This window comes from Mya arenaria, chromosome 11 (genome assembly GCF_026914265.1).
Source record: "Mya arenaria isolate MELC-2E11 chromosome 11, ASM2691426v1".
NCBI classification, from domain to species: domain Eukaryota; kingdom Metazoa; phylum Mollusca; class Bivalvia; order Myida; family Myidae; genus Mya; species Mya arenaria.
Genome location: NC_069132.1, coordinates 49,913,166 through 49,985,254, shown reverse-complemented (window position 1 = coordinate 49,985,254; position 72,089 = coordinate 49,913,166). Strand labels below are relative to the sequence as shown.

General features: G+C 36.3%; 1 protein-coding gene and 1 pseudogene across 1 annotated transcript; both read right to left on the bottom strand.

The window, feature by feature from the left end:
- Nucleotides 1–10,811: 10,811 nt before the first annotated feature.
- On the bottom strand, nt 10,812–11,526 carry LOC128208600 (uncharacterized; annotated as a pseudogene).
- Nucleotides 11,527–15,740: 4,214 nt separating this feature from the next.
- On the bottom strand, nt 15,741–38,000 carry LOC128209061 (uncharacterized). Its single transcript, XM_052912890.1, has 4 exons — nt 36,863–38,000; nt 35,125–35,283; nt 34,542–34,608; nt 15,741–25,105 (listed from the first exon to the last, which is right to left on the bottom strand). The coding sequence occupies exons 1-4, from the start codon at nt 37,601–37,603 to the stop codon at nt 20,964–20,966; spliced, it is 5,109 nt and encodes a 1,702-aa protein (XP_052768850.1). The 5' UTR covers nt 37,604–38,000; the 3' UTR covers nt 15,741–20,963.
- Between the last annotated feature and the right edge of the window lie 34,089 nt (nt 38,001–72,089).

The window sequence follows — 72,089 nt, the reverse complement described above, 5'->3', positions numbered from 1 at the left end:
ATAATGCTTCACTCTCCACATATCTATTTGAAGACCGGTTTGACTATTCACATAATCAAAATCACTGCGCGCATATCCATGACAACCACGAATTATAGCATATCCATACGCAATTATTTTCACTAAGCACAAAAGAGTTCCAGCAAAATATACATTTTTACTTAGTTTTGTTTAACTGAGGTGGGAGAAAAAGCAATTAACATAGCCGCTCGTGTAAGATAGGTTCATCCCGACCCTCGCGCAGGGCGTTTTGCGGAAACTCGGTAAACCTCGTTTCCGCAAAACACCCTACGCTCGGGTCGGAATGAACCTATCTTACACTCTCGGCCATGGAAGATACTTATAATCCTTCTCTTTAAACTACCATGTTTTATACGCTGGCGGAAACGATTTTGTATTTATTATATTAGTTGGTTAAATAAGGCTTCGTAGTTCAATGATTTGGCGTTTTTTTTTGTCTACGCCTATGCATTAACCCTTTTATCGGAAATGTATGTTATTGCATAATGCTGCCTCGAATTTTGTTTGAGCAACGGAAGCATATTATACGAGCCAATCTGTGTTAAAATTATCGCGCAGATGAAAAACAATCTTATTTATCCATAATTGTACGCTACTTATTGAACGCTGTTCCTGATAACACGAAACAAAACAATAACTTCACCCACTACCCTCGTGATTAAAATTAAACTATTACTATTCAACTTTTACTATTCTACTATGATAATTATTAATATAATAATTAAAATTACTATTTTATTACTATAATACTATTATTCTAGTACTATTGTACTACTATTATCATTCTTCTTCTTCTTCTTCTTCTTCTTCTTCTTCTTCTTCTTCTTCTTCTTCTTCTTCTACTACTACTACTACTACTACTGCTGCTGCTGCTGCTGCTGCTGCTGCTGCTGCTACTACTACTGCTACTGCCTACTACTACTACTACTACTACTACTACTACTACTACTACTACCATTTCTAATATTGATAGATGATACTTGGTTTTGCTACGTCACTTAATAAGTAAAAGATAGAGCAACCTCTACCCGAGCTAATGGAAAACAGGTCGCGTCTTCGTGTTGTATAATTTTAGACACGTGAGTTGTAGCAAAAGTAACCGTTTTGTACTAGGTTGTCAGGGACAACGTTAAGTATACAGCCTCATTGTAAGTGCAAAATTTGTTATTTATCCGCATGCCTCTTAATGCATGAGGCTACTGAGTGGCTATTGTTTGGATATAAAAATTCAAGTATAAAGGCAATCAAAGAAAGTCAAAAGACTGAGAGTCCTAATAGTATTTAGAACGGATTGAGATGGTCAAATACAAAATGGAAGGTCTTGTTTCTGATGCGTAATGTACTCATCTCTTAGGTAGACATTATATAAACAGTACGTAAACTATTGTATTGAAAGTTTTACATATCCATAGTTCAGGGCCGAAACGAGTGATAAATAGTTTGGGTAACCACATTTTGACGTAATGATGCAACCAGTTTATGAATGAACTTTGTCGATAAATATTTTTGGAAGCTTTCTAGACGAGTTCACCAGAATACTTCCGGCGATTCTATTGGCAAAAACATGAGCGTAAACACTTTACATATATACTATGGGTTTTGCGCCTCAATTATATTGAACGAAACTGGATATAGATTACAGTCTGAAGTCCATGTCATATTTGTTATTACACGCGAACAAAAAACATTCATCACGACAAAACATTTGTTCAAATACTGATAAAGGACATATTTCTTACCAAGAACAATATTGTCTGTTTTCTGAATGGTCTGTTTTCAATCTAAACTTCATATGTGTTAGGAGAAATCAAAATATTTTAGATAAAGAAAATACAATTCATTATCGTGAAGCTGCAATCTCACAGATTGGCCTTTTTGACGTTTTTTATGACTGCTGACATAAAATCAGATCGTATTTTTTCATATTCATATTCATATTCAAAAATTGATGTTTTATGCCGATAAGCTCATTTTTCTTAAAGCGTTAGTAACGCATTTAGCCATAGAAATCAATTTTCGACCGTGAATATGAAAAACTCTATTTCATTTTATGGTCAGCAGTTTCATATCACTGGTTTCCAGATATTATCGATAAAAATAGCTCATTCCATAACAAAAACATAAAGAGTTGTCAAAACGGTCAATCTGTGAGAGTGCAGCTTTAAGGAACATATATATATACTGACATTATGGGACATTACCATCACATTGCCGTTATGGTTCTAGTGTATGGTACCTTTCATTATGATCATTACAAAACAGCGGGATTAAATGGTGAATACGATCATCATGAATATTATTGATAATTATACCCTCGAAATCAGTAGGGTAATGGTAAATACTACATCCACTCAAAAACAGTTCCCGAAATGAAAACAATACAGAAAATGAAATTCATTAATACATGCATATCGTATAGGACAAAAGGAAATGGCTAGCTAAAAGATTGGCCGTGAAACTGGTTGTCGGTTCGATTGTAGCGATACAGAACAGAACAGAACAGAACAGAAGTTTATTTCGACTTATACAACAAAGCATCTCGTCAAACAAATATATACAATTAAACAAAATATTCATGCGTGTGATCATCGTTACAAGGTAGCCAATATCAATAACAATTCAAGATAGCTCAAGAAATATGGAGAATGTTCACGTATAACAATATTGATAATAATAGATATAAGAAGCTGTTTATCTAGTTATTTAGATACATTATGGAAATGCAGATGATTAGTGGTCACAACAGTGATTGTACGGTTACGACTTAAACAATATCATTGATTAATAGGTTTCTTCTATTATTTGCCTGTACCAAAAATTTACATAAATTTACAATAGTTGTTTTGTTATTACTACTAACTAGTTGAGTAAATTTAAACATGCTGGGTTTTACATAAAAATACTTTTTAATAAAAACTTTACGTAGGTCATCGAAACAATTACATTTTATAACAAAATGAAATTCATCCTCAATTTCCTGTGTATGACATAATAAACATAATCTTTCATTTCTTGGCAGTCTGTTTCGTCCGTACCTGCCAGTTTTAATACGTAACCTGTGAGCTGATACACGTAATTGAGTGAGGTATTTTCTATTAGTTTTGTTAAATAGTAAATTAAGATATTCAGCCATACCAAACGTACTGTGCAGATGCAAGTATAGAATATTAAGTTTCGCACTGTTTGCAATATCAGCACGCCACTTTTGTAGAAAACTATCGATTAAACGTTGTTTAAAAACTTGAGCAAAGAGTTTGACATTATAATTCCCCGGATTATCCCAGACATCTAAAAACCCATTCTCCTCAAGTAAACATTTAACGTTAGATGCCCAAGTAGTAAGGCCTTTCTCGCTTAAATCAACTGATTTACGGTATAACAAATTTAATAAAATATTATTAGACTGTTGTTCTTTGAACCAATATTTAATAATTAGCACGTATCTGTTAATATATATTGGATAACGCCCTAATTCTCCGTAAACAGCCGCTGTACATGTACTTTGCTTAACTCCTAGAAGCGATTTGCAAAATATTAGGTGGATCCTTTCTATATTTTTCGATTTTGAAAACCCCCAGACAGAACTCGCATAGTTAAGGATCGAACCTACAAATGAGTCAAACAATTGAAGTGCAATTTTCGGAGGTACGTCATATTTGTTAATATTTTTGTTTAATACGTTCATAGCCTTTAGAGCCTTACCGACTACATATTGATTATTTAAAACGAAAGTGCCCGTGTAGTTAAAAACTGTGCCTAGATTGTTAAAGTTGTCAACTACTTCAAGTGGTACGCCACTATATACCCATTAGCCCTAACCGGTCCTTTTTTACGGAATACTACAACCTTAGTTTTGGCTATATTAACTTCTAAGCCCCACATTTGGCAATAATCGTAAAGATGGTCTAAACTTCTTTGTAAGTCTTCTACTGAGTTTCCAATTATTACCATATCGTCTGCAAAAAGTAATATCATAATACATAAATCGTATAGGCTAATACCACAGTCAACGTTCTGTTGTAGAAACAGTTCTAGATCTTCTAGGATAATGCAAACAAAACCGGCGAATTATTTTGTCCTTGGCGTAAACCAATAGAAATATCAAAGAAATCGGAGACGGAATTGCAATGTTTGACACACGATTTTACCACAGAATACATTGCTCTAAATATTTTAAGTCGTTTCCCATCCAACCACATTTTAAAGAGTTTGTACCACAGAGCATTCCTATAAACAGAGTCAAATGCCTTTTTTAGGTCAACAAATGCGCATGGTAATCGTAACTTCAAAAATGTCATTTTCGATAACATTATGTAAAACAAATATTGCATCTTCTGTGCTAGATCTCTTTCGAAAACCAAACTGGGCATCCGACAGCAAGTTATTTTCATCGAACCAATTTTCAACTCCTTTAGTGAGCACACGTGTAAATATTTTTCCTAGATTACTTACTAAGGTAATGCCTCTATTATTGTTTGGGTCATTAACGTCACCATTCTTATGTATCGGTACGACGAAACCGTATGGCCAAGACAAGGGGAAATTACCTCCGTCGAGAATGATGTTAAACAAGTCCGTTAAATGACCGACTAAAATATATATAGTATCGATAAAAAACTCATTTAGTAAATTATCAATCGGACATGAGGATTTATTACGCTTAATACCTTTAACAGCAAGACGAATTTCCTCAGGAGTTATGGCAGCGTTAAGTGCCTCAAATGTGGGATACAGTTCTACAATCATATACATTTCACCAAACCCCAACGCTACCTTCGTTGATCCATGCAAACACGTGACAACACGTGATAATTGTCGACCTAATTCCAACCAATACACTTATTTCATTTGCATTTTCAGCTTACCGACACCCTCCCCTAAATGGGGGTGTCATCTACCAAAGTTGTTTCGTGGCCGTACGCTTAATCATTCTAGAGTTACAGTGCATAAAAGGTTCTCTTTACAAGGAGTGAAATGACCTTGGTCTTTGACCTACTGACGCACTCCATACACAAAGGTCATATTACAGTCAAGTTTCGTAATTGCATATGAAAACGTTATAGAGTTATGCAGAAATCGTTATCAATGTGGTCTTGACCTTTGACCTACTAGCTCCGACCGCCCCCCCCCCCGCGCCCCGTACTAATTTCTATTGCTTCACGACCCCAAACACCATACATGGGGAGAAAGCTCCATTTGTGTACTAAGCGGTAAACAACTTAAGAAAAAAAGTATTCCAAAGAAAATTTAATTGGTTGAATGTAACCACCGTTTCTTCGGTAAAATTACAATATCTGGTGTACGAGGACAAACCATGCGGTGAAAATATAAGCAATAAGAAGTAGATCAAGTAGATATAGCATGTTCAGTTTTGTTTTGAAATCACAACCATTCAGCTTTAAAATCTATACATATGGAAGGTAGCCAATGGTCTGAGATGGGATAACCATGCTTTGATTCACTGTCACTTGTCACTTAAAATAAATAAGGCCTGTAACAATGAGTAGATCTTTCAAAATTGATAAAAGTTGCCCCAATGGACGTATTTCAACTGTTCTATAGTAAAGGAATAGCCAAAGTTAACCAAATAATGTTTTCTGTGACCTTGATCTTTATCCTACTGATTAAATTCATCAAAGTAGCTGTTAGCAAACTGTCATAGGCAAACTTCCGGTGTAGTTTCATTGTCCGACACATAACTGTTCGTAAGTTATTGTGCGCACTAAATATTCATAACACCTTTGACCCTGGCCTAGACCTACTGACCTATAGGGGTCATCAACTGATCGAAGGCGACAAAAAATTAAAGTTTTATGGTCCTTGGTAAAACTGTTCTCGGGTTTTGTGCGGACGAGACTTGGTCTACCAACCGATATTCCATGCAATCAACCGACCGATCAACCGGCCGTCATTTTCAACATACATTCCCAATATGTCTTGATAGAGTTGGGACATACAATGTAGTTTGTGAGGCATTTCGTTCATTACGCTTTGTTATCGTTTCACTAGATAACTTTTAATGCTTATCATAGCAAGGACTCGTTATGTTAACATATAGGAAATATAATGAGTCACGATTGCTATGCACTGAAATTATAGGTAAATGATCACATGCGTGTATTCAAACATCATGAATAAACTCTTCAATAAAAGCTTGTAAATTTATTTAAACACATATTAAACAAAAGTTTCCAAAACTGAGCAAATAAAATATCAATGGAAAGACAATACTATGTATAATCAATTTAAAACAGTAAATGTATGTTACCATCACGACCGATCAGCATAAATGACAACAACTAATATGCAGACAAGTAAAGTTCCTAAAACATGTTAAATCCTACAAGCAAACACACTGAAAACTAGAAAAATGGTTTCAAATAAGGCTTGCAAAAATTCATGATTTTAAAAAGCATAGCTTGATGAATATGTTGATGTCAAAACCGATCGTACTTATTTAAAATATTCTGCTTTTTGGTATCTGTTTTTACTACCCAAATTGTCATGCACTAAATTGAAGTCCTATATAAACAAGTGATACTTTAAGCGCTATGTCGCAGTTACAGAAAAACACTATGAAATTACAGAAATTATATGCGATTACAAATGTACTTAATCTATAAGAATAGCCTCTAAGACTCAAGACGTAAGTGCATATGGGCCCAGAATGCACACTCACATTCAAACCGTTAGTGCATATAGGCCCAGAATGCACACTTGCATTCAAGACGTTAGTGCATATAAGCCCAGAATGCACACTCACATTCAAGACGTTAGTGCATATAGGCCCAGAATGCACACTCACATTCAATACGTTAGTGCATATAGGCACAGAATGCACACTCACATTTAAGACGTTAGTGCATATAGGCCTAGAATGCACACTCACATTCAAGACGTTACTGCATATGGGCCGAGAATGCTCACCCAGACTCAAGAAGTTAGTGCATATGAGCACGGAATATACTCTAAGCTTCAAGACGTAAGCACTTTTTAGCCCGGAATGCACACTCAGACAAATGACGTTAATGCACCCTCGGACTCAAAACGTTAGTCCAAATGGGTCCAGAATACACACTCAGACTCGAGACAATAGTGCATATGAGCCCAGAATGCACACTAAGACTCAAGACGTTAGTGCATATTGGTCCAGAATACACACACGGACTCAAGACGTTAGTGCATATTGGTCCAGAATACACACTCGGACTCAAGACGTTAGTGCATATTGGTCCAGAATACACACTAAGACTCAAGACGTTAGTGCATATGGGCCCAGAATGCACACTCACACTCAAGACAATAGTGCATATTGGCCAAGAATGCACACTCGGACTCAAGACGTTAGTGCATATTGGTCCAGAATACACACTCGGACTCAAGACGTTAGTCCAAATGGGTCCAGAATACACACTCAGACTCGAGACAATAGTGCATATGGGCCCAGAATGCACACTCACACTCAAAACAATAGAGCATATTGACCCAAAATGCACACTAAGACTCAAGACGTTAGTGCATTTGGGCTCACAATGCGCATCCAGACTCAAAACGTTAGTCCAAATGAGCCCAGAATGCACACTCAGACTCAAGACGTTTGTGCATAAGAAACCATAGTACACACTCAGACTGAAGATGTCAGTGCATATGGACCCAGAATACACATTCAGATTCAAGACGTTAGTGTATATGGGCCCAGAATGCACACTCACACTCAAGAAAATAGTGCATATGGGCCCAGAATGCACACTCAGACTCGAGACGTTACTGCATATGGACCAAGAGTGCCCACCCAGACTCAAGATGTTAGTGCATATAGGCCCAGAATGCAAACTCAGACTCAAGACGTAAGTGCATATGGGCCCAGAATACACACTCGGACTCGAGACGTTAGTGAATATGGGTCCAGAAGGCACACTCAGACTCAGAACGTTAATGCATATTGGCCCAGAATGCACACTCGGACTCAAGACATTAGTGCATATGGGTCCAGAATGCAAACTCAGACTCAAGACGTTAGTGAATATGGGCCCAGAATGAACACTCAGACTCAAGACGTTAGTGAATATGGGTCCAGAATGCACACTCAGACTCAAGACGTTAGTGAATATGGGCCCAGAATGCACACTCGGACTCAAGACGTTAGTGAATATGGGCCCAGAATGCACACTCAGACTCAAGACGTTAGTGAATATGGGCCCAGAATGCACACTCAGACTCAAGACGTTAGTGAATATGGGCCCAGAATGCACACTCAGACTCAAGACGTTAGTGCATTTGGAACCAGAATGAACACTCGGACTCAAGACGTTAGTGTATATGGGTCCAGAATGCACACTCAGACTCAAGACGTTAGTGTATATGGGTCCAGAATGCACACTCGGACTCAAGACGTTAGTGTATATGGGTCCAGAATGCATACTCAGACTCAAGACGTTAGTGAATATGGGTCCAGAATGCACACTCAGACTCAAGACGTTAGTGAATATGGGCCCAGAATGCACACTCGGACTCAAGACGTTAGTGAATATGGGCCCAGAATGCACACTCAGACTCAAGACGTTAGTGAATATGGGTCCAGAATGCACACTCGGACTCAAGACGTTTGTGCATATGGGTCCAGAATGCACACTCAGACTCAAGACGTTAGTGTATATGGACCCAGAATGCACACTCAGACTCAAGGCGTCAGTGCATATTGACCCACAATGCATACTCAGTTTCAAGACGTTAGTGCATATGGAACAAGAATGCACACTCAGACTCAAGACGTTTGTGCATAAGGAGCCAGAGTACACACTCAAAGTGAAGACGTTAGTGCATATGGACCCAGAGTGAACACTCAGACTCAAGACGTTTGTGTATATGGACCCAGAGTACCCACTCAGACTTAAGACGTTAGTGTATATGGACCAAGAATGCACACTCAGACTCAAGACGTTTGTGTATATGGACCCAGAGTACCCACTCAGACTTAAGACGTTAGTGTATATGGACCCAGAATGCACACTCAGACTCAAGACGTTTGTGTATATGGACCCAGAGTACCCACTCAGACTGAAGACGTTAGTGTATATGGACCCTGAGTGCGAACTCAGACTTTAGACGTTAGTGCATATGGACCTTGAGTGCGCACCCAGACTTAAAAACGTTAGTGCATATGGACCCAGAATGAACACTCAAACTCAAGACGTTAGTGCATATGGACCCAGAGTGCACACTCAGACTCAAGACGTTAGTGCATATGGACCCAGAGTGCGCACTCAGACTTAATACGTTAGTGCATATGGACCCAGAATGAACACTCAAACACAAGACGTTAGTGCATATGGACCCAGAATGCTCACTCAGACTCAAGACGTTAGTGCATATGGACCCAGAGTGCACACTCAGACTCAAGACGTTAGTGAATATGGACCCAGAATGCTCACTCAGACTCAAGACGTTAGTGCATATGGACCCAGAGTGCGCACTCAGACTCAAGACGTTAGTGCATATGGACCCAGAATGAACACTCAAACACAAGACGTTAGTGCATATGGACCCAGAATGCCCACTCAGACTCAAGACGTTAGTGCATATGGGTCTAGAATGCACACTCAGACTCAAGACGTTAGTGCATATGTGCTCATAATGCACACTCAGACTCAAGGCGTTAATGCATATGAACCCAGAATACACATCCCGAGACGTCTGGTACATACGATTGTTTTTTGACAGCTTTTAAAATGAGTTCAGTATCAAAACAATAGTCCTAATTAATCATCAATTCCATAGTAGTTTGATATTAGCCTACGCAAAACACATACAATAATATTGCACTTTTTATACGAGATTGTCAAACATTCATGTACTTCCTGAGACAGACATAAAGTGTACATTTACTTTGTTAGATGCATTTGAGCCCACTGAATTCAATTCGATTCTTGAGTCTTGAACATTAGTAAATCCCGGACACTGCTTTTATAAATACGAATCCACATTAGAGTAAGGTTGTAACGTTAATGGATGACATTGACTATTGAACTCCCCACTTCCGTTAACCACATCAAACAACTTCTCAGTGTCGTAAGATCTTGTGCCAATGTATTTTAAAACCTATGCAGTAGAAATTTGCATATTCCGGGCAAAGATATTTCCATGTATTCATTCACCTTTCACTTATAAACACGTTTTTGGCAGTTAAATTAAATCGGAATTTGGTGGCAAAGAAAGTAATTTCAAACCACAAATGATGTGTTTCTTACATTTCATTTATTAATTGGTGTGAATAAATGCCACGCTTATTTACTTCATCAAAATCTCCAAATCTCAAATAAAGATACAGCGAGGACGCGACCTCCTTACTTCTTATATTGACTTAAAGGTGTGTGACATTGACATTTTTACAATTATCCCTGTCTCCATTTCCATGTGTCTCATTATATTAACTACGGTCATTATCTCCTGCAGCTACAGAAATATCGCTGAGTAAATTCCTAAAATATCGTCGAAAGTCACGTAACACACGTGAAATACACGAGCGGAACAGCAAACGATTTTAAAAATATGTAGTACGTCACAACCTGTGATGACGTCATATCCTGTGCAAAATCAGTCCGAAATGTGGAGTAGATGATAATAGCAAGGTGAGGAATGACGGAGAGCACGAAATCGGCCGTTAATCAACAAAATATGCTGGTCATGGGGGGGGGGCTCTATTTATGCGGCTCATGGCGGTGGACGCCTCCTTCCCCACGGGTGTATGGAGACTGAATGTACTTCCTGTCCTATCTGACGTAGAGGTCAGCTTAAGCATAATTCCGGCCGTTGATTTCGGCGAACTGTCGGTATGTTGACACCGACTGGCTTGATTTGGTTGACTGGATTAACTTGGACCTTATGGAGTAACGTCCCGTGAATTTCAGATGCCACTGTAACTGACGTCCAATCCGAATGTACAACACAATCATGTAGCAAATGGGATCAGCAAGACTATTGAATCAGTTTGTATAAAGTGGTCTTCAACGAAGCATTCAGTCCCTTTGGTAGTGTGAACTCCGGTTTCCACAGTCCATATTCCGTAAATAATTATAGCCGGGACGGCCACTACAACTCCCATAATACAAGACACAATACACATGACACGCATTCGCCTTGGTATTTCAACCACCTCAAAATTGATAGCCCGGTGCCTTTCCATGGCAATAGTAACACTGACATCGCAACTAGAAAAACGTGGAAAAAACGTAACGTTTTGTATACGTTGTCGGACGGAAACTGGTACGGATGGATCATGCTAAACACCAGAAGAGGCGTTCCGACGCTGCACGCTATAAAGTCTACAACAGCAAGCCACAGAATAAACACACGTGAAAATGAGCTTGGGTGGGGTATGTAGACGCTTAACACGATCAAGTTTCCGATGATCCCGATCACTGCAAGCGTAGCGCAGATGACAATGGCCGGAAGGTGTAGCGTGACCAAGGGGTCATTGATTTCCGTCAACGTAACGTAGACGTCGAATTATTTTCGCGATGATTTTAGTTAAGTTTTGACAAGGACCTATAAACCACAGCCGTAATTTATTTGTGGGTTTCAATCGCGTTATAAACGCTTATGCAAATTGTAGTCTTCAAAGACGAATTATGATTTGCCATATTTTATATCGTAATTAAAAGTTCATTTTACAAACCATGAGCGAGTCACTTTAAACTACACTCCTCTGTGTTATCGATATAAAACAACCCATTGTACTGTGTGTAGTAATGAGTAATTTTTCAATGATGCGGAAACATTTAAAGGCTGTTTCCCAGATAATTGTTATACTCTAGGCTGATCGATAGAATATAAGGCCTTTCCAAATTGATGTAGTTGTGTTAAGCTGCGCCCTGTTCGTACCTACAGCGTAATAATATTTAACTGTTAATCGTTGATTAAGGTCTAATTGAATATCATTTTTCAGGGGCGGGTCCAGTAATGACGTTAGAGGGGGTGTAACTTAGGGGCGCAACCTTTTGGCATGCGCCCCTTCCTCGAAAATATGCCAAACACTGTTTGCACGGCGTAACTCCCATCAAAATTTGTTTACAATTTGTAGTCGGAAAAGGTGCATTATGAGCGTATTTTATTATTTCACCCTACGAAAATGACATAATAAAATAACTTGGACGATATTTTGAGGGTGCGCGCACCGGTTGCGTCCCACTCCCTCTAAATAAACTTGTGGTTATAGAGGTACAAATTATACTCAGTGTGTCGTCTGCAACATAACTCAATGTTTATTTAACTTTGGTAGAAGACCTCGATGCCAACTAATTCTAAACGTATAGCTGTTGTAAATACTACAATGAAAAAAAAAAGATCAGTGTATGTTTACCACGTGATAAATTACGTCATAAATGCAACATGGGAAGGCTATATTGTGCTTAAAATGAAGACTTAAAATAAAGAAAACATTTCTTTTACTACACCATTTTAAATGAAACAAAGGCCAGTCTATGCCGCTTAAAGCTGCACTCTCACAGATTAACCGTTTTGACAACTTTTTTTATTTTTTTGGTCTTGAAAAGATTAAATTTTAATTTATGAGTTAACATTATATCATTTCGAATATCTGAACGTAGGTATATCATACGAATACACACGCACTCATACATAATCATATAACCTCAATCACACCATATGAACAGAAGTAAAACAAAACATGTATTGTTATAATACTCACCTCGTTCGAAACTCCAAAGTCAGTAGCATACATGTATATCGTCATTATTTCTGCTACATGTTCAAATCTTCTCCCCAAATCAAAACATATAACCACTATTCACGAGCTGTCCTAAAGCTCTTTTTTTATTAGGTTACTTCAGCCAGTATTTGACCACATGTTCAAATTTTCTACATACCATACATCGTATAACCGCTCTTCACACGCTTTTTTGTAAGTGACTTGCTCATGTTTTTGGACTAAAAAATAGTTTTCTCGATAATGCATCTGAAAACACTTATTTTGTCATTATTTTACTCTATGATAATAAAATAACAGAAAAATATATAGTTATAGCATAAAACAGTTTTTGGTTTTAGTGGGGTTTGAAATCACGCCTGTAAATTCAAGAAAAAAATAGAAGACAATCGGCTAGTCTACACGACCACCGGGACTTTAACAAATATGGTGGATATGTTGACCTGTTCAGGATACATTGATAACATGAAGTGATAATGTCAATCAACCAATCACGCAACACCACATCCGTAATTAATGTTCAATCGCGTTACAGACACTAATGAAATTTGTAGTCTTCAAATACGATATTTGAGCAAAATTCAATATTTGCTGAAGGCTCCCAGCTTTTGGGAAAAAAAATATTTTGTAATTAAAAAAGTGCATTTTACAAACCATGAGCGAGTCACTTTAAACTACACTTCTCTGTTTCATTGATTTAAAACAAATCAATGACGCGGAAACATTTAAAGGCTGTTCCTCAATTATCTATGCTCTAGGCTGATCGATAGAATATAAGGCCTTTCCAAATAACAGTTATCAGGGGCGGGTCCAGGAATTGACGTTAGAGGGGATGTAACTTAAAGGCGCATCTTTTTGCCTTAAACTGTTTGCGTGGCGTTACTCCATCAAAATGTTGTTTAAAATTCGTAGCCGGTAAAGGTTCATTATGAGCGTATTTTATTATATTTTTCTACGCTAATGACATAAAAAGGAAAATTGGACGACTTTAGAGGGTTCACGCACCTGAAGCCCCCCCCCCTTCTCTTAATCCGCTTGTGGTTATAGAGGTACAAATAATACTCAGTGTGTCGTCTGCAACATTACTGAATGTTGATTCAATTTTAATGGTAAGAGACCTCATTTCCATCAAATTCTAAACGTATGACTCTTGTAAATATTTAAATAAAAACTGTTAAGAAAAGCCCAGATGTCAAAACAAATAAATATCACTAAATACCTCATCGCGGGATGATACTGTGTTGATACCACAAGCGGGTGCAGAGGGAGGGGGGGGCAGGGGTGGTGCGCATACCTTTTTATTGATTTTACTTTGTAGTTCAATATGGGAGAGAAAAAGTAATCAAATACGCCAGAAATTCCCCATTTCGGACTAGAAAATATTCAAATTACATTGGGGGAGTACCCCCCCCCCCCCACACACACCCCACATGCCCAAACTTTAAGCTCAATAGTTTCCACTCTGAAGGAGGGGCGCAAGTGCCTTAGTTACACCCCAAGTTATAAGGCAAGTACACGACCTTATTTCTGAAATAGACTATCCGTGGGGTCAGTGTTGACACAAAACTTTAACATAAGCTATGAAACGTGTAAGGTGTTGATCTAGCCTGAAAAATAAGGCTTTTATCTGTAAATGTGGACTAGATGTATATGTACTTTTGGTCAATTTTTGCTTAACTCGACGGGCTCCTTGCTACTTTTGAGAAGTAGCTTGTTTTAACCCTGAGGGTTCAATGTTTCTAAATAGAAATGCACAACCCTGAGGGGCATATTGTTCGTATATAGAAGTTCATTTGCCAGTTTTGGCTCAACGCTGATGGACTCCTTGCTTCTATTTAAAAGTTATTTCGTAACGTTTGGCCCATCCCTGAGTGGGTCAGTTTGGTCTATCCCTGAGTGGGTCAGTTTTTCTCAACTCTGAGTGGGTCAGTTTGGCCCATCCCTGAGTAGGTCAGTTTGTTCTATCCCTGAGTAGGTCAGTTTGGGTCATCACCGAGTAGGTCAGTCTGGCCCATCCCTGAGTGGGTCAGTTTTGCTTAACTCTGAGTGGGTCAGTTTAGCCCATCCCTGTGTGGGCTAGTTTGGGCCATTACCGAATAGGTCAGTCTGGCCCATCCCTGAGTTGGTTAGTTAGGCTTAACTCTGAGTGGGTCAGTTTGGTCCATCCCTGAGTGGGTCAGTTTGGTCTATCCCTGAGTAGGTCAGTTTGGTCCATCCCTGAGTGGGTCAGTTTGGCCCATCCCTGAGTAGGTCAGTTTGGTCCATCACTGAGTAGATCAGTTTGGTCCATCCCTGAGTAGGTCAGTTTGGCCCATCCCTGTGTGGGCTAGTTTGTGCCATTACCGAATAGGTCAGTCTGGCCCATCCCTGAGTTGGTCAGTTAGGCTTAACTCTGAGTAGGTCAGTTTATAAAACAAACTTTGGTCATAATGTGCTTGGGCATCCCTGTCTATAATTTTTCACATACCATAAACATTGACCATTTAGATAACCATCCATATTGCTCTAGTCACTTGGGAGTTATCGTCCTTTGATTATAAAAAATAAATATAATCAGTCGTGTCCGATCAATAACTTTAGAAGCCTTTGTAAAATCATCACTACCAGGCGTATTTTGTGACATTTGACGCTCTTGTTTCTATATAAAAGTATATGGTTCAATAAGACTCAACCCTGAGTGGCATCATCATCATCATCATCATCATCATCATCATCATCATCATCATCATCATCATCATCATCAACAACAACACATCATCATCATCATCATCATCATCATCATCATCATCATCATCATCATCATCATCATCATCATCATCATCATCATCATCAACAACAACAACAACAACAACAACAACAATAACAACAACATCATCATCATCATCATCATCATCACCATCATCATCATCATCATCATCATTATCAAAATCAAAAGCAGCATCCAGCATTGACCTTTTTGTCATTTTTAAAACTGCAGAAGAATAAAAACGAAAGATCAATTAAGATAATTTATTAATACATTTTGTTTTGCATCATTTCTTGCAAAAAAATACTTTTTGCATATGCATGTATAACAAATAATATTTCATAATACATTATTATCAATGATCGCCATGAAAAATAACGGCATGGACTACTAACAAACATTTTTTGATCACGAATATTCCTTGCATTATTTAAACATGATTATATACAATACATGAAGTCAATATCGATCCACTTAGAACTGGTAGTGCATGTACATAACATTTGCAAAATGGCTACATGTTTGACAGAAACCATCTTAGATAATGCATGTTTTGTACACAATATTACTATCAAATTTTATGAATATAAATGCTTGTTGCATTCATTTTTCACATTATTATAAATAAAAAACTCAACAAGAACTTGTATTACATGTACATAACATTTGTAAACATTTACATTTGTAGTTAATATTATGAATTAAATTGTTTGCATCCAAAATATTTTCTTATAAAGTCGAACCCCGTTGACTCGAATTCGCTTGGCTCGAATTCCTCGTTGGCTCGAACTGAATGTTTAGGACCGATTTCTATATTATACTAAACAAAGGCATTCCCGCTTGGCTCGAGATTTCCGAGGCTCGAGGTTTTTTTCGCCGGTCCCTTGGAGTTCGAGCCAACGGGGTTCGACTGTATACAAGTTAACACACCCTATGACACATGAGCGCAAGTTGAATCTTGATTGACAAAATATTACGGAACGTTTCAGTTAAGTTTTAACATTCATACAGAGTCCGTTTCAATACATAATATGGGTTCAAAATGTTGGTAAATCTTTATTTTATTTTAATAGTGTTTTTATTGCTTTCAGTAGAGCATTGAAATGGACACTGTATACAAACTAGTCGCAAACATAACATTTATACAGAGTCTTGTCACCGTCGGAGACCCACGACTTACACATTCCGCTCACTCCATGCAACAGATAAATAGGTCTCCCGTGGGTATCCGCACGATGACTTTTCGTAAAACATTTCAAAGTAACTTTAAACCTGTACTCTCACAAATTTTTGATTTTTATTTGATTTATTTTGCCTCAGAATTAGCTGATTTGGTACTAATGCCTTAATACAGTCATAAAAGACAACTCACAACAGAAATGTTCTCAATTGTTTGGAAAACAGCCGATAAAATTATATTTCTTAAAGTATTAGTAACAATTTTAGCCATAAAACATCCATTTTACGTTAATATAAAACAACGGTCTGCTCTTTTGTCAGCAGTCTTATGTCACTGATTTCCAGTAGAAAAGGCTAAGATTGGCTCATTTCAGAAATAAAAGAGTCATAACAATCAATCTGTGAGAGTGCAGCTTTAATACAACGAATAAACAAAATACACTACTCCTGTAAATAGAATATCTTTTCCACAGATCCAAACAGTAACAATAATGATGAATATTTCTATGTTGAAATATAAAAAAGGAATATCTAAAGTAAAACGATTTTCAAAATATGAAATACAAATCGGTGTCAGTTTTTATCAATGTTTGTTTGTCACCAGAATGTTTTCAATACATACAATATACAGATAAGAAAACTGCATGCACAACATGTTTAAAGAGACACACCCAAAGATTTTCTTAAAACTTGAAATCAAGTTCATATACATATTATTACGCGAACACAAGAACGATCACTGGCATATACTGATTTGAACAAAATTTTAAAGTCGAAGTCTATAACAATCTACTTTCAGTATCGTTAATATTGCTTTTTTGGAAAAATAGAGCATCTCCTGTCATTTAAAAAAAACAAAAACAATTTACAAGAAATATTTAGTGGGAACTTCTGACCCTGTTGATTGGTCCCTTTAATATCTGCTTATATATGTTTTCATATGTAAAAACTTTGATCATGTATAAACCCACAAAACTATCGTAAACGCTGCAAACAATATAAAGTATAAGTACACGCATAAATGTACTAGCAATCGTATTTTCAGGTTCCAAACTTTATATCAGCATGTATTTATTTGTAATATCATTTTTGCATATCAATTTATTCACTTGTGTGACAGACATATGAAAAAGTTACATATTTTTTCTCAAATTTTTAAACGTTCTTTTTTAAATATTTGAAACGGGATATAAATACATGTTCTATAGCGGGATGAATCACACAAGAAATTAATATTCTTATGTTTTAGCTTACTAAATAAGAAGCTAATGCCACTGTTATGTGCTTCTTTATTTGTTTGGAAATCACAATTATAATATATTCAACAGGCAGATACAAAAAAAATACGAAAGTAAAAATACAACAAAAGCTCACTGTACATAATTTGTCCTGCGTGATATCGAAATATCCACAAAATATATAAAAAAACATCTGAAAGGTTTTGGCACCCAATTCTGCGATTAAACAGGGGACAACTTTATAAGACGATATGGAATATGACGTTGTAACCAAAAAACGGAATATGACGTTGTAAGCCGAAACGGAATATGACGTTGTAAGGCGTAATGGAATATGAATGTGTAAGACGTAACGAAATATGACTGTTTAAGACGTAACGGAACATGACGTTGTAAGACGTAGCGGAATATGACGTTGTAAGACGTAACGGAATATGACTGTGTAAGACGTAATGGAATATGACTGTGTAAGACGTAACGGAATATGACTGTGTAAGACGTAGTAGCGGAATATGACTGTGTAAGACGTAACGGAATATGACTGTGTAAGACGTAACGGAATATGACTGTGTAAGACGTAACGGAATATGACTGTGTAAGACGATACGGAATATGACTATTTAAGATAAACGAAATATGAATGTGTAAGACGAAACTTTATGTACAAACATTAAATGGTAAAACTATTCATTTCGCTGGATCGTTAAATTTAAAGATGCACTATCTTGATTTCTATCCAATGCGAACTTAAGTTAATTTGATTTCAGCTGCAAACTCATCAACACAATGTGATTCTCGCTAATAATGTCTTCACCGCAGACGGTGTTGGAAATGCTAGACTGCTGTGTTTCTATCTTGACTTCCTTTATCTCCCAAACCCGTCGTAAACATTCAATCGCCGAATCTAATTCCTCAACTGTAGAACCCAGAACAGGACATTCAGAGAAACTGATATCTGATACACGGAGCCCGACTGGCAATTCGACCGTTCCGTCTGCAGTATTGTCTGAGGCCTGAATAGGCTCTGTACATGTCAGTAAGGCTACAAGCTGCTGGGCTTTAACTATTTTCACCTCTTCAAATTCAACCTTTTTCACAGCAACCGTCTTGATAAAATCAAAAACATTTATGTCAAAAAGCATAAAGCGAAACTTGAATGATTCAAACTTCTGAGCATAAGTTCGACTAACAGTCAATGAACTGAATATTTCCGGAGATAGGTTTTCGAACCATATTCTTCTACAAGGACAACTACTTTCAGAAATGAGCTGTAAAACATTGTTGCCAAAGTCTGTTTGTGCTCCAAAACAATCGAGCCTCCTCCAGATGTGGAAGGCCTAATGTCCCTATTTGTAATATATCACATGTTCTGAGTGTTTGTAACTGTACACATTCCGATAAATCTACGCTATGATTATTCGATGTATGTACTAAGCTTAGCATCGTAAGTTTGCTTGAGAACTTGGACCCGCCATCAAAGGACAACTTCATGGGCGGTATTTCTTGTATCAGTTCAGGCTTCACGGCAATCCAGAACTTCTCTACACAAGACGGGTTGATGGTTACGTGGGACAGACGGGTTTCCTGTATAGTTATCTTTGAGAGATGTGTGAGACCGCTGAGATCCAGGTGTGTATTTTTGCAGAAGGTTACACCGTCTATGAATATTTCATGCACATTTTGTGGAAACTGAACTGTTATATCCGTCGTTAATCTTACCAATGATATATCAGTCAAACACGTGAATTCACTGAGATCCAGGTGCGTATCTGCAGGGAATGTCAATGTGTCAAGCCGCAGTTCCTGAAGTGCATCACAACGTTGCATGCTACGTACAACGCATATACCTGTTAAAGAATCGGATGAGGTATTTTTCATAACTAATTTCTGATATTGCGGACAATTTGCCAAATCAAGGGGAACATCCATGGTCACGTGCACTAAGCTGAGTTCTTTAAGATTGGAAGAGAATTGCGACCCGCCAACAAAGGACAACTTCATGGGCGGTATTTCTTGTATCAGTTCAGGCTTTACGTAAACCCAGAAGTTCTCTAGACAAGACGGGTTGATGGTTACGCGTGACAGACGGGTGTTCTGTATATTTATCTTTGAGAGATGTGTGAGACCGCTGAGATCCAGGTGCGTATCTGCAGGGAAGGTCAATGTGTCAAGCCGCAGTTCCTGAAGTGCATCACAACGTTGCATGCTACGTACAACGCATATACCTGTTACAGAATCGGATGAGGTATTTTCCATAACTAATTGCTGTAATTGCGGACAATTTGCCAAATCAAGGGGAACATCCATGGTCACGTGCACTAAGCTGAGTTCTTTAAGATTGGAAGAGAATTGCGACCCGCCAACAAAGGACAACTTCACCGGCGGTATTTCTTGTATTAGTTCAGGCTTTACGTAAACCCAGAACTCCTCTAGACAAGACGGGTTGATGGTTACGTGGGACAGACGGGTATTCTGTATAATTATCTTTGAGAGATGTGTGAGACTGCCGAGATCTAGGTGTGTATTTTTGCCGAAGGTTACATCTTCTATGGATATTTTATGCACATTTTGTGGAAACTGAACGGTTATATCCGTCGTTAATCTTGCCAATGCTATATCAGTCAAACACGTGAATTCACTGAGATCCAGGTGTGTATTTTTGCCGAAGGTTACACCGTCTATGAATATTTTATGCACATTTTTGTGGAAACTGAACGGTTATATCCGTCGTTAATCTTACCAATGATATATCAGTCAAACACGTTAATTCACTGAGATCCAGGTGCGTATCTGCAGGGAATGTCAATGTGTCATCCCGCAGTTCCTGAAGTGCATCACAACGTTGCATGCTACGTACAACGCATATACCTGTTACAGAATCGGATGAGGTATTTTCCATAACTAATTTCTGTAATTGCGGACAATTTGCCAAATCAAGGGGAACATCCATGGTCACGTGCACTAAGCTGAGTTCTTTAAGATTGGAAGAGAATTGCGACCCGCCAACAAAGGACAACTTCACCGGCGGTATTTCTTGTATTAGTTCAGGCTTTACTTAAACACAGAACTCCTCTAGACAAGACGGGTTGATGGTTACGTGGGACAGACGGGTATTCTGTATAGTTATCTTTGAGAGATGTGTGAGACCGCTGAGATCCAGGTGAGTATCTGCAGGGAAGGTCAATGTGTCAAGCCGCAGTTCCTGAAGTGCATCACAACGTTGCATGCTACGTACAACGCATATACCTGTTACAGAATCGGATGAGGTATTTCCCATAACTAATTTATGTAATTTCTGACAATTTGCCAAATCAAGGGGAACATCCATGTTCACGTGCACTAAGCTGAGTTCTTTAAGATTGGAAGAGAATTGCGACCCGCCAACAAAGGACAACTTCACGGGCGGTATTTCTTGTATTAGTTCAGGCTTTACGTAAACCCAGAACTTCTCTAGACAAGACGGGTTGATGGTTACACGGGACAGACGGGTGTTCTGTATAGTTATTGATGAGAGATGTGTGAGACCGCTGAGATCCAGGTGAGTATCTGCAGGGAAGGTCAATGTGTCAAGCCGCAGTTCCTGAAGTGCATCACAACGTTGCATGCTACGTACAACGCATATACCTGTTACAGAATCGGATGAGGTATTTTCCATAACTAATTTATGTAATTGCTGACAATTTGCCAAATCAAGGGGAACATCCATGGTCACGTGCACTAAGCTGAGTTCTTTAAGATTGGAAGAGAATTGCGATTCGCTAACAAAGGACAACTTCACGGGCGGTATTTCTTGTATTAGTTCAGGCTTCACGTTAACCCAGAACGTCTCAAGACAAGACGGGTTGATGGTTACGTGGGACAGACGGGTATTCTGTATAGCTATCTTTGAGAGATGTGCGAGCCCGCTGAGATCCAGGTGTGTATTTTTGCGGAAGGTTACACCGTCTATGAATATTTCATGCACATTTTGTGGAAACTGAACGGTTATATCCGTCATTAATGTTACCAATGATATATCAGTCAAACACGTTAATTCACTGAGATCCAGGTGCGTATCTGCAGGGAATGTCAATGTTTCAAGCCGCAGTTCCTGAAGTGCATTACAACGTTGCATGCTACGTACAACGCATATACCTGTTACAGAATCGGATGAGGTATTTTCCATAACTAATTTCTGTAATTGCTGACAATTTGCCAAATCAAGGGGAGCATCCATGGTCACGTGCACTAAGCTGAGTTCTTTAAGATTGGAAGAGAATTGCGACTCGCTAACAAAGGACAACTTCACGGGCGGTATTTCTTGTCTTAGTTCAGGCTTTACGTAAACCCAGAACTTCTCTAGACAAGACGGATTGATGGTTACGTGGGACAGACGGGTATTCTGTATAGTTATCTTTGAGATATGTGTGAGACCGCTGAGATCCAGGTGTGTATTTTTGCGGAAGGTTACACCGTCTATGAATATTTCATGCACATTTTGTGGAAACTGAACGGTTATATCCGTCATTAATGTTACCAATGATATATCAGTCAAACACGTTAATTCACTGAGATCCAGGTGCGTATCTGCAGGGAATGTCAATGTGTCAAGCCGCAGTTTCTGAAGTGCATCACAACGTTGCATGATACGTACAACGCATTTACCTGTTACAGAATCGGATGAGGTATTTTCCATAACTAATTGCTGCAATTTCGGACAATTTGCCAAATCAAGGGGAACATCCATGGTCACGTGCACTAAGCTGAGTTCTTTAAGATTGGAAGAGAATTGCGACCCGCCAACAAAGGACAGCTTCACGGGCGGTATTTCTTGTATTAGTTCAGGCTTCACGTAAACCCAGAACTTCTCTAGACAAGACGGGTTGATGGTTACGTGGGACAGACGGGTGTTCTGTATAGTGATCTTTGAGAGATGTGTGAGACCGCTGAGATCAAGGTGTGTATTTTTGCGGACGGTTACACCGTCTATGGATATTTCATGCACATTTTGTGGAAACTGAACGGTTATATCCGTCTTTAATCTTGCCAATGATATATCAGTCAAACACGTGCATTCACTGAGATCCAGGTGCGTATCTGCAGGGAATGTCAATGTGCCAAGCCGCAGTTCCTGAAGTGCATCACAACGTTGCATGTTGTATACGACGCTTTTATTTTTCATAGTACCAGATGAGGTATTTGTCATAACTAATCGCTGTAATTGCTTACAATTTGCTAAATCAAGGGGAACATCCACGACAACGTGCACTAAGCTGAGTTCTTTCAGATTGGAAGAGAATTGCGACCCGCTAACAAAGGACACCCTCATGGGCGGCATTTCTTGTATCAGTTTAGACTTTGTGGTGACAGAGAACATCTCTAGACGAGATGGGTTGATGGTTAAGTGCGATATGTGGGTGTTCCATAGTTCTATCGTTAAGAGTTGTGTACAGTCCGAAAGTACGATATGGTCAGCGTGGAACGTAGCATCGTGTACCTGTAAGTGCGCCAACGAATTTGTGAACAAGTTCGGTTCTATTACTGTGGTAACTGAATAGTCGGAAATGAATAGTGTTTCCAACTCAAGACCACTTTCTTGCAAAAGTGCATGATCAGTTCTAATGCCAATATCTGGGTCAAGCAGTGCGTGTTTCAACCTAATTTGTGGCTTCTTAATGCCATTGTCGGAACATTCTTTGTAAGCCATTGTCATTGTAGTTTGATAGTCAATAAGTTCGAATAATAAAGAAAACCCGCCTCTTTGAAACAACAGTTTCTTTTCATTGAACTTATCTAAACACTTGCAACCTTGATTGTAGTTCATGACACATAAAAAAGACAACATTTCGGGTGACGTGACAGAATTAAATTCGATTATAAACTTTCTCCATATATCACTTTCAAAATCTTGCGAGGATAGAAACACACAGGCTAGCATCTCTCTATAAGTCTGATGTAAAAATGTATACACATTTCTCTTTTCTGATAAAGTGTTCAAGCTTGTTTCAGAAAGAAGACCAGATTTGAGAAGTACCAATTTTTCCTTTTTGTTAAGTTCCCTTATTTGTCGTTCTTCTATGAAAGATTTATGATCGTCTAAGAGTGAATAGGCAGCCAGTTTTCCAATAGCGTTAATTAGTTTTGCCAAACTACTGCATGTGTAATTTCTTTCACCGAAACATTCGGGAAGGTTATGTGTTTGACCACTGTTCTCATATAAATCAATGAGATCTTGTACGAGTGGTTCATCCTTCTTTTCGACACTACGAAACATCAGTTCTATCATATTTGCATATATATGCGACTTTGTCTTACCAAGGTATGTCGATACCCTCTGACGTGTATTTCCCGGGTCTGTTGTATTCTTACTGCGTTTCTCGTGATAGACACATAACAACTGCAGTGCAAACATTGGATTTTCGAGCTGAGATTCTACAAATCGAGTTTTGATAGCGTCTAAGAAATCACCTATCTCATATGATGTCTTGAAATGCTTGTTCAAACAATTGTTCGCACGAAAAACAAGTTGTTTGGACTCATCTTGTTGCAAAACCTGAATTTTCGCATGTGTATATTTACTGGGCATATGTATATTTGCAAGTTTCCAAGGCCGTGATGTAATCAGAACAGTATACTTTCTATTCTCAGCTAGGGGCTTTATCGAAGGAATGCTACATTCATCTAAGCCGTCTAATATGAACAAACCGTTTTCGTTAGATAACATATCATTAAAGGCCTGATTATCCTTCGTTAACTTTGTATAAACATATTCTGTATGCGAGAAAATTATATATTCTAATGTATCGTGTTGGTTTTCACGTAAATTGATGTAAAACAAATATGTGAACTCTTTCAAATACTCAATATCGCTAAGACGGGTTTGAGTGCCACTAACCTTCGATTTCAGATCGGTCGTTCCCTCTTGTACCTTACACCAAGATAAAACTAAAAACTTACAAAATGATGTCTTTCCAACACCAGCGTCTGCGGTGAGAAATATGATACCTTTCGAACTGAACAACTGTTCCAAATTCGTGAGAGGTTCCGTAGTGCGTTCCATTGATTTCTTGTCTCTATGAATTGACTGTAGATCAACCCTACTAATGTTTGGCCGAACATAGAGGTCCCAAAGTCCTGAATCTTCCAGATCTAAGCAAGGACCAAGCGGTAGCGAGGAGTTGTTTCTACTGTGATAACGGATGAGATAATTCTTCAGTTCTGTAAAGATTAAGGACCAAAAGTTAGCGTGCAGTTGTTTTCCCGATGACACATGATAAGAGCCTCCTTCAGATCAGTAAAATAAAGGACAAGCGTAAGCGTGCAGTTGTTTTCCGGTGATACATGATTAGAGACTCCTTCAGACATGAACAATAAAGGACCAAACGTTAGCGTGCAGTTGTTTTCCGGTGATACATGATAAGATCCTCCTTCAGATCTGTTAAATAAAGGACCAAACGTTAGCGTGCAGTTATTTTCCGGTGATACATGATTAGAGCCTCCTTCAGATCTGTAAAATAAAGGGCCAAACGTTAGCGTGCAGTTGTTTTCCGGTGATACACGATAAGAGCCTCCTTCAGAACTGTTAAATAAAGGACCAAACGTTAGCGTGCAGTTGTTTTCCGGTGATACATGATAAGAGACTCTTTCAGATCTGTTAAATAAAGGACCAAACGTTAGCGTGCTGTTGTTTTCCGATGATACACGATAAGAGACTCCTTCAGATCTGTTAAATAAGGGACCAAACGTTAGCGTGCAGTTGTTTTCCGGTGATACATGATAAGAGACTCCTTCAGATCTGTTACATAAAGGACCAAACGTTAGCGTGCAGTTGTTTTCCGGTGATACTTGATAAGAGACTCCTTCAGATCTGAAAAATAAAGGGCCAAACGTTAGCGTGCAGTTGTTTTCCGGTGATACACGATAAGAGACTCCTTCAGATCTGTTAAATAAAGGACCAAACGTTAGCTTGCAGTTGTTTTCCGGTGATACATGATAAGATCCTCCTTCAGATCTGTAAAATAAAGGACCAAACGCTAGCGTGCAGTTGTTTTCCGGTGATACATAATAAGATCCTCCTTCAGATCTGCTAAATAAAGGACCAAACGTTAACGTGCAGTTGTTTTCCGGTGATACATGATAAGAGACTCCTTCAGATCTGTTAAATAAAGGACAAAACGTTAGTGTGCAGTTGTTTTACGGTGATACACGATAAGATCCTCCTTCAGAACTGTTAAATAAAGGACCAAACGTTAGTGTGCAGTTGTTTTCCGGTGATACATGATAAGATCCTCCTTCAGACCTGTAAAATAAAGGACCAAACGTTAGCGTGCAGTAGTTTTCCGGTGATACATGATAAGAGACTCCTTCAGAACAGTAAAATAAAGGGCCAAACGTTAGCGTACAGTTGTTTTCCGGTGATACATGATAAGAGACTCCTTCAGAACAGTAAAATAAAGACCAAACGTTTGTGTGCAGTTGTTTTCCGGTGATACACGATAAGAGACTCCTTCAGATCTGTTAAATAAAGTGCCAAACGTTAGCGTGCAGTTGTTTTCCGGTGATACATGATAAGATCCTCCTTCAGATCTGTAAAATAAAGGACCAAACGTTAGCGTGCAGTTGTTTTCCGGTGATACACGATAAGAGCCTCCTTCAGATCTGTTAAATAAAGGACCAAACGTTAGCGTGCAGTTGTTTTCCAGTGATACACGATAAGAGACTCTTTCAGATCTGTTAAATAAAGGACCAAACGTTAGCGTGCAGTTGTTTTCCGGTGATACATGATAAGAGACTCCTTCAGATCTGTTAAATAAAGGACCAAACGTTAGCGTGCAGTTGTTTTCCGGTGATACACGATAAGAGACTCCTTCAGATCTGAAAAATAAAGGGCCAAACGTTAGTGTGCAGTTGATTTTCCGGTGATACATGATAAGAGCCTCCTTCAGATCTGTAAAATAAAGGACCAAACGTTAGCTTGCAGTTGTTTTCCGGTGGTACATGATAAGATCCTCCTTCAGATCTGTAAAATAAAGGACCAAACGTTAGCGTGCAGTTGTTTTCCGGTGATACATGATTAGAGCCTCCTTCAGATCTGTAAAATAAAGGACCAAACGTTAGCTTGCAGTTGTTTTCCGGTGGTACATGATAAGATCCTCCTTCAGATCTGTTAAATAAAGGACCAAACGTTAGCGTGCAGTTGTTTTCCGGTGATACATGATAAGAGACTCCTTCAGATCTGTTACATAAAGGACCAAACGTTAGCGTGCAGTTGTTTTCCGGTGATACACGATAAGAGACTCCTTCAGATCTGAAAAATAAAGGGCCAAACGTTAGCGTGCAGTTGTTTTCCGGTGATACACGATAAGAGCCTCCTTTAGATCTGTTAATTAAAGGACCAAACGTTAGCGTGCAGTTGTTTTCCGGTGATACATGATTAGAGCCTCCTTTAGATCTGTTAAAAAAAGGACCAAACGTTAGCTTGCAGTTGTTTCCCGGTGATACATGATTAGAGCCTCCTTCAGATCTGTTAAATAAAGGACCAAACGTTAGCTTGCAGTTGTTTTCCGGTGATACATGATAAAAGCCTCCTTCAGATCTGTTAAATAAAGGACCAAACGTTAGCGTGCAGTTGTTTTCCGGTGATACATGATAAAAGCCTCCTTCAGATCTGTTAAATAAGGGACCAAACGTTAGCTTGCAGTTGTTTTCCGGTGATACATGATTAGAGACTCCTTTAGATCTGTTAAATAAAGGACCAAACGTTAGCTTGCAGTTGTTTTCCGGTGATATACGATACGCGCCTCCTTCAGATCTGTAAGACTAAATAAAAAAAAACTTTATTTACGCACATTTTTGTGTTATAGCACATGTATTACAACCAATCATTATGATGAAAACCTGGGAACGGTGTAGGTATTCCTGTTTTATAGATTATTCGCCTTAGATTACTTATGTCGTGTAAGATCACTGCACGCAACACACATTTCCAAGTACACATGAATGTGTTTATATTGGAAATACAAAACGTTTTATGAATATCATTCAATAAAAGAAAGACCATTAATGCAAAGCATAAAAGGGCGCCAAGTATTAACATGTAAAGTTAACAAGTTCGTTGGAAATGAATGACAAACGAATGATAAAAATAGCTTTTTAAATAATCTTTTATCGGTTTTTATTAAACACCACGTGACGGCTCTCGTCAAGTCTATGTATACAAATAGGGTTGGAACGATATATACGCCAAGAAGCGGATCGTGATGTTTATTGTGATTAATGTATCCGTATCGTGATATATTGCTATATGGTTTCTTTAAATATTGTTTTTAAATATTATTTTTCCGGTGTCAATTACAAACACCACGTGACTACTCTCGTCCAATCAATGTGTATTTAAGTTATTGCAGATACGCAGATGATTTTGATCCATGAATCATGAATAAAGACTTTTCATCAACATGATATAACTGTTTTCTTGTTATCATATTAAATATTTTTTAAATTACAGTTGAATGATTTTTGACAGTATGATTTATGCATTTGTTGCAAACGTTGAAACAAAATTACTGCGAAATACCGCAACAAAAAAACGTTCGATTTAGATAAATACTCGTCTTACCCAACAAGTTCACAACGGTAGGGATGATATTTCAAGCTTCTCTTTGTAATGCATGCGCAAAGCTTAGATGTCAGTCTGTATTTAATGTGTTTAAGGGGGAAAATTTTCGTAGTTTTTGAACCTCTTCATTGTTTCGTAATTGGCGTTTTCAGAGTTGATTCTGCGCATTTCGTTTGACTATGTTAGAATTGTATCAAGAACTGGCATAAAAGTTACATTTTTCTTGTAGCTTAGTCTTTTACCTTTCCGGCAGTGTAAACATTATAGCATTTTGTCAAACATTTTAGGAAATATTTGAAATTGTTCAGGGCAACTGTGGTTATGGGAATTTTAGGACATGGGAACCTTGTCTATTTTATATATATATACTTATACTTTTAGAAATTTATTGAAATGTCATTTTATCAATTTTAAATATGTATTGTTATTTTTTTAAACAATATCAAAGGACTGAAGGGCCATATTTATTAATAAATAAAACGGCCTTCCTGAGGCAGCGGAAAACTGGCAGAACATACAGAGCGCCTCGTTCCCACAAGGCGCCAATTAGACTGTTATGAGAGTATGTTTACCTAAACAAATGTACATGTCACTGGAAAACGTGTTTAAATGGACAGATTTCTATCGTATTTGCAATTAAGATATACATTGCTTATGAGTAATTTGTATCGTCGTTATTAGAACAGATCATCCAAAGTTTTGGATAACGAAAGATTTTTCACATGTGGACACTTCTTCAACAAAATCTTGAGGTTCAGAGCAAACAATTACTTCATATCAAGCACTTTTTTCGATGATCGTGATTTCAATGAATTAAAATGAGTTAAACGTTTAACACAATTCGCGGAAAAAATGTTTAAGGATGTGTCATAGGTCTGAAAGGATATGGGGTATGTGTGACGACCATAGACAAGATGGCTGCCGTAACGCGGGGAAATGTGTTAGACGATGTGTCATACGTCTGAAAGGATGTGAGACGACCATAGACAAGAAGGCTGCCGTAACGCGGGGAAATGTGTTAGAGGATGTGTCATACGTCTGAATGGATATGAGGTATGTGTGACGACCATAGACAAGATGGCTGCCGTAACGCGGGGAAATGTGTTAGAGGATGTGTCATACGTCGGAAAGGATATGAGGTATGTGTGACGACCATAGACAAGATGGCTGCCGTAACGCGGGGAAATGTGTTAGAGGATGTGTCATACGTCTGAATGGATATGAGGTATGTGTGACGACCATTGACAAGATGGCTGCCGTAACGCGGGGAAATGTGTTAGAGGATGTGTCATACGTCTGAAAGGATATGAGGTATGTGTGACGACCATAGACAAGATGGCTGCCGTAACGCGGGGAAATGTGTTAGAGGATGTGTCATACGTCGGAAAGGATATGAAGTATGTGTGACGACCATTGACAAGATGGCTGCCGTAACGCGTGGAAATGTGTTGGAGGATGTGTCATACGTCTGAATGGATATGAGGTATGTATGACGACCATAGACAAGATGGCTGCCGTAACGCGGGGACATGTGTTAGAGGATGTGTCATACGTCTGGGTGGATATGAGGTATGTGTGACGACCATTGACAAGATGGCTGCCGTAACGCGGGGAAATGTGTTAGAGGATGTGTCATACGTCTGAAAGGATATGAGGTATGTGTGACGACCATAGACAAGTTGGCTGCCGTAACGCGGGGAAATGTGTTAGAGGATGGGTCATACGTCTTAAAGGATATGAGGTATGTGTAACGACCATAGACAAGAAGGCTGACGTAACGCGGGGAAATGTGTTGGAGGATAATTCATACGTCTGAAAGGATATGAGGTATGTATGACGACCATATACAAGATGGCTGCCGTCACGCCGGGAAATGGGTTAGAGGATGTGTCATACGTCTAAATGGATATGAGGTATGAGTGACGACCATAGACAAGATGGCTGCGGTAACGCGGGAAAATGTGTTAGAGGATGTGTCTTACGTCTGAAAGGATATGAGGTATGTGTGACGACCATAGACAAGATGGTTGCCGTAACACGGGGAAATGTGTTAGAGGATGTGTCATACGTCTGAAAGGATATGAGGTATGTGTGACGACCATAGACAATATGGCTGCCGTCACGCCGGGAAATGTGTTAGAGGATGTGTCATACGTCTGAAAGGATATCAGGTACGTGTGACGACCATTGACAATATGGCTGCCATAACGCGGGGAAATGTGTTGGACGACGTTTCATACTTCTGAAAGGATATCTGATTTGTTTGACGACCATTGACAAGAAGGCTGCCGTAACGCGGGGAAGTTTGTTGGAGGATGTGTCATACGTCTGACTGAATATCAGGTATGTGTGACGACCAAAGACAAGAAGGCTGCCGTAACGCGGGGACATGTGTTGGAGGATGTGTCATACGTCTGACAGAATATCAGGTATGTGTGACGACCATAGACAAGATGGCTGACGTAACACGGAGAAATGTGATGGAAGATGTGTCATACGTCTGAAAGGATATGAGGTATGTGTGACGACCATAGACAAGAAGACTGACGTAACGCGGGGAAGTGTGTTGGAGGATGTGTCATACGTCTGACTGAATATCAGGTATGTGTGACGACCATAGACAAGAAGGCTGCCGTAACGCGGGGACATGTGTTGGAGGATGTGTCATACGTCTGAAAGGATATGAGGTATGTGTGACGACCATAGACAATATGGCTGCCGTCACGCCAGGAAATGTGTTAGAGGATGTGTCATAGGTCTGAAAGGATATCAGGTACGTGTGACGACCATAGACAAGATGGCTGCCGTAACGCGGGGAAATGTGTTGGACGCCGTTTCATACTTCTGAAATGATATCTGATATGTTTGACGACCATTGACAAAAAGGCTGCCGTAACGCGGGGAAGTGTGTTGGAGGATGTGTCATACGTCTGACTGAATATCAGGTATGTTTGACGACCATAGACAAGGAGGCTTCGGTAACGCGGGGAAATGTTTTGGAGGACGTTTCAAACGTCTGACAGAATATCAGGTATGTGTGACGACCATAGACAAGATGGCTGACGTAACGCGGGGAAATGTGTTGGAAAATGTGTCATACGTCTGACAGAATATCAGGTATGTGTAATGACCATAGACAAGATGGTTGCCGTAACGCGGGGACATGTGTTAGAGGATGTGTCATACGTCGGAAAGGATATGAGGTATGTTTGACGACCATAGACAAGATGGCTGCCGTAACGCGGGGAAATGTGTTGGTTGATGTGTCATACGTCTGAAAGGATATGAGGTATGTGTGACGACCATAGACAAGAAGGCTGACGTAACGCGGGGACATGTGTTGGAGGATGTGTCATACATCTGAAAGGATATCAGGTATGTGTGACGACCATTGACAAGATGGCTTCCGTAGCGCGGGGAAATGTGTTAGAGGATGTGTCATACGTCTGAAAGGATATAAGGTATGTATGACGATCATATACGAAATGGCTGACGTAACACGGAGAATTGTGTTAGAGGATGTGTCATACGTCTGAAAGGATATGAGGTATGTTTGACGACCATAGACAAGAAGGCTGACGTAACACGGAGAAATGTGTTGGAGGATGTGTCATACGTCTAAAAGGATATGAGGTATGTGTGACGACCATAGTCAAGAAGGCTGACATAACACGGAGAAAGTGAACGGAAGGATTTGTTATACGACCGAATGGATATGATGCCAGGCGGTCCAACGTGTTTTCTGTTTTCCGAATTTTAAGTGAGGGAAATGTGTGATGCGGAACGAAATGGCGGTATTCGAAGGGTTTTTTGTGTTTTGTGTGGATATTACTTTTCTTGCAATATAATTACGCCTACCCGGAGGCAAAACATGTAAGCTTCTCTCAGTTTGTTAACCTATGTTTCTAGTGGCCTTAACAATAAAGTTATTGAGTGTATAAGCTGAACGATTGCTTGTTTACAAAGTGAAAATAGAAAATGGCGGGGCCAAAAACTATGTTTTAAGTCAAAGTGTACCATTCTTGTACCTACTATAGCTATTTTTCATTGATTTTATTTTCTTCTTTTTTTTTGACGGCTAATGCACTTACATGGTCACTTCACGGCCGATTTCTTTATGTATAAACACCTTTTATGCTGGGCGAGGAAGTGTTATGCATTTTTTAAGTAATTCAGAATCAGAATATACATGCGTTAATAAAAGTGTAATTAAGACACGAGCTGTTAGACATGTTAATATTTATAGCAAAGCGCAATTTGTTACCCAATAAGAACGTATCGCGTAATTGTTATGCAACCAGAGACACTTGTCTTCAATTCTAGCAATTCATATATGTAGTAATCAAATTATTACTGTGTATATCAATTCAATACATCAAGAAAGATGGCTGCCGTAAAGGAAACTGTTTTACTTATAACAGAGCGTATTTACCCAATGCCCACTTTTGGCGTATGAAAAAACAACCAGTTTATCAAAGCACACTTCCTTAATAATTTAAAGATCCATATTCCCAAATAAGATGAACCACAATTCATGCAATCGTTTTAATTACCGAAAAGGATGGATAAATATCGAAAACAATGGTTTTACGAAGGATACCGCGCTTTATTTGAAAGAAAGGTACATGAAATATTGTATTTCTACCTTATGAGACGTTTTCTGTAAATTGACCCACCAGTTAATTGATATTTGTGCGTGTTCAGCCATTTCTTACAAGGTTACAATCTCGTCATCGGTAGTTAATATTTTCCATACAAGCATTATTTAGTAAGCAGTAAAAAGTTTATTACTCAATGATGATGTTTGTTGTATATGTGCATGTATCAATTGTGAAAAGTAGTGTCACTTTAAGTAAAATACCCCCCATTCAACAGAAACCGTCAAATGTTCCGACAGTGTTAAAAGTAAACAGGTCAATTATTAAAATTATGTAAATATATTTCCATTTTTAAATCATTTTCAACATAAATTTTCAGCATTCTTTTTTCGAAAACGTTTTATTGACTTCAATCACAATAAAGGGAATATCACTTGTTTAGTAAGCCTGAAAAAATGCTCTCTGCGAGCGCTTTTGACGTTATTTGCGAGTATCGGGGATTTAGTCTCGTTGGGCGCCAGTGAATGATACAAACGTTATTTTAAAGTATATTGACTACTTCACTACGTATAATGTATCCAACACAATCCATCTTAAAGTGACACTCTTTTCTAATTAAATGAGAATGCGTTTTTAAAGGATTGATAACGTGTGCCCATGCGGTATAATATGGGACGCCGTTAGGGCCATCGCCTGTAAATGTGTTGATCTGAAACGCGATACTCGATAGGACGATGATGAAAACGATGATCACGAATCTACGATGATGAAAACGCGGCAGTACGATGATAAAAACGTGACCAAACGACAGTACGATCATCATCATCATCATCATCATCATCATCAACTATGACAATTACGCATCATATATATCGTTATCATCATTTTAGTCATCGTCGCATCATATTTAGCATCATTGTCGTCCTTGCATTATTGTTATTATAATTATCATCATCCTAGTCGTGATCGTCGAATTATCATTACTTGTATTATCATCATTGTCGTCGTGTCGCATCATCATATCATTTTCATCACCTTAGTCGTCGTCGTCGTCGTCGTCGTCACATTATGATTTGTATTATTATCATTGTTGTCGTCGTAACGCAACAGTAGGATGATGAAAACACGATAATAGGATGATGAAAACGCGACAAAACCATAATATATCGCATTATTATCATCGTACTGTCGTATTATCGCGTTTTCGTTATCGTACTGTCGCGTTTTAATCATCGTACTGTCGTATTTTCGTTATCGTAGTTGCGTGATTTCGCGTTTTCATTATCGTACTATCGAGTATCGCGTTTCAGATCAACACATTCACAGGCGATAGCCTAAACGGCATTCCGTAGTATGAACGCAAAAAGGCACGCAAGTGAAGGTTTCTTGTAGGTTTCTTGTAGAAAGCATAAATTTTATTACAAAAAAAAACACTGACCTGATTTAAAGGATTCAAGTGCTGCTTTGATGTCTGAAGGTGGAATCACATAGTCGTCACTCTCCAGCTGTAAAGAAAATTAATATGTCTATATTTATTACATTCGGAACTCCTCGGCCGTTTTCCTCTCATGTAAAAGTGAGACAATGCGATAATCTTCTCTCTAAGTGTCAAACTTAAATGGCCCTGAGCCAAAAATCAAATACACAGGAAATTGGCCCCTACTCACACCAAATGCAATTAACAAAAGATGTACAAAAGGGTATTATCTTGCCAAACATTCCATAAACTAGGCCTTTAACACTTGGGAATCTTTAATATAAACTAAGATCAACAATTACAAGCTAAAACACTACATTAAATTAATGATACAATTCCAAATTTTACGAGCTACTTCTACTGGTGTGCCCGGCATGCATCTGAGGTTGATTTTGATAAAAAAATGGCCGAGGAGCTCCGAATGTATTAATTACTAACCACATGTGTACGCCGATGTACACAAAAAAGAAGAACATAAAGTGCATGTACACCTCGAACATTAAAGCGATCCTTTATATCTAGATTGTATTCCACAAAGTCTTACCTTATCAAGCTGGTCAATGGCATCTTGTGCACGGGGATTTGCTTTGTGAAATGTTGGGTCAGATAATAAGGCCTTCAGGTCTGTAAACCAGACTTTCAAGTTATCGTCAGTAACCTCCGGTTTCGGGGCATGGCGGACATGCTTTCCAACATCACGGACCTGCATAAGGGAATCATTATATTGTGAATATTGGTGTAAGCTAAAGGTAAAACGCCCGTCGTTAACTATTTATGAGCGAAAGCCAAAGATATGACGTTTGTTAACCGTTAATGAACGCAGCTAAAGATAATACGTCGGTTAACCGTAATTGAACGTGGTTAACGCTATAGTGCCACTTAACTGTTGCCAGATGTAAGATAATGGTATTAAGAATATAACCATAAATGGACTCAAGCTTAAGGTTTAACGTCCGCCAACAATTTATGGACGTAAGTTCAAGAAATAATGCCCGTCGTTAATTGTTTTCCGACGCAAGCTTAAGGTACGTTAACCGGTTATGGTCGTGAGCTAATGGTAAAACGTCTGATTAGCGTATATTCGTGAAATAAAGGTAAAGCGTACATCGTTAATTGTTAATACATACACCTTAAATGAACTGCCTTTCGGCAATTGCCAATATTTTCCGATGAACGCAACATCTTCGGATATGTTCGGATTTAGAACCGACGCATAACAACATACATGAAGATTAATACTACTTCATCTTGTTATTTATGTATTTATATATGGTGTCAGCACCGAAAGTTATATCGTGCAAGATCAATATTCTTTCTAAAGCCATATTTTACCCTATGTATGCATAATACATGTATTTTTCAACCAACTCATTTAACCATTTAAAACCCTTGTAAACATTTTTCCGTATGTCCTTATCCCCCTATGTAATAAGCATTGTTGAGATTACCCCTTTTAAAAAGAGGTTCAATATATCCATAATACCGTTTTTTGAAAAATTCATTCAGAAGATAATCAGGTCCAGCAGCCTTTCCATTATTTAGTTTTCTACAAGCTTTTCTTATTTCATCCACTTGTATTGGAACGTTCAATTCAGTAAACATATAACATATAGTTCTCCATTCAAATACCTATCATTGAACTATATAATATATATAGAATGCGTAAATTGAAGTTATCGAAAGGTAACGAATGCGTAAAAAAAGACCTTTTCTGCAGGCATAAAATTGCACAAACGGACGTTAGCTCGTTGATGTGCGAAGTGGTGTAAATGGACGTTATATTGACTACATATATTTGTGCAGTGTAGATGTTGGACATAATATCAAGGTGACAAGTGTGTACATTGACGTGAGATTCGATACAAAATGTCAAAATTGGCGTGCTAACAAATAATAAAGTGCGTAATTTGATCGAAAGCAACAGGTATAAATTGCGTAAATTGACCGAAAACCAATGTTTTAAATCAATAAAAAGATCGAAGGCTGAAGGAATTAAGTGAGTAAATTAGCATAAAGCAAAAGAGATGAAGTGATTAACTAACTGAACCCTAAGGGTATTAAGTAATGGACGTAAGGTTAAGGCAGGAAGTTCGTAAATGGAACTAATTGACAAATCTCAATTTTTCTGAAACGTATTATTCACTAACTCATAATTAAGGTCCAAATCTGACGAATGTTTTGCATCACGTTGATCTATCAATACAGTACAAAGTCAAGAATATGTAGAGAATGAATTGCGCTATAACTTTAATGTAAGTAATAAGGCATTACACTCTACGTACCTTGGTGCAAAGATTGCGTGGAAGGGACAGGTCAGCGGTAAAATACTGTTGAAATTCTTCACAGTTGATGTAGACACTAATTATCCCATTCAAGTCAGTATCTTCCTCATTGTCCACATTTGCGTAGCCATCTGGGGGCATAAAGCACTTGGCAATATCCCAGGCGTTAACACACCATTTCCTCGCATCGGTATTCTTCCATGACGGATTCCCAAACCTGTGTTTCTGTTCTATGGCATCCCGGAGCGTATCACAAATGTTATTCCGGCATGGCCTTGTGGGGATGAATTGTTTTGTATTTTGGTCCATATGGAATTTGCACCTTCCCGAATTGCAGACTTTATTTCTTGGATTACACTTTACGATTTCTGTTGTCCTGCAGCTATTGCAAGTGAAACGTATATCGATCCCTTTTTGGATGTCGTCGGTAACAGTATTGCGATATTCGTTACATTTTACTATAAGGCACGGACGGAAGATACGCCCGTTGTGAAAACGGCATTGTCCTGCATTACAAATGTTGTTATTTGGATCGCACGGTATAATTTCAACAATGGAGCAGTTCTCACAGAGGTCAGGAACAAGATGTTTTATTGATTTTTTTAACTTTTTTACTCGAATATCATCACAGACCTTACAAGCAAACGGAGCGAGTGCTTCTGCTGCTGTCTTCACTGCCACCCATCCCTTTAGCCAGTTTTGACTTTCGGGTGTAGTAAAGTGTTCATTGTACTGTGCCATAGTATTAAGTTCACATTGGCAACACCTTAAAAATCTATGATTGAAATTAGTCTTTTGGCGATCTTTCGGCGAGCATTAGTATTCGTATCCGAAGTTTATGCAAATTAAAGAAATAAGAACATACACAATGGCATCAAACTGTTTGAAATCAGCTACAAAATAACTGTCAGAGTTGTTAGGTTTAAAAGAAATTCTTTTGACGGAACATAAATTCTTTTAAGTGCACCTTTTCACACTTTTTCCAGAACGAAATGATTTCTTTTTATAACTCAATGAGTATTTTTGAATTTAATTACACAATACTTTCGAATATTAATACATCAATTCCAGTCATAATCTTTTCAAGCATTTTCAAGCACAAAAATGATATTGTAATTATAACGTCTCCTATCGCTCTCGAAGTATGTTGTGAATGGTTAATTTCAAAACATACTTGTATCTTTTATATACTCCAGATCATTGTCAAATGGCGTGATTTTCAAAATCGGTGAAACTAAAGAATAACGTCTTCGAGGGTCATTCAAAAAGTACTTAAACAGAAAAACAAAAACTTCATTGCGTATCAAGGAAATGTGTCAAACGGCCAGCATTTTATATTATCATTACGATATGATTTTACTTATAAATTAGTTTTAATTATTTTAATAAGATTTAAAAAAAATATTACATTAACTTCATTGGCACGATATTGCGTCCGAGCGTGATTTTGTTTTGTTGGGGAACCAGAGAACCCAGAAAAAACTACATTATCCGGCTTGGTGACCATCAACCAAACACGCATGCATCCAGGACGGGATCTGAACCCGGGTTGCCTTGGTGTAAAACGAGTGCGCTAACCGGACACCTAAAATATGATTTCATATGAGTTGGTGTCCATATGGTAATACAGGAACCATATTGGTAGATTATGCGTCGCTTCGCCTGTTATCTGAACGCAATATCAAACACATCGATATCAGTTACTTTTTTTATATTACAGACCATGAGAGTCTACAACTTATGTCAGCGGCCCCAGCGTTGGCGCCCTCCCGGGAACGTGATGGTAGGGTACATGACCTAGATGCACCAGGGGGATTCTCGTTAACAACGATGAGCCCTACAGATGGTCCTATGTTTTATCATGAGAGTTCTTATACCTTGGGCGAGGTGGCTTTCACAGCGGAATATCAGTCTTAAGGGTGCTATGGAGTCGGGTTAGTGAAAGGTCTTATAAGATCCAAATTTAGGTAATGGGCCTGAAGATCGTAGAATCTTCGGTGGTCCACGGGCATCTTTTGGGATCAGATAAATTAACGTATAAGGGTGGGGTATTGAGGCACGTTGTCCAACAGCGTACCCACATGTTCATAGGGAAAGGGAAGAGACATTTCCGAAACTTCTACTACTACACTACTACATACTACTACTACTACTACTACTACTACTACATACTACTACTACTACTACATACTACTACACTACTACACTACTACATACTACAACTACACTACTACATACTACTACTACATACCACTTCTACACTATTACACTACTACTACTACTACTACACACTACTACTACTACTACTACTACTACTACTACTACTACTACTACTACTACTACACTACTGCACTACACACTACTACTACTACACACTACTACTACTGCTGCTACTACTACTACTACTACTACTACTACTACTACTACTACTACTACTACTACTACTACTACTACTACTACTACTACTACTACTACTACTACTACTACTACTACTATACTACATACTACACTACTACACTACTACACTACTACATACTGCTACACTACATACTACTACTACTACTACTACTACACTACATACTGCACTACTACACTACTACACTACTACTACTACTACTACTACATTACTACACTACTACTACTACTACTACTACTACTACTACTACTACTACTACTACTACTACTACTACTACTACTACTACTACTACTACTACTACTTCAGCTTGTTTCGGCTAGTACTACCACTACATTACTATTACGACTGGTTCAGCTAGTACTACTACTACACTACCGTTTCAGCTAGTCCTACCACTACACTACTAATTTTCCTGCTTCAGCTTTTACTACCACTACACTGCTACTACTACTATTTCAAATAGTACTACTACACTACTACCACTAATGCTTCAGCTAGTACTACCACTACACTACTACTGCTTCAGCCAGTACTACCTCTACACTACTAATACTACTGCTTCAGCTAGTACTATCACTACTCTACTCATGGCCGTAGGCCTGAGTGATATATTATTTTGAATAATAACGAAAACTTCGGGTTATTCTTCGATAAATCACATTCGAAACTTGTTATTTCGATTCTAACACGATATATCTTTACAGAACAGTGTTAAAATAATGGTAACTACTTTTTTACGCGCCTGGATCAATAAGGATTGACTTCATCGCATTTGCACGTCCGTGGTATATTGCAGAATAACCTGACTTTGGTTTTCTACTATGGGTATTTAGGATATTTACTGATCGTATTAAAATTAAAGAAAATGTATAAAATTTAGCTAGAATTCAAACTAATCATGCATTTTCTTTTATCTTTATAAATGTCTTCAAGATACATGTGTCTGCAAAACCCGGCATTGCCGTCCCAAGAAGACAAAATTGAATCTTTTTTTCAAAATTATAGAAAAATGTATGCTATTTCAAAATATATTAAATAGTAAATATGCATTTGTAATATTAAGCAATAAATCAAAAACAATTCAGGCATTTTCTTTGGGTTTTCTTTTATATCTTCAAGACACTTATGTCTGCAAAACCCCGCAATGCCGTCCCAGGCAGACAAACCAAATTGAATCTCTTTTCAAAATTATAGACAAATGTATGCTATTTCAGAATTTAAAGATTGGCTATAATATTGAGCTAGATTACAAACAAATCATGCATTTTCTTTTATTTTTATTTCTTCAAGACACTTATGTCTGCAAAACCCGGCATTGCCGTCCCTGGCAGACAAACCAAATTCAATCTCTTTACAAGATTATAGAAAATTTATGCTATTTCAGAATTTTAAGTTTAAGATATTTAGCTAGAATTCAAACAAATCATGCATTTTCTTTTGTTTTTATTAATGTCTTCAAGAGACATTTGTGTGCAAAACATAGTGTTGCCGGCCCTGACTGACAAACTAAATTAAATCTCTTTTCAAAATTATAGAGAAATATATGATATTTCAGTGTTTAAAGATTGGGTATAATATTTAGCTAGATTTCAAACAAATCAAGCATTTTCTTTTATTTTTATGTCTTCAAGACACTTATGTCTGCAAAACCCGGCATTGCCGTCCCTGGCAGACAAACCAAATTCAATCTCTTTACAAGATTATAGAGAAATGTATCATTTTAGAATTTAAAGATTGGGTATAATATTTAGCTAGATTTCAAACAAATCATGTATATTCTTTTATTTTATGTCTTCAAGTCACTTATGTCTACAAAACCCGGAATTGCCGTCCCAGACAGACAAATTGAATGTCTTTTCAAATTTATAGAAAAATGTATGCTATTTCAGAATTTATTAAATATAACATTTAATACTTAGCTAGAATTTAAGGAAATCAGGCATTTTCTTTGGTTTTTATTTATATCTTCAAGACCCTTATGTCTGCAAAACACGGCATTTCCGTCCCTGGCAGACAAACCAAATTCAATCTCTTTACAAGATTAAAAAATTCATGCTATTTCAGAATCTTTAAAAGATTAAAATATTTAGCTAGAATTCAAACAAATCATGCATTTTCTTTGATTTGTATGAATGTCTTCAAGAGACATGTGCAAAACCCAGTATTGCCGCCCCGACAGACAAACCAAATTAAATTTCTTTTCAAAATTATAGAGAAATGTATGCTATTTCAGAGTTTAAAGATGTTAATTCTGAATATAAAGATTAGCCATAATTAAAACAAATCATGCATTCTTTTATTTCTATGTCTTCAAGACACTTATGTCTGCAAAACCCGGCATTGCCGTCCCAGGTAGATAAACCAGATTGATTCTCTTTTGAAAATTATAGAAAAACGCATGTTATTTCATAATTTAAAGATAAAGTTTAAATAAAATAGTTAATAAATAAAATCGTGTGAAAACAGAGGTTCGCGGTCAATTAACTTAATAGCTAAACAATCTTCTTTTTTTTCAGAAATTCAAATCTTAGTAGCTTCTAGTCTATTTCAAACATTCCCGAAGAGTCATAGTTTCGAATCCAACACTGGTCTGGGCTAAATATTACACTAGCTCGAAATGATGACATTTTGTACTATTTATGTATAATGTTATTTTGGATGAATTAATTAAACGATGTCTGAGATACATTATATGAATAATTTACGACGTTTTAATAATATTCGATAATCAATAAATATAACTCAACCGTTTTAAATTGATAATATATTCCAATCTTGTTGCAAACTTTTGGCAGAGATCTTCGGTCAACACATAGACAATAAATTTGATAAAACATATCAGAACGAATTCTTAATCATATCTTATATCAGCATAAAATAAACCGTTTTTATTAAAACTTACTTGTTGTGATTTGTCAGGCTCAAGTGTCATGCAGTAATTGAAATACACAACGTTACTTGACATTTTCACCTGAAAAAACATAGGAAATTTGAACATCTGGACACAAATATTATACCCAAAACACTCAATCAAAACAATGTAATACAGAATGTTTTTAGAAAATATTCAATAACAATTAAAAAATGATACTTTTTGAGAAATTCTTTAAAGCAAATAAAAGAAAAACAAACAAAAAATATTAAATGTTGTGCAGGTGTTATTTAATACAGTCGAAACTCGTTATCTCATGGCTCGATATCCTCGTTGGCTCGAACCAGATTAAAAGGACCGATTTTTTTTACTCTTTGTTCATATAAAATTCGATCGGATGGCTCGATAACTTGAGGGTCGATATTTCTCCACGCTCGAAGTCATTTTCGCGGTCCCAAGTAAGAATTTCACACTTTGTGGGAAATATTTGCTTGGGTTGATGTCATTCTCGCGGGTTCAGTTAAGAATCTCACACCTTGGTTTGTTTGCGTGCGAATCGATTAAAATTGCTTGACTGGTATAATAGTTATTACCAAATTTAAATGTTTTTTACAGTTTGAATAAACATGCCATCACTTTAAGTTCTGTCTCTAATTGTTATCCATCTATAAATTTCTAAGCCTTTAGATACAGCTTATAAGCTATGTTTGTGTTACCCACTGTTTAAAATTGCTTGTTTGTTGTTTCGCATAAATGTATTTTTATAATAAATAAAAAAAAATCAAAATGATATTTTCTAAGTATCGAATAAGTCATGTTACGGATATAGCGTAGCAAATAACAAACGCTGTAAAAAATACTTTTTGTAATAAATACAAAAATAACATTCTGTAAACAATCCCGCTTGGCTCGATATTCTCGAGGCTCGAAGTATGTTGGCCGATCCCTAAAATATCGAGCTATCGAGTTTCGACTGTAATTAACTTTAATGAACAGAACAATGATATCAACAAAACATTAATAGATTTAAAAGATTAATGTATTAAAAGATAATTGATATTTTTACAACAAACTGTAATACTTGTGAATAACAAATTAAGTGCATCAATTATCTATTTTATTTTATACAATACAATATCTTTTATTGCTGAGAAACAAATTACATGTTTATAGCAAATAAACAAACAAATTGAATTTTTTATTTCAAAGTTATTATTCATACATGTAATTATGTTTAAACACCTTTCTATTCACAGATACTGACAATGAGCGACATTTAATTAAAGTTAATTGTACAATTGATTATTTTCTTTGAATGATGTGTTGTTAGTGTGGGTAATTCAATCTTTAGTAAGCATTATCCTCGTAGAATCATATCTTCTAGTTAGCACCCTCAAATTGTAAACAATCCATGCGATTACATATATTATTGGCATAGAAAATATAATTTTATACAGAGTATATTAATTTTCTTGTATCGGCTTAATATTAAGAAATAAAATCATCGTAAAACATGAATTCTGTATACGTCGATTTTTCAACTGCTTGCAAAAACATATTATGAAATAGAAAATCATTCACTTAAGAATTAGTAATATTTTTTTGGGGAGTCTTTATTTTCATTAACCTTTTGTTTTTAGTTGAACTAAATTGGAAATAACATGTAGAAGTATTTTGATTTAACCGGATTCAACAAAGTTTAATTTCGGGGCTCTGGTGTATACTGCATTGCCATCTTACGTTCAAACGAAAAATCATAAATTTTGGTTTCCTTTTTAATGCTAAAATTGAATATGTTTATTTTACTGCTAAACATTCAATTTGTATTGTTTGCGAAGAGATATTGATAAATTCCTTGATATTTCTTTTCCAATTAAAGATATGAAATTTAACTCTTATTTATATATTAAGGTAGTCAGCTAAAATATACACTAGTTGATTGTGCATATGGTGTCACAAGGGCCATAAAAGGGGACAGGATCTGCCGCGAACGTATAACTTTATGGGCGTGACTACCTAATTAAATCGCAATTTGACAGAATATTGCCCTCAGCCAATCAGAGAGAAGATTCAAAAAAGAAAGGTCTGCCGGTTCGATTGGGGGAGGGGCTTAACAATCTCTTTAGTTTCCGACACAATTCAACTTAAACTTCATGTTTTGTACTTTTCGGATTTCATTTAAAACCACATGTTTTATTCAATTATAATATAGAGCTTGAGCACATTTTAAGAATTTTGATACCAAACACGTCCTTTTTAGCTATAAAATGACAAGTACTGTTTTTTCAGTCCGATTGGCAGACATGAATCAAATGAAATCTTGTGAATCTTGTGCATCATTATCGCGTCTAAATAAAAACATGGAGGTTTGTAATGTTTGAAATGGCGTTAATTTACAAAAATAAAATACTGAAGGTTTCAGTTGCACTTTTGCTAGGATACAATGTACAATGTCATTCATTAATTAGTATATTAATTAATTCTTTCGTTCGATCGTTCGTTGGTTTCATCCGTCTGTCATCCATCCATCTTCGTTCGTTCTTTCGTTCTTTCGTTCGTTCGTTCGTTCGTTCGTTCGTTCTGTTCGTATCACTTACTCACTCATTTATATCCTTCACTGTTACGGAGCTACACTTTAATGTGAAAATATATGAGATATGAACAATAAAACATTCATCGCAAAATTACTTGAGGTAAAGATACGTAACTTTATCAATATTTACATAGTAGATAACTGTTAAGTCGTTATTAGATATAAAAGAAGTCTTGAACTGTCATGCATTTCACAGTTAAATACCATAATTATCATGACGTGATGAACATCATGTCACACAGCACTGGTAAATGGATTCAATTTCTTAAAAAAAAAATTGAAATACATAAGAAATATTCAAAATATATTTCACTCGCGAACATGATAACTTACATTCTTACTCGTGAACATTATTAATTATGGTGATCAGTGGGTGAAACTATTTTTTTATCTTAAACTGAAATAAAAAGATAGCCTTAAAATTGGGAAAACTTATGTGACAGAATGTTTCAAACACCAACAACAATATTTTGTTTTAAATTACGACCAATTATAACTGCATGCACATATTTTCAATGGGGTTATTAAAAACATTCCTAACAGCAGCATGTCATTTCAGTACCAAACACAATACAGCCTTAAGCTGACATATTTCCCGTCAACCAATTTTTATATGACCCTTTAAAGAATTTAAGATCACTATCTGTAAGCGGTGCTTTATGATCTTTACCGCCCTTCCGGTCTATGAACAGTTGGGTGCAGTAAAACAGCATGGCGCATACGCGTGAAACATGGAAAACAATCTAAATATACATAGATCTCATTTTTTATGCACCCAGCGTTCTTTGTGGATATGTACACGAGCCCGCAATTTGCAATGTTCTTGTTTATAAATAGGATAGTCAATAGGAGTGGAATAGTAGCAGTTTTTGTACTTTTATATGTTGAAATAAGGTAAATTGAATTGAAAAGTACCTTGTTAATTTAATTTCAATGATGTTGATTTAATGTCAAAATGCTTAGAAAGATTGCAACACTAAGCAATCGGTACATGCGGTATGACAAAGTGTTAAATAGAAGTTAAAAGCGTAAATTGCACAGACGATACATTATTTGACGGGTCTTTTTAATCATAGCAAGTTGTATACTGTTATTATCAGCTTTTGTTAGTAATTTCAAAACAACATGATCATTATCGCACATTTTAAATATATTAAATACAACAATTATTCCCTCGAAATTGTCCGCAGTAAAATTTCATAGACAAATTGAAGACACGCAGACGTGGTAGTAGCTGTTCATGCAATTATATATTTTTATATTTAAATATTATTTCTTTCAAATTAATATTTTTTATTCTAATGAATATAGTCTTAATTAACAACAAACATTTAATTTTTTCCAATAAAAACGATGATTTAAGCTATCGATAAATTTATGAATCGGTACAGGCAGCGCCTGCCACTGACGGCATCGCCTGCGTATGTCGATACAGGCAACGCCGGTATTTGACCGTGATTGCCTACCGTCTTGAGGCCTGTCTGTCTGTCCGTCTGTCCGTCTGTCCGTCCGTTTATTTTTGTCCGGGATTCATCTTTGTCGTTATTGAACAAATCTTTTTCAAACTTTCAGATATTAATGGCCATGATGTAAACTTGCGCCTCTGTGAAATTGGTACGGGTCACATGACCCTGACCAGAGTTATCTCCCCTTGATGTGTTAAAGTAGGCAAAATAAGCCCTGTCCGGGACTCATCTTTGTTATTATTCAACAAATCTTTATCAAACTTTCAGAAATTAATGGCCATGTTGTAAACTTTCGCCTCTGTGAATTTGGTACAGGTCACATGACCCTGACTGGAGTTATCTCCCCTTGATGTGTTAAAGTAGGCAAAATAAGCCCTGTCCGGGATTCATCTTTGTTATTATTCAACAAATCTTTATCAAACTTTCAGAAATTAATGGCCATGTTGTAAACTTTCGCCTCTGTGAATTTGGTACAGGTCACATGACCCTGACTGGAGTTATCTCCCCTTGATGTGTTAAAGTAGGCAAAATAAGCCCTGTCCGGGATTCATCTTTGTTATTATTCAACAAATCTTTATCAAACTTTCAGAAATTAATGGCCATGTTGTAAACTTTCGCCTCTGTGAATTTGGTACAGGTCACATGACCCTGACTGGAGTTATCTCCCCTTGTAGGCAAAATTAGCTTTGTCCGGCCTAACTCCAGGGCAAACAACCTTAAGACATGGAGGGGTGGGGGGTATTCGTTAGCCTATGGCTTACAGTTCTAGTTAACAAATATCTTATTATTTTGGTGTTTCTTCTCGAACGTAATATTGATTCTGTGTAATTGTACCAAATTCATAATTTTTTAAAACAATCATACAATAAATATTTTTATTCTAATAAACAAAACTAACAATTATAATTATATTTTTCAGGTTTGTTCAGATGAGATCCCTACAGCACATGTGCCGATTCCGTATTTTACAGCTTGTGCGACGAGACCATATCGACCATCTTCCCATCCCAACCCGAATTAAACAGTACCTTAAAGAAACACAGTATTACGTAGAATACTTAGACGATTAACTGACTTTGCAAAACTAACTGACCTATCAAGCCAAGTTTGGTAAAATTTGAGTGGACCGGGTTTATTTTTTGGCCAAATGTAATTTAATTAATCATTCGCAAGACAAAGATGAAGCAATAATAAGGTTGGTCTTATAAAAGCTGGAAATCTTTTGTCGAGATTTTCAGCAAAAGGAAGATCTTTGAATCACTGTAATATAAAGAAAACTTAGCCGATATTTAAGCTTAGTTTCTTGCTCACAAAACATGTTCTGATTAAAATATCTTTATTACAAAATTACTTAATTTATTATGTAGAAATTCTTAAAATGATTAGCGGGTATTAAGGTATTGTAAAAAAATTCAAACTTTTCAGGGTTTTTTTACAAATAGGTTAACTTACTAACTAACTAATGTTGCTATTTTGCGTATTATAATAAGTGCATGTATGAAGCATGTATGAAGCTTAAAGTTATGTTTAAACTGAAAATATGGCCATGTTAGAATATTATATTTATTGTTATATATCTCCAAAGACTTACATATTTAGAAAATTTAAGTTAGAAAATAAATACTATTATAATATTAATGTTTTCTCTAATTGATTTGTTATTTAGCCTGTATATGCCTATAAAACGCACAGGGCACTTGTCTTTTTGAAAACCCTGAATTAAAGCTTAAAAAGAACTATTTTTGGCCATTTTATAGCCTGATATATTGGGTTATGTTCCAATTCAAAAAAGTCTTGTTTTTTCCCCTAATGTTAATTAGATTTCCCCAAAAAGAGTATTTGAGTATATTCAACCTTCAAAATAATTTATAATAAAATCTAAATTTTATGAAAAATAACTTGAAAAATTTCCATTTCCAAGGATATACATGTAGGTAATTTTTTTTAAAAACTACTGAAAAAAACACATGGATCTAAGCAGACACAAAAAAATGAAACTTCAGGCCGGCAGCCTATGATATGGTTCAGATAAGGGAAAGGCTGGCCTATGATATGTTGCAAAGGAGCATAAGGTTAGCTTTTGATATAGTACAGGAGAATATTTTGAATATTGGTTATACACACTTGTGCATTTTATAAATTAGTGTCTAATTAAAGTGTTCATACATTTTGTTATTTATTGTTGATTATGCTGGCATACATAGGTGTATTAAGACTTAATTACTTTATCCATTTTGTTTGTGAGATGATGGATCAGTTGTTCAGAACTTTATTAATGTTAGCAGCAAGGTAGTTCAGTTTAAAAGGTGATTTTTTTAAATATATTTCAAAAAAACATTTAGAGCATTTGGAACTCCTCAGCTATTTTCCATCGAAAAACTTTGGATGTATGCTAGTACATCGGTTGAAGTATTTTATAAAATTTTAAATATTAGTATTAATAAACTGTAGTGTTTTTACGTGTATTTCGTATGTCTAAGTTTAAAGTGATTGCCAGTGAAGTGTATTATTGCATAAATAATTCAGATTCCCAAGAGTAAAGGCATAAAGTTTAACTGCTATATTGAAATTACTACACTATCTACTTACAGCATAGTTCAATGTAAAGAATTCGGACATTGTAAACCATCCATATACATCCAAGTTTGTTTTTCGATAGAAAATGGCCAAGATTTCCGAATGCACTTAGAGCTAAAACAGTTGTCACAATCCTTGTTAAAATATTACAGATCGATCAGGATGGCTATGAAAGGTCCAGATCAGTAAATATTTAAAAATTAACAATGGTGACATTAACAGAGTTGTTAACTTAATAATATTCTGACAATCAGTCCAATAAGTTTTCATTGTTTGTTGATATCATGTTGACTTGAACTATTTAGCTGCTGCATTTAAAAAATGTTTTAGTTTAAATTTTTCTTGTTTTTAATTTTCATTATTGGAAGTATACCGTGACAATAATATGAAAATGATTTTAGCTTATTATGACATCATCATTTATGGCTGATATAATTTTAAGTATTGTTAATTCTCATTATGACACAAAAAAGTTTTTAACTACAGTGGAACCCTGTTGGCTCGAACTCCCCTCAGCGACAATACCTCGAGCCTCGGAGACATCGATGAATTTGAGCCAAGCGATTTCGAGCCAACGGGTTCGACTGTAACTGTTTGCCAAAGAATGTTTTAAAAGGTTGAAGTTCATTTTTGTTAAAAAGGGGATTTCTCATTTCTCAATTTTTAATGATTTTTCTCAACTCCTTTACCCTCATTATGTAAATATTACATGGCTTCAATGTGATAATTGGATTATGACTTACATATTATTATTAATGATACCTCCAATTTAATTGTTCTCATAAAAATTATAAGTTTATATCTCATATAATCAGCCGTGTTATTTTAACATTTTCATAAGAATGATCTTCTTAGCCAATTTGTTCTCAAAAAGAGGCACTCGCTGCTTTTGTAACATTTTCATAATAATTATTGCATACTTATCTGTCGTTGTCACAAAATGGGCTGTGCTAATTTAATTATTTTTTGTAATCATTGTCTTATTCTTAATTGCTGTAACATATTGATGTAACAGGCTGTGCTATTTACATACCATTCATCTTTATGATCTTCTTCTCATTTGCTTTTACATAGTTAAAGTCTGTCATGACCGACTGTGCTATTTTCACATTTTCAAAATCAGGGCCCACATTTACGAACAGTCTCAAGTCCAAGTCTAGACTCAGGCTCAGAAAAGCAAACATCATCTTTATTCCATTTGTTTGACAAAAATAAATGTAAAAAAATGTGAAAAATAAATTTCGTCGATTTTCATCGTAAAATGAGAAGACCTAGAAAGAATGATGTGCTACAGTGTATTGGAAGATTTTGTTTTCTGCCACTTAAGTCTGCATTCAGACTTTAGACTGTTTGTAATCATGGCCCCTGGGCCAATGTCTTGGTCTAGGGCTGGTCTTAATTGGATCAAGGAACGATGTAGCTAATCCGATTGCTTGTTATAAATAACTGACCAATAGAGTGAATGAAGTCAATGATGTATGACCATAAGATTGACTTGAGTTGAATTTTGAATACCAACCTAGGGCCAATCATCGTCTTTAAAAAAAAAAATTCTGTTTGTTGCCAAATTCAAAATACCCCAAAAATTCAAAGTAATTGATAACTCCTCATGAGAAATCTAACTATCCTGCTGGAGTTGTTTCCCTTACAGTGAATTTTGAGTATTTCCCTGTGTAGCGTGTGAGACTAGGAGTGATAATGTTGATTGATGACAGTATTAGTGAATTGGACCAATTTTTTTTAGTATTGCATTGAAGCCGACTACCTATCAATATTATTTAAAGCTGCACTTTCACAGATTTATCGTTTTGACAAGTTTTTAGTTTTGTCTATAAATGAGCCAATTTTTGCATGAATGTCTGGAAGCCAGTGATTTAAGACTGCTTACTAAAGATTTTACTAAAGTTTAGATTGCAGTTTTTCATATTTATGTTTGAAAAATGATGTTAAATGGCGAAACCGTTGATAAGGCTTTCAAAAAATGCAATTTTAGGCAGTTAACCAAACAATCGAGACTTTTTCTATTGTGAATTATCTATTTAAATATGACTGAAATGAAGGCATTGTTGCCAAAATCCGTTGATTCTGAGACCAAAAAAAAGAAGTGTTGAAACTTACAATCTTTGAGAGTGCAGCTTTAAAAAAAACTTAACATTGCTTGTTTTGAAAACAACCTCCTATTTCCATTTAGTCATTAAAGTTGTTATATCTAGTGGGTAATGAAGAAACTCAAGCATGGGCACTGCCTAGTGTAGAGGCATTATGTGCTAAACACTAAAAAGTTAGCATTTATATTAAGTCTTCTTAACAATTAAGTCTTGGCACGCTGTGTCGTGTCTGCCACTGTTCAGGAAACCAAAATTAAACACTGACTATTTAACACTAGTTAGCATTTTTCATACCACGAAAAGAACTCGTTGAACTGAAATGGATATTAATTTCCTTGTAAGGAAATGTAGAGCTGTTCTTTTTTCCCTCGGAAATGCACTTGATGTATGTCTACAAATTCTTTAGGGAGGAAATAATTCCTTTAAGGTATCCAATACATTATAATGTACTGATTTTCATGGTTATTTTGGTAGCAGTCAAAGGCGTTGTCCTGAGGTGTCAGGAATGGCATCTTAGTTTAAACTTAATTAATTTATCAACGATTCTGAAATAAGCTATTGCAACTTAAATAAATCACTCTCCTTGGCACAATGTTGCATGAGATTATGGTCTTGTGTTGTGGGGTAAACCGGAGTTAACAGAGAAAACCCACTTGTCCGGCTTGGTGACCACTAACCAAACTCACATGCTCCCAGGCTGGGATTCGAACCCGGGTCGCCTTAGTGAGAAACGAGTGCGCTAACCATTGCCCTAACTGGTATAACACATCAGGGATGGCATCTGAACTGTTGCTCGAGGTGGATTGATTTTATCATTATCATCCCTCAGACACCAAGAGACAACAGTTTTGACTGTTGAATGGCAGTATAATATAAGAAATATAACTCACCACTTCAAGCCATGTGACATTTATAAGGACCGGAAGGCAGCCCACGAAGGTGAATGGACCTCGGCATTAGCCGAGCAAATGCCTCAGTGAGGTGTAAATTTTCTTGAATATAATGTATTTTTGGTAATCTATTTTACCTATTGTTCTAGTTATCTGCAAGCAATTATATATTTTTTTGGTATAGGTTTAACATGTAGGGTGGATGTTCAGCGTTTTGTTAAAGTTAGCCACATTGTGAACTTCATCGTTGTTAACTTTAAAATTGTTTCTGCTCTGGAAGTTTCATGGATACACTTTGTGATCTGCTGTGTTTCCAACAAGATTTAAGACAGATGTATCACCATTACTTGTTTTACACATATATACGAGCACATCATAATTAACTTCCCTTTATAATGTTAACAACAACACTGTTTACAATGTTGTTAACTTTAACAAAGTTCTGAACACAACTGGCCTTAAACATTATTATTCGAACCCATTCAGAAACTGTTAACTTTAACAAAGTTTTCAGAACAATTGGCCATTAAAGCTATTATCAATGGAGCTCTGTCAGAAAGTATTCTTCTTTGTGCGTCAGACTCCTTAAGTTAAAGATATGTAAGAGCAGTTAAAAATAACCATAATTATTTAGTTCTTGGTAATCCCTTACCATGTTCAATGAACTGTATGAACCAAGAAACATTTTAAACCAGGAACTATAATTCTTTTCTTTAACTTAGATAATTTTGTCTGGATCTATAATTATTCACAGCTCGGTGTCGTAAAAATTCTAGCTCCCTACCGCTTCTAAGAATGAGACTAAGGAACCTCAATTTTACATGAAGACAATTTTGTCTAGACAGTTCGCTACTGTCACTTTCCTATCCCCTTCCCAGAATAATAACGGGGGAAATTGTTTAATAACTTTGTCTGAATTTTTTTTATTAAATTGAGGAAATAAGTTACGCGGTTTATGCTTGATTCTGCACTAACATTTTAACTGCTACCTGTACTTTTAAACAATTCCTGTGACTTTTGACTAACTATCTAATGTGACGACTTTAACCTCAGTTTGTCAAGCATGTTATTGATGGGAGCCCTGCCGTGAATGCCCTTTTGTAACACCCAAACATCACCTTTTATCCCTGCAGCGCCCTTTTTTTGTAAAAGATTAAGTAACTTATTTCATTTATCCAATTCCTAACTTGATCTTGAATTTGCTATATAAACAAAGCCATTAAGATAATTCCCATTTAAAGTCCAAAAACTCTTAAGAATGTAAATATTACACAAAATATACGAAAACAAAAATAGTAAACATAGCTTAATCCTGTTATAAGGAAATTAAGATGTTTTGAGAAATTGGGACAAGGGGAGCATTGACACTTGTTTGTGGTGCTCTTGTTAAAACTGTAATAAATGTTTTCTAAATTTTGTAATAAACACTCTTTTAAAAAGAGGACAGCTGCATGTGGAGGGACTACCAATGCCTGTCTGTTTTTTTGAGATTAAAAAAGGGCAATAATCCAATGATTTTTTAAGCCAGAGTTATGGGTATTGATGTATATGTGTCTATTTTCACAGGGAATGTCTATACCAAGTGTCTTGTTAAAGGGGCTAGACACCAGATAGTCAATTAATCGGCAATTAGTTTTTCTCAAAAGAAGCCTAGATCTTGAAACGCTCTACTTTTAGGAGGCAGATAATACATCACTTCATGTGGTTGAAATAATAAATGCAACAATCGGTTAAAATCGAGCATAATTGTTTTCCAGTTTAATTCATATCTGTTTATGAGTACAGATAAATATACCAACGCTTTTTTTTAACTTACTTGGATTTACGTTGTAGACAACCCTAGTAAATTACGAATTGGAAAAATGCGCAACAGTTGCATGTATGGTAAGCATTGTGATACATCAGTAAGTAAGTCAATGCGTTGTATTCAACTTTGTCAATTTTTTAGGTTTTAAGTTTTTTGTATCATCTGGTGTCTAGTCCCTTTAATGGAAACTACAGACTGAATATGAAATAAATAATTGCTCCATCATAGGTTAAGTAGACTAGACAGTTAGATAAGGCGATGGCATGAAGTTAGAACATGTACGTTGAATTGCTATGCATTTTCAATAGCATTACCAACGTTTTGAGTAAAAAAAAGAGCATCTTCTGGCACGTTTTTAATTTTTAATAGTTAGCTTTCAATTCTGGTTTTCTATATGCTTAGCTTTGCAGGGTTGGCAGGCTGGATGCAGCCCTGCGCGAGTTTTTGTTTAGTAGGATAAAATAAACTGTGAGTGTTCAGCTCATAATGCCTATCAAATGCCTCTATACTAGCCACTGTGCATGCGCAAGCTTCTGAATTACTAACACAATGAAACCAATTAATGACTAAATGGAAATGTGGCTGGAGCAAAAGTCCGCTCGGTGTAGGGCTCGAATCCACGACCGCCAGAACAATAGCATGGCGCTCTAACCAACTGAGCTACCCGGGTGTCTCATTCTTAGCCACACACACTACACTTCTCCACCCATGACCTTTTAAGTGGCTCGAGGCACTCCTGCTGTTTACCGATGCCACCATTAAAGTAAACCTGTGAGTTAAATAAAGCCTGAATACTTTTAACAATAGAGCCAATTTGAACCGTTGTAGATGTTCTATCAAATTTACAAGCATATTGTTCACATTTCTGACCCTATAAAATATTAACGAGTCCCTGGAATAAACATCTCATTGCTGTTAAACAACATTTGATCTACTTAATGGAAAATGCGTTAAGCTCTGAAGCGAAATTTCTTGAAATTTTCATAGTCAAATTATAAAAAATGTTTAAGCGGTTTTAATATTAAAGTATTTTTTCATATGACTTAAGAGATACCAATATTATGAAAGTGACTTAAGTTAGGAAATGACTTAAGAAGTGTTTTGAATACCACCCTAGGATTAGATCTAAGAGCCCTTGAGAACTAACAGCTTAAGCCACATGTATGATGATCCCCCATCCATCCTTACTCATTTTCTATTTGTGATGAAAAAATGATTTTTCAAGGCTTCTGGAATGCTGAGATGCAAGGGAGCATTGACACTTCTGTAGCTATTGATGGTGTCAATGAACTGTTCTCATCCTCATGCAGATAATATCGAATGAAAACTTACATGATGCCCTACAAGTTTTCACTGTCAAACGCACATGCCAGCTGTGGAGCGATTTATGACGATCTATGAAAAATAAACATTGTTCAGGGCGAACTCCTAAGGCTTTCTGAGCAAAATCCGCTGGGAAGGCATTCAGAATTGTTGCATGACGTATGTTTGCCTCTCCTGAAGGATTTCTCTTTGCCAGACTGTATTATGTAATCTAGTAATCTAGCTATATAATTATGTACTGAATTGCTTGCCTACATAAAAATGTCGTGCATTGTGTAATTTCTTATGCGCATGTTTTGAAGTTTCCTTGCATGATTTGTTATCAAGAACGTCACCTATATTTCTGTTACCTCTGTGCAGAACTCGGTGTTAACATCACCTTGGAGTGGTTTCGTAACTATTCAAATTACTTGTCTTTAAATAGAACACTGATCATCATTAGTTGAAAATGTAGATCATTTTGCACAGTGATTTTCTATTAAAACTTCTCTATTATGAACAGGCGATGCAATCCTTAATAATCTATTCATGTTACAGAAGTGTTAAGTTTCTGTGTCACATGCTTGGTTAAAGGCCCATACACTGATTTTTATATGTTTGATTAAAGGCCTATATACTGATTTTTGTATGCTTGATTAAAGGCCCATTAACTGAGCCAATGAGGTTGTATTCGAAGTCGATTACGCTATGCTCACTCTGCCTATTCTTAATCATTAAGATTTTAATTCATGTCAGTTATTCTAACTATTACATAACTTTTCTAAAACCCCTCAAAAAATGATATACAAAGGTTAACACATGGACCTTTTTTTATAAATACAATGATAAAATCTTGCATTATGATTCAAACCCAGGTAACTCAGGGCTTGCTGTCTATGGCCATATCCATTACACCAGTTAAGGTGGGTTTTTTTGTAAGATATAAACCCAATTTTAAGTTACAGGCAAACCCTGTTGGCTTGAATTACCAGGGACCAGCAAAAATACCTCAAGCCTCGGAAGATTTTAGCCAAGCGAGAATGCATTTATTTGGTAGAAAAAAATCGGTCCTTTACATCCAATTCCAGCCAATGAGGAATTCGAGCCAAGCGAGTTTGAGCCATTGGGTTGTTCAAAAGTATATCATCATTGAAACAAAAGTTGTCAGCATTTGAATTTTTATTGTTTTAATGTTTGAAAACTCTGCTAGATTCTTAGACGATGCTTGAAAAACAAAATTATCACTTTGGTCGGCTTATTTTGCTTCATGTATAAAGTTATGAAAAGCTTTCAGGAGACTTAATTCAAGCTAAATGGTATTCAATATTTAACTAAAGTAAATCTTATAGTCGTGCATCATTGACTTTATTCACTCTATTGGTCAGTTATTATTTACAAGTAATCTGATTAGCTACATCGTTCTTAGTTCCAATTAATACTTTTATTGAATACAAGCCCAGGTGTTTATTATACCCCCCAAAACAAAGTTTGGGGGGGGGTATACTGGAATCGGGTTGTCCGTCTGTCCGTCTGTCTGTCTGTCCGTCTGTCCGTCCGTTTTTTTTTTGTCCGGGATTCATCTTTGTCGTTATTGAACAAATCTTTTTCAAACTTTCAGATATTAATGGCCATGATGTAAACTTGCGCCTCTGTGAAATTGGTACGGGTCACATGACCCTGACCAGAGTTATCTCCCCTTGATGTGTTAAAGTAGGCAAAATAAGCCCTGTCCGGGATTCATCTTTGTTATTATTCAACAAATCTTTATCAAACTTTCAGAAATTAATGGCCATGTTGTAAACTTTCGCCTCTGTGAATTTGGTACAGGTCACATGACCCTGACTGGAGTTATCTCCCCTTGTAGGCAAAATTAGCTTTGTCCGGCCTAACTCCAGGGCAAACAACCTAGACATGGAGGGGTGGGGGGTATTCGTTAGCCTATGGCTTACAGTTCTAGTTTCAATTTTTTAAGTATAATCAAATTAACTATCCAAAGCTTAGAATGCCCCTTTAATTAGTTACAGATTTTCAGGGACTTAAAAGAGAACATCAAATGACTATTGTCAATTAAAAGGTCACTTTTGGTGCATTTTTTCATAGGTCTACAAAAACCATCCTATATGCCAGCTTTAAAAAACGCCTTCGAGGGAAAAACGGGGCTGGCTTCAGGATTTCATGTTAGCGGTGTAATCTTAAATATTTAATCTACGTCATCTCATGATGTGTATATTGCACGGTTTAAAATGTCCGCATGAGGAAAGTGATTTGTACGAGTATCTGCAGCGCAAGCTTACAACGACAAGTTTAAAATCATTTTAATGACTTTAACTATAAAGGTGCAACTTTACATGTACATAAAACGTGACATTAGCTTCACGTTCAATTACACACAAATGTCGATATTCGCAACCCGTCTCTATTATTATACTGTTGTGAAACAGGCTTTTTGTGTTATATAAGGTATAATTTCATAATTGTGGCTCAAAATGGTTTGGGTTTTTTTGTATTTGTATTTGAAATGCTTTTTGTTTCCGTTGACAATTTCGATTTGTTTCATATCATTAAATATAGTTAAGTTCGATCATTTTCGATGGGACGCACCAGGTGTCACACGCCTTGTATTATGCAATTAACATTGAAACCATGGATGCCAGTAAATATAACTTGTATCCCAATGCATGTATATTATTATTCTTATGTAAAGAAAAGATTCATTGCACATAAGCAAATACTAGTAACAATCTCTTTGACACTCGATAACACTTGATATTCATTTGTACACTGTACAATTGGTCTAATTTACAAAATGAGGCTCTCTAGTTCTTATCTGCTCTCCCTAGTTAAAATGAACCTTTGTATGGCCAGTCATAAACTTAGCTCAATCATTCTGCTTGCAGCTTGGCCATGCCATTTGTAATTAAAATTGCAGGTATACAATTTCCAACAAAGAGTGTATAAGGACTTAGTTGACTTACTTCTGTTTGACTTACCAGTACTTTGGTTGCACTAAGGCTGCAAAGGAATTTTTTTGGTGATTGTGCAACTTGCTTTGACTTAAAATGATCTACTTTATTTGCTGGCTATTTTAAACCTGCACAAGTATTGTTATTCAAGGGTATCTCAATAAAACTTTGACTTAGTATATTCTAACACTAGCCCAGATTTCCACTCAAAAGAACACTCAAGCCCATCTTTATTTATATAGAATTTGCAGAACATAAGGAACTTTCTTCTACTTCTGTAAGCATAGCAAACAGAAGAAAAGTAGTATCTTACAAAACTATAGTGGCACCACTTGGATCATTTTTGGATACGTCCCTCCCGCCCCCCCCCCCCCCCCCCCCCACCCCCCCCCCCCCCCCCCCCCCCCCCCCACACACACACACACACAATTTTTTTTTAAATTCATAATATAAATATTAGATAAAAATTTCTAAAAACTGTCATCAACATAAAATCATGGTTAAATTATAGTATTTCTTTTTTCTGAATAAGAAATTATTTGGTCGATTTTATAAATTTTATAAATAAATCTTGACAAAACTAAATCATGACTAAACATACAAGAAATAGACAACTATCTTTTCTAACAATTCTAAGTTAATGATCTTATAATGAATGATGTAACCTCACTCATTTAATCATACAAAGTTTTATATTGTATCACTTTAAATGCTGAAGAAATAAATATCCATGATTTCAAAGAAAAGAGAAAAAAAAGAAAAGAGACGACCAACATAAAATCTGTGCGCGAGTCTCTTTCAATTGATATCATTTATTTGTTCGACTAACATCATAGTGCTCAGTACCTGGGGAACAAGAATGATATAGCATTATGTCTGCATAGTTGTAATCTGTTACTCATAACAATAAAGCGTTACTTGAGCCCATTATAAGGATGTTTTTTGCTGCAGATGTAGGTTACAATTTATAGGGTTCTTACCTGTATGCAAGACTTAGTGCAACTCTTAAGTGTATAAAGGCTAATATTTTCATGATGTAAACTTTAAAGAATAAGCACTTTTTATAAATTTGTTTTCTTAAAAAAAAAAAGTTTTAGTTGTTAATAGCTGCATGTTATCTTAAAGCTGCACTCTCATAGATTGAACGTTTTGATAACTTTTTTATTTTTATCTTGGAACGAGCCAAGTTATACAAGAATGCATGGAAAACAGTCATATAAGACTGCTGACAAAAATTAGATCGCAGATTTTTATATTTAAGTTCAAAAATTGATGTTTTATGCATTTTTCTTAAACCGTTACGGTTTAAGCCATAAAACATTAATTTTCGAACGGAAATGTGAAAATCTGCGATCTGATTTTTGTCAGCAGTCTTTATCATTGGTTTGCAGATATTCACGCAAAAATTTGCTCATTCCAAGACAAAAAATAAAAAGTTGTAAAAACGGTAAATCTGTGAGAGTGCAGCTTTAATTGTGATTAATGTATCTAGGGCCAGTTGCTCAAATACTCCGTTGAACTGCTACTTCACCTTAACAGTCTGTTAATGCCTTAAATTAAATAATGCTTCGTTAAATATGATCGAGTTGCTAAAAGCTATTCAACACTGAATTAAAAAATCTTTTAATTAATTGCCAACCTCACACCTCCCATTAAAATTAAATTGAGGTTTGGAGGTCAATTAAGTTTGACGGCAGGTTCAACCGTTAAGTCATGTTGTTTAAAATTAACTAGGCTTTTGAACAACCCAACGGTTACGTAGTATTAAATATAACTGACCGTGTACAGTCTGATAAGCATAACGGCGGGCCTCCGAGGTTTTGAGCAATTCTTAATGTTTTTATAATCATAGTTTATTATGTTAGGCATAAAGCTATTTTAAACAGAGTTTGTACATAAACATATATAAAGTATATTTAATGTTTTAATTTAATTCTTCGTATAATACTAGTATGTAAAATGTACAAACTGAGTTAAATGTAATAGATATAATTATTGATTCAAAATATTTTGTAAATTAATTAAAATTTGTACATGATTTTACTGTTCTCTATGTAAAACTGGATGTATTTTTTCTTGTGAACTAAATTAATTCAGTTAATATATGCATTTTAACTTTTTTTTGTTCTTTGGAGTGTTAAAGGGTTTCATCATGCTCGCCTGTTTAACATTATGTTCTACTGTAGCAAAGTAATACAAACAAGTTTTTGTAAAATTAGTCCTATAGAGTTTGTCCCACATTAGTGTAGGTGGTGTCGATGTCCCTAGGTTTGTTTAAGTCAAAAAATAAATTACACTATATCAGGTTGTGAGTAAAACACCTAGCAAAAAAACCTGCACATTTTTGTGAATGTTTGAATAATGACATGGTAATTTTGTTTTATTTTTTGTTAATTTTTTAAATCAAACATCAGCACACATAGAACTGGGACACAATGTCAGCTACTTAATTTCTTAAATAGTCACATTTAGTTTGTATATAATTTGGCATGCTTTTCTGAAAACTACAGTTACCTGTCATTTTATATCTTTTAAAACAATACAACAAAAAATGTTTGTTTTTAGTGTAAGATCGCAATATATTTCACTTTTGATAAAAGTAATGTATTCGGACATTTAAATTTAACATCTAAATAATAGTTAATAGAACTATGATAGATTCATCATAAGTCCAGCTGATTTTTGGGTCAAATAACCTTTAAAATTGTCAGTAATTATTGAATTCATACTGACATAATGACCTTACAGTCAAACCTGTATATAATGGCCACCTTTGGAAAAGGTCAAATTGGCTGCTTAAAACAGGTGGCCTCTTTATCCAGGTGGAAAATTTCCACCACTTGTACATTTGAATTGTTAAGTGTATTTATGTTGTATAGTGGTATTATAGTAATGCATTTAAGTCAATACCAAATACTTAAAACCGATTCAAGTCACATATATGTTTTTATTTGACATTATTTTCATCTGTTGCTTTTCTATGTGCAAAAAAACAGTTTAAGTTTTTGTCATTTTAAGTTTAAGCTTCTGTTCATTTTTTGCTACAGTTTTTTTTCATGTTGAGTTAAGTTATGGCTCATTTTATGGTACAGTTTCTGTTCATTTTAGTCACGTTTTTTATCCATTTTATGGGTAAGCTTCTGTCCACTTTATGTTCATTTTAGTTATGGTTTTTCTCCAGTTTATGGATAAGTTTCTGTCCATTTTATGACCAATTTAGCAGTTAATTTTCCTTTTTATGCTACAGTTTCTCTCCATTTTAGTTACAGTTTTTCTCCATTTCATGTTACAGTTTTTCTCCATTTCATGTTACAGTTTCTCTCCATGTTATGGTACAGTTTCTCCCATGTTATCGTACAATTTATCCCATTTTATGGTACAGTTTCTGTTAATTTATGATACAGTTTTAGTCCATTTTATAACCAGATTTACTGTTATTATGGCTTATACATGTATTTGTAGACCAAATTTTAGTGGTACCAGAATATTCTATGGTACCAAAGATTTCAATTGAAATGCCTACTTACCAAGATATGTTGTTATACTTTGTTGTTTTGGGAATTTGTCATCATATCATTTCGATATTCTCTGGTATTATTAAATGGGCTAGAAACCAGATGGTTCAACAATCGGCAAGTACAGTATTTCCTTAAAACTAGCCTAGAATTTTCAATCAGGGGCTGTAAGCGATGTGATACATCAGTAAGTAAGATGCAATGTGTTGTACACAACAATATCAATTTTATGTAAGTTTTTGACAAGTTTCGTTTTTTCTTGCAATTGTATTATCTGGTGTCTGGCCCCTTTAAGTCTTATATAGATTTTAAAATATTTGAATGTCCTCGTCCCATATTGACTAACGTCTTGATTCTGAGTTTAAAAATAAGGATCAGAAAAGCGAATCTATAAACTTTATAAGTTATCTTGAATGTAGTCTTTTTTTCACCAATAATGTGTAAATAATTGTTAAACATGGTATTCGGAACATCTATTGCCAGTTTAATCATTTCTGCTCTTCAAATAACAATTGCAGAATCAAATAAAGATTTGCAATTTTGAGTCCCGAGTCTTAAGCTCAGACTGGAGACTGTAGTGAATACGGCCCCTGATCTTGCCCTTATTTTCTCAGAGCCTTATATCAGGATAACTCCGACTGGAGACTGTAGTGAATACGGCCCCTGATCTTGCCCTTATTTTCTCAGAGCCTTATATCAGGATAAAGCCAAGCTAAGTATTTTTGTTTTTCTGTTATTTAGTTTTAGTTTAAACATTATATATTTTACAATGATTGTGAAGAAAGTCATGCTTACTTAAACTTGTTCACTCTCGTTAGCATGATGTTTCTGTAATTTGTGTAACAATAAGAGTTTTTAAAAAAAATAAAAATTATTTAATAGGATTTATCTTCATGATAATCACAATGAACCATTTTTCATGTGTCAAAATCAATTTGTTAAAAATATCTTAAGTTTTAAAAAGTTCTATAAAATGATAGAACCCGAATTAGGATATCATTACATTGTATAAAGAAATAATAAGAATTGCTGTTAAATATCATTTGCGCAGTAAGTATTGATCCATACTTGGTTTTTAAAGTACCCTTAATGAAGATTAACAAATCAATAAAAAAAATGTTAGAAATTATTACTTGTATAAGAGAAATGATCTTTTATTTAATTATCATAATTCTTATCATATAAGCTTTGGTGTGCTTGTAAAATATTCAAGGTTATTAAAAGTATATTGCCCTTTTGGATTTAAGACACTTATTAATCAGTGACTCAGATTGTATGCCATAGGTTTTTGAAAAAAAACAACACTTTGCCATTTTGCAAACATATCCTGCATTTTATTTTGGTTTGCCGCACAAGCGGTGCAAGTATTTTATCCATTGTTAACAGTTTACGTTATGATTTTCTCATTCATTGTTGTGTTTGTCTGTCCGTCTGTCCATGTTTGTGATTCTCAGCACCCTAATTTCTTTATTGTACATATAACTTATGTGAAGAAATAATATATATATCATAAGCTATATATATAGAGTACTATATATCAAGTTATTTTGGAAATCTACAAAATAAAAATTGTGCCATATCTTGTCTTGTTATTATGTCTTTGTTCCTTTTACCATCCTTAGGGAAATTCTCTCATGTTTTTCAGGAGCAAACATTAAAATTATTCGTTTTGTCTATGTAATTTCAGCAAAAATCCTTCAGTCTTCAGGGGCCATATTTATAAAACATCTTAGAAAAACTTTTCAGCTTAATGAAATTGAATATTTTAAAAACCTTATATCTTCCATCAAATTTATTCATTAAATTTAATACCGTCATTATTTGATTCTGATTTTAATCATGCTTTTGACTTTTTTTCTTGTTTGATTCTTTGAATTAAACTATGAGAAAAGGCGGTTTTTCACAAAGTAGAAATTTCACTCAATGATTGATGAGGATGGCCCCAGAACTACAGATGATGTGACATAGCGACATACGGTGTTAAAGAAATTTTATCAGCATACCCAGCTAAAGTGAACAAGCCAAAATTAGTTCAAGCTCTCACAGATCAACCTTTTTTTCATTTTATTTTCTGTCTCAGAATCAGCGGATTTTGGCCTTAATGCCTTTAAAAAGTTTTATATACATAACTCACTATAAAACAACTCTCAATTGTTTGGAAAACTGCGGAAAAATTGATTTTTCTGAAAGCGTTAGTCAGCTTTTAGCGTTAAAACATCAATTTTCGAACGTAAATATGAATAACCGAGATACGATCTTTTGTCAGCAGTCTTATATCAATGGATTCCAGACATTTGCACAACAATTGGCTCATTCTAAGACAAAAAAAGAAAACATTTGTCAAAACGGTCGATCTGTGAGAGTGCAGCTTTAACAACAAATTTATGCTTTAACTTGTCAAGTGGACACAAAGTTGGTCATTAACATCATCAGCAAATACAACATACGCTTCCATATTTTCGGTAGCACAATTTTATTTTCAATGAAACAAATTGCAATTCAACCAAACAAGTACTCTGAGAACTACCTCTCAATTTGATAGTGAGAGTAGTTTAGAGGATCTCCTTTAACCCAAATCTCCGTGGGTTTGTGACCCATGTAGGTCAAAGTTCTCTCGACCTCTCAGAAGGACAGTAGTGGTACTGATTTTACGCTGGAAACGGATGCGTGTATGAAGCTGTCGTTACAATCCAGGTAAAATGTTTATGATCTAGCAGTATATCTTCATGTTAGAATAGCCTTTTTAATATTACTAGAAGTAAAATAAAATGGGTAATTGCTGTAAAGCAAAATAAAACAAATTCATTGGCCAAAGAGCATCTATACTTTAAACATACATCAAGAAGTTTAAGTTATGGTTAAATGCTATTAATATTTAACTAGCTTAGTGCTTTAGAATACATTTTTTCTATTGACCCAGCCTCTAGTTAAATCTACCGTTTCACCTGATTAAAATCAATAACGGCTGATTTCTAAAATACCAAAATAAATGTACGGCATATTTAAAAAAAATACTGCCATCTCATTTGACAAATTATAGCTTTAAACGCTACGCTTAGAACATGGACGTTTTTCCCTTTCCACGCCCAGACAGGTCAATTTTGCTTCCATATCCTTGCTTCTGCAAAGATTGCTCGTACGAATTTTTTATCTTCTTATATTGCTCATAATCCAGTTTGATTCCGTAGTCATCTGCAAGCCGGCGTGCTGTTTGAAAGGCTGAAAAAAACAACAACATTTAAAGGGACCAGACACATAATGATACAACAACAAGAAAAAAAAGAAAATTGTCAAAAACTAACGTAAAATTTATATTGTTGTGTACAACCATTGATTCCTACTTGCTGATGTATCACATCGCTTACGACACATATTTCTCCCACCTCAGATAAGTAGATCCAATAATTTAACCATGCTAGAAATTCTAATCTTGCCCATTGGCGAAGATAAAATGCCCGTATGGAACTCCCTCCCTTGTTGAAGACTGTCGTCTGTAGCATCATGTAAACCTTGTCTTTTGGCAATATTTAGAACGCTTATTAATTATTTATCACTTCAAATGTCACCATAAAACAGCTTTAACGCACCTTTCAAGATAATTAAATTATCAAGAATTCACTCTCCTTCGAACGATTTAAAGACCGATTTGACTATTAACATAATCTGAATCATTGCGCGCATATCCATAACCACGAATAATCGCATATCCATACGCAATTATTTTCAATAAGCACAAAAGAGTTCCAGCAAAAGATACATTTTTACTTAATTTTGTTTAACTGAGGTGGGAGGAAAAGCATCTACCATAGCCGCTCGTGTAAGATAGGTTCATCCCGACCCTCGCGCAGGATGTTTTGCGGAAACTCGGTAAACCTCGTTTCCGCAAAACACCCTACGCTCGGGTCAGAATGAACCTATCTTACACTCTCGGCCATGGAAGATACTTATAATCTTTCAAATTTTTTTGCACATTTTTCTCACTCCAAAATTTATAGGGTTTGTCCGTTACAAGTTATTTTAAAAATAGCGTAGGCATGTGTACCTGTACTCACCACTTGACTTTTACATGCCAAATATATACACACTATAACTTATTAAAATTATTATGCACTATATTTTACAAGTAAACTCATCTGAGACAGCGACAAACTATTCTTTAAATCATGTACAGTGATGTATTAACTAGATATATTGCATTAAAACTTTAGACATTAAGTGTTCCCACCCATTCAGCAATCAAGTTAGATATCTCAATTTTGCATATAATGTAAGTCTAATAAGAACGGCCCTCAAGCACATTTAAGACGATATCTCAGCAATTACTTGATGTACATGTAAATGTATTTATTGATTGCATTGACACTTTATAGTCCAGCAGAACCTGGAGTGAACCGTGCATTGGCGTATATACAAAATATTTTTGCATTTTCTTAATGGCATGACTGCACCATAACATAATCTAAATGATGCCACTCTGACATCGGTGGGCATATCCTGGAATTCAAGATGGCGTCCAAGATGGCCGCCAACGGACAATTTGTACCCGGAGTGATCAGTGCATTGGCATCTATACAAAATGTTTTTGCATTTTCTTAATGGCAAGTCTGTACCATAACAGAATCTAAATGATGCCAATCTGGCATCGGTATGCAACTCTTGGAATTCAAAAAGGCGTCCAAGATGGCCGCCAACGGACAATTTGTACCCGGTGTGAACAGTGCATTGGCGTCTATACACAATGCAATTTCTTAATAGCGTTTCTTACCATAACAGACTCTGAATAATGCCACTCTGGCATCGGTGGGCAACCCTTGGAACTCAAGATGGCGTCCAAGATGGCCGCCAACGGACAATTTATACATTCAAACATTAGGACATGATTTCATATGATTGACATACTATTTTATGGAAAATACTGAAAGTTCATAATTATTAATCCATTATCACTACCCTTCTTCAAAATTTTGACACAAAATGGTCTTCTTTGAAATGGATATCAAAAGTTAAAAAGGGTGCCAATGTATTATAAAGCAAGTGATCATATTTTGTAGGCGAAATTCTTAACCTGTGCGAGAAAGCAAAACAGCGTGCAACAGTTAAGGGTCGAATGTCATCTAAAAGTTGTACTGATCATGATAATGTTTATCCGTGCTGAAAGGGAAGGTGATTGGTGCTTACATCTAGCTGGGATCAAGTGTATGATTCTAAACTTTTTTGCGGCGGGTAACTTTAAGTATGACCGCTATGGTCTCTATCATTTGAGATCGATGGAATCGCTTCCGAAACCAGTCCGAGAAAAATTCTTAAAAGGTGAACACATAATGCGTCAAATACCCGAAACATGGAACGCGATATGGAGCGATATGTTCATTGAAACGACCTTTATGAGGTACGCACTTGGAGCCGGGGGAATAATAGGAATCACACTCAAGCCTGCAACTGAAACGTTATAGGCACTCAGTCTGCACATATGTAGTCAAATGGAACATGGCATCGAATTTATTTGTGAAGGAGAACGACCACAGGCAAACATTTAACGAAGATAGGAAAAGCAGGATATAAACCGATATGAAATACCGCACTTCTATCAAGACCAAGATCAATTAATGCATTCATCAACTGCGGCCCATCGATCATCCACAAGAGCTGGTAAATGTTGTTACCTGAGAGCTTGTTCCATTTGTAGCTAATGTACACGATGTCATCGCAATTGGTACGAAGCAAATGAAAGACTTTAAAACGGATAGTCAGTATCATTCCACGAAGCCATTCTGCGATCAATTAAAACTCAATCCGCATCAAGGAAGTCACTCAAGATGAGTTGAGATCATTTGACACAGAGTTGATCGATACCAGAGTTATTGGTCTGCAAGCGAGTTCACGGGAAAATGACTTGAAATGTGTGTAATCGTATGAATTGTCGCCTGTTTCCCCCTCTTTGTTTCCTGCATCAGGTGATCTCAGAATTGCCAAATCAAAGTCACAAATGAAGAAGATTTTACATGTAGAAACGTCTGCAAGACAATCACCAAAGCAGATAGAATGGGTTATAATTGGCGGTTCTGCAATTGTATGTATAATTCGCTGGCCCATAAGTGGAACGGTGATGGATTACATTTTCCAATTAAGAATATATATTGAAAGGAAACTGGCCGACTTCAATATGTACTTTGTATTTGACAGCACAAAAGGTGAAACGCGAGAATCACGAGGAATGACATATTGTCGGATACACCAACTTTCTACAGTTATGCAATTGCCCACACAGTATGCCATTCTTACTGTACCAGAAAACTTAAACAGTTGATTTCTCTTATATGTGACGATTTGTCGACAAATCTAACATTCCCAGAAACAGGCTCAAGACACAAACTCGTTAAAACTGGGAAAGACGATTTTCAACTCGACGTTACAGAGAGTGTAACAATAAGACATGTGCACATAACATGAAGAGGCGAATAATACCCTTGTTCAACAAATGGTTGTTGTTGCCAATGAGACCGAAAGTGGTATGTGCATAATATCTGAAGACATCGATGTGTTTATGCTGGCCCTTTATCATTTTCTGGTACTCCCAGTGTCTTTGAAAGTATTAATGGAATAACCAATACAATGCCCCGCAGTTAAAGACATCAACGCGACTGTTGAGGCTAACAATATAATACTGGATATACCAGCATCTCATGCACTATCCTGTTGTGACATATTGGCGTGTTGTCATGGAATAGGAAAGGAAACAGCTATTAAAGTTCTAAAATCTCAAAAATACACACTCGAGTCTGTTTGAAATAAAACATTCTGATTCTGGACGCCATCGTCAGGGAATTGACGTCCTTTGATGCTGCTTGTTTCGAGCTAGACTGAATAAATGCAATGTTAGACATGAGAATAACTGCATGGGCCAAAAAGATTGAAAAATCTCCAGCATCAGCACCAAAGCTTCAGTCACTCCCCATGCATGTATATGGAAATACGCCGTCAATATTTATGCGAAAAGCTACAGAAACAAACCCAGATCCACTAGAACTTGATCGTTCGGATCATGGTGGGATGCGAAATGAAGATCACAAATTGTTGTCAGACGTTAAAGTTCATATTGATGTACAAAGGGCACCGCAAACTGATAAGGTGTTCATGTGAAAACCAAATGCTGTGCTTTAGTATGCGATGTCTTTGTTATAGCTCTCGACTGACATGCACTGTGTTCTGTGTTTGTCGTGGAGAAAGTATGTGCTGTAACGAAGAGAACAAATAGGCAATCAATGAATACGCTTGCTGACCGATGAAACACTTATATCAAAACGTGTCAAATGAAACAACTGTTTTATGTAGATAACTTTAATATACAATGTTAGTCTCTTTTTGTGGTATTATCAGTAAAGATCAAGGTCCACTGCCGGCACCATACCATTGATAAGTTTCAGTGTGCTAAGCATTTCTGTCACACAACCGCTATTTCCTTTGTCTTGTAGCTGTTTGAGATAAAAGGTGCTCCTAGTTTATCAATATCTTCAAGTACAGGTCCCATATAATTCATTCTTTCCAAATTATTAATATCTCTCTTCCAAGTATTGGTTCCGTATTGTTGATTATTTTCAAGTTGATCACTATCTATTTTCAAGTACGTGGCCCATATAATTGAACCGTATTCTAATAGAGATCGAAGGAACTTTTCCGACATTCTAAAGGACATTGTTTTAAGTTGCGTAATGGGAAACCAAGTCTACCTATTTACAGCAAGATGTTTGCTATGTGGACACGTTCACAATGTTAAGTCATTTGATATAAGTAATCCATGGTTAGGATATGACTCAACGTGTTTCAGTGTTGTATTGTTAAGTTCAGGAAAATAGTATGATCAGATTACAATTTTTGCATTACATTTCATGCCCCATGGAAGCACACTTTTCAAGTTCATATTATAAGTATCTATCATGTGTTTCCGGTACGGATAGAAAAATCCGACCCGAGGGCACGTGCGTAGGCCGGTAACGAGGCTTGCCGAAGATACTTATATTCTAATGGTTAATGGGATATGAGGCGTTCTTTATCTATCGATACAGCAAACAATCAATGCAAGGAGTCACACACGAGAGTTGACGCTCATTGGAAGGTCATTTATATGGCAGAGAAACAACAGCGGTCCTAGGAATGCTCCTTGTTGTACTCCGGAGTCTACGTGTCACTCGGAACTCCTCGGCCATTTCCCATATAAAACAACCTAGGGTGTATATGGACGGTTATAATGTCAGAAATCTTAACATTAACTACGCTGCAAGTAGATCGCGTAGTAATTTCAATTTTCAATTTAGCGGTTAAACCTTAGAAATTAATGTCACTTGAGTGTTTGTTTACATCGAATGTGACCCCTGGTGACCAATGTGAGAACCCCTTTAATTCACTGGATTCCTCAACCTTATTAGTATGAGCAGGGAAAGTGTCATGTGACAGAAAATATCCTTCTGAAACGATTTGTTTTATTCTGAACAGAGCATTTGAAAAAAATCCTCGACTGTCATTGGCCAACACAAAAATGCAAACACCAAGTATGTGCTACCTTTTACTACTGACACAGGTAAGCCTTGGTAGAAAACAGACTGACTGAACTTTACTCTATGAAACGTATTTTTGGTACATTCGTCAGAATCGACCCATGATAAAATATTGCGCAGAACGTTTGAAAAAAACAACAACACACAACTTCGATTGTCATTGGTCCATACAAAAATGCAAACATATATTGTTCTGAAATAAGGACCCTAAAAGCAATATATCATTATCTGAAATAAATCGTAACCCATCAAACTTTTCATTCACAGCAGCAATATGCTTTGCAGTCAAATACGTTTTTGCCTTTTATTAGCACCTGTATAGCCAACTTGATAGACAATTTTTACGGTGAACCGGGCGGACCACATTAGGTACAAACATGCTTCTTTTGGCCAATATCCCGTCAAAGGGTAGGGTAAAATTCCCATATAAACTTCAAAATTCAAAACTCCATAGTACTATAGGGTTCCGACATGGAAACTTTCTCATGGCCTCTCAGAAAGGACACCAGGGATCTAATGGTGTAGCTAATCGGATTGCTCAATATGCTGAATGGCGTCAATAAAGTATGCCCATACAACTGACTTAAAGGTGCACTCTTACAAATTGAGAGTTTTCACCTTTTGTGTTTTTTTGGTCTCGTTATCAGCTCATTTAAGATAACTTAAAATGGAACAGATCTCAATTGTTTGGTAAAATGCCGTAAATTCATTTTTCCTACAGCGTTAGTTACATTTTTAGTAATAAAACCTCAATATCCAAACGTAAATATCTGATCTTTTGTCAGCAGTCTTATATCACAGGCTTCCAGATATGTGCGCAAAAATGGCTCATTCCAAGACACAAGATGAAAAACAGTTGTCAAAACAATCAATCTGAGAGATCAGCTTTAAGTTCCATATTGAATATCACCCCAGGGAAATGGAGTTATTCAATGAGCCTACAGCTGTCTTCACAACTGAATTAAAATGAATAACATGTAGTAGGTACTTAATACATTTGAAGGATGTCCTTACTTGGGTCCCTGTTAAGGCAGATATCCCGCATGTCCCGACACCACATGCAGCCAATCGCACAAAGCCGCGAGAAGAACCGCTTGCAGCAGGCGAAACAGCAGCAGAGAATCATACAGACGAAAGAACCAACGAAAATTATTTTTATGGCGTGTTTTTGCCATTTTTTGGCAACCCTTTCGAGTTTTGTATCCTTTTTCGGCTCCTCTCCCTATAAATAAAACAGATGAATAGCTGGAATAAGGAAACTTGCACATACATAAATAAATGAAATAATGAATAAATATAAACATAGATGATATTTGTTGATTTCAGTGAAAGATCGTATTTTATTTCACGAGTGTCATAGAAAAAACAACATGTTTTCACTAGTGGCGAAGACGCGAACTCAAATATAGTTTTTCTATGATCACGGATTAAAAAAGTATTCTTAAAGTTGAAATTTCAGTCCTTAGTTTGCAGTGTGACTATCAAATATCAATGTTATTTCACTGATAAAACTCCTTTAAATCGAAAAGCATGAAAGATAATTGTTAAAATATTTCATTCGGTGACTATTAAAAAAGGAACTCCGACCACTCACAATCAAATGATGTTAATGGGAAGAATACATTGCTTTGTGCAGAAGGAACCCGAGCACATATTTCGCTAGTTCTCTGAAAGCTCTATTACTGGTGATCCCATATAGTTTTGGTTACAATTGAAAGATGATTTATTTCCGATGACCATAACTGATATATAAAATAGAATGACAAGAAATGCAACTATGAGTATTGAAATTAGTAACAACGCATACACAATATAGATGGAACATTAACCCGTGCAAGTGCCCTATTAATACTTATTCAAAGCGCAACAAAGTGCACATTTTTCACCTTGCACTCTGCCCTTTTTAATCCTGGCTGAAGCACTGCATTGCCATACAACATCCTTTTTTTTCTACAGAACACACACACTAGTAATGTCGTATCGTCCAGTCCCCCCCCCCCTCCTAGCACATAACTGACGTTAATACAACCAGTTGTTACACTCCTGCTGCCAGCTTTAAGTAGTACCGTCCCTCAGCACTTTCAGTGCTTTGATTTCACTTGCACTTTATTTCAAATGAAATTGGGCGTGATATGATAAATGGCCAGACCCAAAATTTTTGTGACA

What these genes read in the sequence shown, in the direction of transcription:
- LOC128209061 (XM_052912890.1), bottom strand. Translation starts at nt 37,603, where the DNA reads ATGGCACAGTACAATGAACACTTTACTACACCCGAAAGTCAAAACTGG. An exon ending in CACGCAATCTTTGCACCAAG is followed by an intron (nt 35,284 to 36,862) that starts GTACGTAGAGTG and finishes TCCCTTATGCAG; the next exon opens with GTCCGTGATGTTGGAAAGCA. An exon ending in ACTTGAATCCTTTAAATCAG is followed by an intron (nt 25,106 to 34,541) that starts GTCAGTGTTTTT and finishes TAATCTTTACAG; the next exon opens with AACTGAAGAATTATCTCATC.